Source organism: Anopheles coustani, chromosome 2 (genome assembly GCF_943734705.1).
Source record: "Anopheles coustani chromosome 2, idAnoCousDA_361_x.2, whole genome shotgun sequence".
Taxonomy (NCBI): Eukaryota; Metazoa; Arthropoda; class Insecta; order Diptera; family Culicidae; genus Anopheles; species Anopheles coustani.
In genome coordinates this window covers 44,854,557-44,925,582 of record NC_071289.1, presented here as the reverse complement: position 1 = coordinate 44,925,582, position 71,026 = coordinate 44,854,557, and the positions used below count along the sequence as shown (strand labels likewise).

Below are 71,026 nucleotides of genomic sequence, written 5' to 3'. Positions count from 1 at the left end.
AGTGGACGGTCTCCGGTAAAGCGATTTGTTATGAGAGTTAATCTAATAATGAGCATCCGTCCGCCGGCCAGAACATACAATCTCTCGAGTGGCTCATCTGCCGTTGTCGTCGCAGGTTTTACGATATCGTAAACCCTCCCAGCATGAGTCTGCCGCTTCGTTGCCCTTTTTCCCGATTTTCTCTTTTGTGCTGTTGGTTTGGTTTTGTTTTTTCTTTCTGACCTCTTCCGAACACTTTCGTGGAACATTTTTCGGATACACAACAAACGGAACGGAAACGGTTTGTGCTTTGTTTTTGCCGTATAAAATGATTCGCGTTTATTAGATTTTCGCGTCCTCCTTTCTTTGTGTCTTGTTTGACATGCCTAGGGTTTTGATGGTGTGTGTGTTCGTGTGTGTGTATGTGTGTGTATGTGTTTTGGACTACAATTTAACACTACTTCTCTCCAACTATCCCTCCGCTTCCCCTGTCGAGCCTTATCTTCTAAGAGTATGTACAGTTGAACGTTGCGTTAGCACGCAGTACACGCACTGCTTTAGTGATGATAGAAATAAATAAGGTAATTAACTAAACAGGGCCCCGCCTTTTGCCCAGGATGGGGACGAGATTCGACTAAATCGACGCGAAGTCGAAGGCTTACGAACGCTGGCACGCGTTTGATACAAACGAGCCCGTGTCGTGTCTCCGCCGACGCGGTTATGCCTCCGATTTGTAGGGTTTGAACAGCTTAGGCTTCTCCGGCGTGACCGGCAGCACCGTCGTTTGCGGACTGTGCGGCTGGGAGGGGCTGGTGGAGTGGGTGGCGGCCGCAACTGCCGCCGCAGCCAGCAGCAGCCCCTTGGTGGACCCGTTCAGCGACTTGACCGGGCTGACGCTCGCGTTGCTCGAGTTGGACGTCGACGTGGAGGTGTCGAACTTGGACCGATCGGACACGGGGCTCAGTGAGAGGGCCGAGTGCGGCGAGGCGACGGGACTCCGAGTGGTGGCCTGCTGCTGCAGCTGCAGCTGGTGCTGGTGCTGGTGTTGGTGGTGTTGGTGCTGGTGGTGTTGGTGGTGCTGGTGGTGCTGCGGTTGGCCCTGCTGGTGGTGGTGGCCGGCGTCATGGGGCGGGGTGCTGGCCTTGGTCGGGAGGCCGAGCGGTGCGTAGGGCGGCAGGGAGCCGGCCGTACCCAGCATGGCGCTAGCGGCGGGATAGGAGGCAGGGTTCGGACCGGCTCCGGCGCTGGGCAGGGAGGTGGTCCGCTGCGGGATCGGGTAGGGTGCGTAGCGCGGGTAACCGTACGTTGTGAAGGCGTGGGCACCGGTGGGCACGGTCGGCGGTGGAACGAGCGGCATCTGGGTGAGCATCGGGGCCGGCGGGTAGCCGTACGGCATGCCGACCGAGTTGGCCGCGGCCTGGAGGATGGAGGCGGCGAACGCCGGGTCCGAGTAGACGGCGGCGTACGGCCAGGCGACGGCGATTCGCTGCCGTTTGTCCTTCATCCGTCGGTTCTGGAACCAAACCTAGCGCGCAAAATAGAAGAAGGAAAAATTAGAAACGTTAATACTTTTGACAACGTACTGAAGGAGGAATAATCTTCCTCCCTTAGAGATGATTTAGCGAATCCAAAGTGGCTACTAATTGACTCATTGCCCACCAATGCTGGCAGTGGCGTATGATGGCATGCATGCTAATGTGGCGTGACGCATCGAACGAAGTCAGCACACACATTTGACACACATGGTTACCCACGGTTCACTAGAAACCTCCCTCCGCCCGCTGGGAAAAGAAAATAGCTCCCGAAATGAATCACCGCACACTCGGAGGCTCGAGAAATAAACATAAAAGCCGAAAACAAAAAGGAAAGCATAAACCGCGGCGGTACCAAACAGACACTTAGCACCTCGTCGTCGTCGACGAAACTCAGCAGCTTCTTTGCTTCGGCTTCCGAATCCCGAATGCGGCCGGCGAGGCGGTTGCTTGCACAAAAGGCTCAATTATTTATCTTCGGTAGCCACACATCGGCGTTTGTAGCTGCCATAAACATCTCGCGATCGCTGCTCGACTTCGCCGGCCAACTCCAGGATCGGTAGCGAGCACAAAACAAGTATATTTTCTCGAGGTGCGATCGATCGACGGTAGTGTTTGTGTGTATCGTAAAATCACATCCACACCGAAGTCGCAGATGGGAAGGAATGTGGAATCCAGTGAAATGTGCCATCATGACCATTATGGTGATCGTCAGTGATCATCAAAGGGAACGTTCGCGCATCGATCGTGGCACCTTTTTATTGACCTTTATGTCAAATGGGCCGACAAAGGCAGGAGCGTCTTGGGGCCGTCTTGGGACCGTCGGCATCTCGCACGACCCGCGCACACAAAGGCAGGTGATAATTATATTAATTTTATAATAGTTACGATGCGATAATTGCTCGAAACAACAGATGTATCGCGACCGGCACCAACCCTGTAGGAAGTGGGGGGCGGTTCGGCACGGTGGTTGCGGGGAGTGAAATCGTGAGAACTCACCTTGATGGTCGACTCGGGCAGATTGAGCTGGGCGGCCAGCTCGCACCGGCGCGGCCGGGAGACGTAGTTTTCCTTGTAGAACTCCTTCTCGAGGCGCGCCAGCTGGTCGCGGGTGAAAGCGGTGCGGTAGCGACGGACGGACGGGTCCAGAGGTGGCTGCTGCTGGCCGCTCCCGTTGCCACCGTGATCGGAGGATGGTGGGCTGGTGCAGTCTGCAAGGAAATGAGGAGACGTCGTTTTAGCACTCGCTACTTATGGCGGCGTTGAGATGTCGAGACGAAAGGCAGAAGTTCCGCCCGGAAGACGGAAGGCAGATGGGCGAAAGGGAAGCGGAAAAGCGGATCGGACCCAGCCGCGGATGACCCCACTCGCGCCGGGTTCAAGTGGGTTTTCCTGGGCGCGTCTTGGTCGAGCGGGCGCATGGTTTCTAACACATGCTACGCAACATTACGAGCAGCACTGAGTGTTTCCTGCCAGCCGGCTTTGGCAACGGCCACTTTTACGTTCCGCTCCCGGCCCACTTAGGGCCACTTTAGTTCTGTCGCGGCAAGAACAACGACAACAGTACGGCTCAATTAGTTTACAAATCTAATGACCGTGTGACCGCGCGTTCAAAGGCAGGAAGGAAAGAAGGAAGGAAGGAAGGAAGGAAGGAAGGAAGTAAAGGACTTTCGGCCTTGTGTTATGCCTTCCGCTACCTACCGCTGAGTGGAGATAATGGAGGCGACGCCTTTGTGCTGTACTGATGCGCCGCCAGCAGATCCACCGAGAGGCCGCCGCTGGTGTCACGATGCTGCGCGAGCGCGTCCATGCTGTAGTTCCGGAATCCTTGCATCGTATTCTTCTGATAACTGTGGTTTTCACCAAAGACCTTTCCTGCCAGTACAAACTCCCAACTTAACGACGGGAGTTGGCTTCACTGACTGTAGTGAGTTTTGCACTTTTCGCTCCGTGTGTAAACTCCAACATGCACGAATCGGTATCACCATTTAACTGTAGCTAGTAGCTTCTTATACTGTCTGTTCACTTCTGCCGCTGTGCTCTACTTCGCTTACAAATCTTCAACCACCAAACAGTATCTTGTTGTCAAACGTTTTTCAACTTTCAATAAAGCACTCACGTCGATACTTCTCTCTTTCGCGTACACTACGAGTTCGGTCGGTGTGGAATTTCTTGTCGTCGGCACAAATTAACAAAACGGTGCTCTCACACGGACTCACGGCGGTGAACTGGCTGGTGTCGGAAAAAGGTCATCAGATTTTATATCTCCTGCAAATCCTGCACCGTGCAAAGCGACGAATCAGAGGCGTTTCCTCGAGCAACACCACGGAGGGCGTTGCCGAGCGGTGTGTATGAGCAAGCGAGACGACGGGATCACACAGCAGGGACGCAACAGCGTGAGCGCGAGAGAGCGAGGTCGAAAGGAAAGCAAGATGACGGCGGGTTCGCTCGTGGCCGAGAGGTAAACACGCAGGGAAAATAATTGGAAGAAACGGTGTGGCCTATCTTCACAACGTCGCTGGCTGGACGTGAAAGAAGGAGATCGCATGAGCTGGTGAACAACACTCCATGATGGCGAACGTCCTCGGCTTGGTGCGAGCAGTTTGGGTAGCGACCGGGGTTGCGAGGGGCGATTGGAGCGTTTTGTTTGCCGCAAGGATTATTATCCTTTTGCGATTATTAGTGCATGATATGATATAACGCTCGACATCGGGCTGCGTTGGAAGAAGGTGAAGCTTTACGAGGCGAGCTCGCTCTCGTTCGCCTACTTCTTCGCTCCACCCGGCTGTGTAATTCCACGGCATCCGGTGCCAATGGAAAAGATAAAACATTCTATACATACCGTTCGGGGGTCCACTGGATACTCAGCCCCGTTGCTGGAGCTGATGGTTGTAGTTTGTTGCTGTATATTGTTTGTAGTTTTTTAACCTTCCGTTTGCATTCGCAAGCACGACCGACAGCGGTTTGGTTGTGTTGGTTCGTTTTTATAGGGTATAATCGTTTGAATACTCAAATAATTTGATACGCTTGCAAAATTAATAACAAAGTCCTACCGTCCGAACACCCCCACGCCGGGTGCACCGGTTCGGAACGGCCATGATGGTTTGAGGTTATGTGCACCGTTCCGCTGTAGATAGAGGTTGGATACATAAATCTGCCGGCCGTACATAGAGAGACCGGGGAGGATGGCGAGAGAAGTTAAATACAGATAACGAACGGTGAAACGGTCGTATATAAGCATAATACCAACGACGACAACGACGACGACGACAACGAGGGCGACGACGACAGCATGGATTCTGCTGCGGCGCATGGCCCTCGTCGGGGCCGGGAGTTGGGTCGGATGGGAGGGGACACGGATAATTTCCTCACCAACGATTTTGCAGCTAAACGGAGCAAGTTGGGACCCGATTTCCTTCCAAAACGACCCAACGCCATTGTATAACCTTTGTCCTCAGCCCGGACCGTCTTTTAAGCCGTGGGATGGGAGATGGGAACTTTGGCGAACGTTAGCGTTGGGCTTTTAGGATATCTCTACACGGGTTCGGTGGTGATGGTGGCGTAGCTGCCGGACGCAGACGCTGCTAAAATGCGCTCAAAATTTATGATTTTGGGTAAGTTTTTGAGCGTGGTTGATTATGGCGTTTATGCGCTGTATAATCGAACATTATTACGGGAAGAAAATTGATATAAAAACGGCACCCGGTAGCTGCACACAGAGGAGGTCAAGTAACGGCCCAATTCGCTCGCAACTAGTTCACTGTAATGAGCCATTCGTGTGTTCGTTTGTGTTTGTATGCGCGATAATTCGTTACATCGTTTCATTCTTTCTCCCCGGGGGTAGTGGTCTGCGTTAATGGAACGCCGTAGACTAACGCACTGGGCATCGTGCATCGGCAATCCACTGAACAAATATCATAAAACGGGACTCCGGCAGCCGCGATCGGTTGGGTAAAGGAGCCGGGCAGAGAACATTTATCCGATTACACCCTATGCCGGGGTAAGTGCGAAAACTAAACTAGTTTCCAGCCATCCAAATATCGGAATGCCCAAACGATAAACCTCGGACTCGTAAAAAAAGAAATTAAGAAAAACAAATATGGGACGAACCCGGCCTTCCTCCAGACGAGCACATTTCGAGCACACGGTTGCTTTCGATAATCGGCCAACAATGGCTAAAACAAATATGTCATTTTATTGGTCACAGCCCACCATTATGGTTCGAGCGGATCCTTTAAGGGTGGGTCGGAGAATGTCGAATTTTGGGCCGGCGGGGTAGCAGCCCGGGTAGGCTTCCGGTAGGTAGCAGGGGCTCGGGCTCGAACACGATCGTCATTTGGAGAGTCGTTAGAAGCTTTCCTCGCTGGCCCCGGAGAGCGCTTCCTAGGTACGGCCGCGGAAAAACCGTGACCAATTTGATGGGTCCTAAGCCCGGCCGTGTTTGTAAACCGATCGGTGAGGGCCACGGCGGGGCTGGCAGACAGGTGAGACGTTAAAACTCTTCCACGGGATGAGCAAGAAACAGAGGGCATTTTATGGCATACTCTGCTTATCAACCTGCATTTTCAAATCATGATAGCAAGAATCATGATTTTGCAAATTACCAAACTCAACTCATCGATCGGATATACTCAACTCATCGACTACTCACATAAGCATGACTAGATATCAGAAACACTTTCATGATCAAAAGATTCCTCTTCTTCTTCTTCTTATCTGGCCCGCTCTTAGTTGCGCCTGTCCTGCTGCCAGCTCGTTGTCACAAATCGTTCGCTAGAAAATTCGGTCCATGGCTGTAGCTTTCCATCCCCGTTGTCTCGTAGGTTCTGCTCCACTTGGTCTATCCACCGAGCTATACAATAGATTATTACAATAGTTTTCTTTTATGGTCCAAATCTAGAATACAACTTTTTTTAAATCAGAGAGCTCGAGCCCACGACAGTCGAATAATATACCGGTAATCCTTCAACAAGCTACATGAGTAAACCAATCAGCATTCGATCCGCGATTATTTACCAGCTAATACTAATCAATTGTGTCATTTGAAATATATTCTTAATGTCAGCAATAATAAATTCATAACAATTTACATTTCATGCAAAACAACAAATCTCCACCTTGTTATACAGTTATATTTTTCAACCGAGAAAAGGGCACAAAGCCGAACATGTGTTTCTATATTTCAACCGGTGTAGTCAGTTTTTTAATGAGAAATTGCTATTGTAGCTTGTTTCCAATGAGGAAAAATGTCAAAAAGATTGTCAAATAAAATCAACCCATAAAAAAAGCCATAGACACATGAAATTTGTTCTTTTAAAAAATGCAAGGCGTTGCTTTCCTATATAGCACTTACCATATATTAACCCTGTATTTTAGAACGACTAGTTCGCTACGCCTTCTATAGTTAGAACTTATCATAGGAAATTTTCAAAACAGAAAAATAAAAATTTTTCTTTGTCGCAGTGATTAGAGTTGATAGCCGAACTTCAAACGAATCAATTCAATTTCTTCATTGAGTGCAGAGTAGCGCCTACGATAGCATAGCCAGGGTAAAACTTTACCGAACCATCAGCTCATTAAAGATCTTTTTAGCTCAAACCATCCGTTGCAGGATATTTGTCTGTCCGAGATTGAATTTGGTTTATAAATGGCACATAATAGTTTAAAATCTTACTATTAAAGGTTTGTTTGTGCATTCTGCACTTGGCCAAAAACAACATTGTATATCGATTTTATTTTGTTTTTCAGAAAATGAAAACTCTAATGAGGATTTCTCATGTAAACTGACATCTCCACGAAAGTTTATACTGTACACGTTTATCGACCACTAAGTCGTATTTCTTCGCGGACGTGTTTAACTTTCTTTAAATATTTTCAATTCCGCGTTCATCCTAGATGTCTGATGTTGATGTTAGTTCATTACAAGATAAATTCGAGCTACTCAAGCTCCAAGAGTTGTTTTATTTCGTAGTCTCTTATTTCCCGGTTCCGGTTTCGTCGAACACTTTAGTTTCAGTCAAATTAACGATTTAGTTGATACGTAAATTGACCAGAAGCTTCTGTCATAGAAATCAATGAAAAAAATATAGTTAGAGAGCACAAGAAACTCTTGAACAGTATTTTTAAATGTGATTCGACCAAATTATGTTACCTGCACCAAGTGAAATACATTTGAAAAAATTGAAATCGTTTCACACGCAAGGCTCTTTTATCAAAGTAAAATAGATACAGACAGGCGTTTAATTTGCAATATTAGGCAAGACTCTACATGAGTGCTCAGTAATTTTATGTTTATTTCTTATTTCCAATTTACCGAAACAATACTTGCGCACGATAAGAAACTCATCGAAGACTCCGTTTTTCATTGTTAGGGGCATGGAAAACAATTCAACGCAAAACATCGATGCATCGATGGGCCGATGGGTCTTTGCCGTGGCAGAACCCATTTACAACGGGGGCAAAGGTTTGGCAATTGAGGTATACGAAATCATTAGGCAGTTGTACGTTTCTTTGCGTCCTTCTTCCCTCTCCCCGAGGGCAATTTTCCTCGTGTTTCTCCGGGCTCCATTCAAACCGACCCTGTTTTGCATTCGCATGGAAAAGGGTACAGTAGTAAAAGTGTAATGTGCCCCTTTTACCGCGCCAAACAGAGCAAATTACTGGCAAATGCTTGATATAATTGTCCTTCCTTTTCTCGTAAGAAAGAGCCCCGTAATGAGAGTCAAGCCGGGACCGAGCGGAGACACGGTGGAAGGGTTCGTCCGGTGTAAGGACCAACCAGCAGCCAGGGAAAGCGATGGAAAGCGACCATAACCATCTCCGTGTACGGGCCTTCAATATTCTTTATTTCACCCAAGCCTCGAAAAGGCTCGGCGGAGCTGAAAGGAGCCTTCTTGGGCAACCGGATTTTGCGATGAAAAAAAATCCTAGCATAGGTCGAGCGGGGCAAGCGTTATGGTTATGTAGCAGCGCATAACCGACCCCATCGGTTCGTAAAAAGCGGGAGTGTAGTTAAATTTCAATCGACAACGACGACGACGACCTTGTCGAGTACGGTATTGGGATGATATTTTTATGTTTATACAGCTTAATTAGTTCCAACCACCGCCGTCACCTTCTGCCTCGCCTCTTTGTCCGGGTACCGGGCCCACCGGATTGTTTGCTTATTTTCTCCGGCCCGGGACATCCCCGTATCCTTCTTCGCTGCTTCTCTTTGCCGATCCTTTGAACGCCTTCACGTATCCTTCCAACCCACCCTAGGACAGCCGGGTCGGAGCGGGTGGTGAGCGGTGTTAATAAGATTTCGTTATGCTCAGTAGGTGTTTAGTCCCTTCGGAACCCGCATGAAAATTAAGTTATATGGCTACCGAAAGGTTAAGCAATACATGTCAACCGGAGGCGAAATTGCTCCACAATATGCGAGGCGCGGAGGAAGAAACGAACGGGGACTCGCTGGGAGAGCTATCCCAGGTAGGTGGAAAAGGTGAAGAAAAAAGACAAAAAGACACTGAGAACCGAAGCCCGGAGAGCGGCGCAGCAAGAGTGTATGGAAAAGCGCACAATAAACAACAACAGTGGTTGGTGTAAACACACAAAAACAACCAGCAGCAGCAACAGCATCAGTAGTAGGACGAAAACAGCGGTAGCGTGGTCCATGGAGTCCCGGGCCATGGCGAATCATTGCGCTCCTTGCGCATCCCATCCCTTGTACTGGAACTGGAAGGACTTTCGCGCCGAAGATCCAATATGGCTGTCAAAAGACACATTAGTGCGGTTTCGTGGCCGTGAAAGGCTACTCCGTTCGGTTCGCTTCGGGAAGCGTGAAAGACGTTTCCGTTTTTAGAAATCCCTTTCATCGGACCCGCTGAAGCTGGTGCTCGCCATCTTAAGAAACCGGTCGCTAGCAATGAAGCCGTTAAAATTTGCCTGATTCTCACCGTCACCTTGTTGGTGGTGGAAAAAATAATCTTCCGCGTAAAACACTCCCAGCTTATGATGTATGACAGCCATATTGTGGGTTCGGGTAGGCCATAATTTTCGAGGAAATCATTGGGCATAAAAATAGCACCCCTCCTCCGGAGTTTGTTGGTTGGACGCATATGAAGCACCCTAGAACGTACGTTTTCTTTTCGAGAATCGAGAGCGGTTAAACGCAAAATTAATATCGATGAAATCCGGGCACAGCCGTGCTCTTGGTGGTAGGATATTTCTTAGGAATAAATGACCACTTTTTTGCTGTAGGTAAAACGCATCACCATGATTCTGTAGCCATTTCGTGCAACAATCGAAATAGAATTGGTTCTGGACGACTCGGAATGGCTCGAGGAGCTGTGGAAAACATGGAGCATCATTTGCAATGATATGGTAGGCCTATAAGGAGGCAACTACAGAAAAACGAAGCGTGTCGTAAATATGTGGTTTCTTATCAAATCGGTGTCAGTTGGCACCAACACAACTGCTCCGCTTTGGTAGTGGATTACGACGCATGCGCATGTCTGCTGTTTTTTGGGAACTATGCTCTCAAGCTCTGATGTTCAGCTGTTGCTAGTACATGAGCGTCCCCTTCCTGGAAAGGATAGCAATGGAGCCACGTATAGCTGGAGTATGAAAGAATGTCCTTCATAGCTGATTTGGTGTCCTTTTGTCTTGAACTGTCGCTCACACGTCCACAGATATGACTTTATCTTTTCGTCTCCGAACAAGGGTTTCGTTCTTTCAATCCTACTGTAATGATTGCTTAATCAAGTTCTAATTCAGTTCTTTTTATTTTGCTATCAATTCTAAGAAAGGTGCATTTTTGTTTAACGTCATTTGAATTGTGGCGTATCTTATCAGAGGATATAAAGTATTCCGCAAAATTGAGCATACAACTAAAGGAGAATTGCTTTTTGTATTATAACTCAAGGACTCATTGACAAAATGCAGTCTTCTAAATTAAATATTGTTGCTTATTTATTGAACAAATGAAATGTACAAATTACAGTTTTACTACTAGTTCCTTTTTTCTCTAAAAAAAATATTTGTAAAAACAGGCAGGTTTTAGCAACGCAAAAATGAGCATACACCTTCGTCTTTACTAAGCATAACTTGACTTTGAATGTGTCAAATAACGTCCATCTAGGAGCCTGGACTGTCTATAAATTAATAACTCTGGCATGTTATTTTTGACCTAAATGGCTATCCCAATTTGTACCAAGGATATCGATATGTTTTGCAACACAAAGTTTTTACGGGGACTTGAACTAACGGTCGAATGGTCACGATCTACAATACTGACAGAGGTGAAAAAGTGAAAAATAAAGGAACACACATAAACCTTACCAACAGAAGATGAAATTGATTTTTATAGTCAGTCAACGAACGAGGAATAGCTCGAAGACTAAGAATGAATCCTTACAAAGAATTCCAAAACATGTCTAGAAATTACTTGACACTCTTAGAAGGTACGTCAGTTTCAACATTATCTGGGTAATTGCTCACAGGAACACTTTGCTAGGTTCAATTACTTAAAAAACCTGGCTTTCAAAAGGTGTACATGATGATGGAACTGTGATTTGGATATGAAGTATGTTGAGACGTCAAAATTGTTCAAATAAAACGTTTTCTTCGTCTATTATCCTTAAATCGATCTATTAGAGTCTTTAAATAGGTGGATGATGTGGTAGCAACATGATTCGATGCCAGAGATTCACCAGTTGTCCCTCACATCAAGCCCGCTGAAGACAGCATTGTGCTATAAAGTTCAATGGCAGCTGAAAGAACTATAACTATGTAGTTTAGCGAAGCAATCGAGGACAAAATGGGTTATTTGAACAATATGAAACAAGACCAATAATCTATCGTGAAAAAAATCATCTCACTTTGTGACTACTGTCTCCAGTAGGACATCGATACAAACCTCACTTGGTACGTCTTGGTGTACTGGCATTGTATAATGTGCTTAAGTCACTTAAACCACTTCATGGTACATTTAGGGTGCTGATGAAAACACCAGTCGAAAAACAACGATCGACCAATGCCAACTTTGCGTTGATGAAAAAGACCCTTTTTCCGCTTATTTCCAAACTGTACATATTGGATACAACTAAGGTGGTCGCATTGCAAATACAATGTATCGCCATATGAATGTCTTTCCGTGCTTCGTGCAAAATATCCTTTTGTGAAGACCATAGCTTTTCTTGGTCATAAGAGACTAGTAAATTGTTAATGTGGCAAGTGAAGGTGATGAGCTATATGAGCGATACCTGTGGACTCTTGCTGAACCAGACATCGGATAATGTTGGCCACTAAACGACTTATTATTCATTCGCCTTTGCCAAGCGGTCTCTATCCAAAGTAGTATAGCACAAAGTTTGCGGAACACAAAAGAGCCAATAATCAAGCCGACAATTGGCTGAAATGAAACACAATTTATATGCATCCTTCGTGAATTTATTGTACAGAATATACAATAAAGTTATTCCATTACGATAATGAGGGGAAGTTTGTTTAACCTTGGTCGCAGGATTTCTCTTCCAACTTCTTTGCATATATACCAACGCATACAATATCGATCAGTTGAAAGCACTACTGGTTTGCCTATTGTTCTAAAACACAGCAGAAAGAAGCGAGGTTTGGGAAAGAACCAAATAAATCACTTTGGGTTGCATACTTTATTGAAGAGCAGTAAACAAATAAAGTCTGTTAAAAACTAAATGTCGGGGATAACGATAAGGAAAGGTTGGGAACATTATGATACCGTATAAAAGGTAGAAATCCCTTTCGAGGGAAACATATGCGATGGAACTGTGGAACCGACAATATTGTTTGCTTCACGTTAGAGGATTCATCAACGGCATTAAAACATAGAGTTTTGTTTGTATGTTCATTAGTTAACTTTAATGTAGCGTTTTGCCTTATTACACTGGCCACCAATGGCGAGATGCCGTAGTTATTGTACTGTCGACATTTAGTTTTGGCACGCTGTTTGACATAATAGTGTGATAAGGCAGGTCAACTGGGAGTGGGAATTTATGTAATTCACTTTCAGTTCATGCAGTTTTCGGCAGTTCAGAACTAAAATACCGATTGTTAATAAAGTTAAAAAAGAAACATGAATCAATTACAAATTAAGTTAAACATGCCATAATCAGGAATGGCAATAATCAACAAAAAAAATTCAATAGATTATGCTTCAAAAACATGCCAAAAAATAAGTATTCTAATAGGTACAGACTTTAGTCAAACAAAGATTTTCAATATTATAGGTAGTCTTTGAAGAATTAAAGAAAAATTTATTCAATTAGGCACCTGTTTTTGTATTTTTATGTACTACATAATTACACAGGGATTGCACTTACGTAGAACATGTTTTAGTATAGTTTTCATCGCCTTCCAAACCAAGCAAATCTTTGTTAAAATATTTCAGATTTTTTTATAAAACAAAGTATAGATGCTGTGCTATTTTCCTTCTATCGCGATATGGATATATCTATGTGATGTTTTCTCTGTCATAATTAGTGTTGGGTCAATTAACACTTTTCGATGTGCCGTACTGTGGTACCACATCCAATTTACTGTGCTGTGTATTTGTGGTAGGACAGTAAACAGTCATACAACGTCTCTATTTATTCAGCAACACCTGTTTGATTCATAATGGTCAGTGTGGTCATAATGTTCGATTCAAAAAGTGTGTGCGCGAGAGCAGAGTAACTCTGCGCGTAAAAAAATCACAAAAGGATGCAAAAGTATATTAGAATTGAACAATACAAAATTAGTACACAGTTTCTACGGAACAACACGGATAAAGTGCATAATTTTGCTTGATATTATGCATGCTCGATAAGGGCTGTAGCTTAACCTTAATATATAATTCATAATCAATTAGAACCAGTGTTTAAAATGTGTTCCTTATAAAACATTATTAGTTGTTAAAAGCTGATCTATTCGAAAATCCTGCTTTTGGAATTTTAGATTCTTGTCGTTTTTATTTCAAGTATATTTGTGCTTATCGCGCTTCAATTGTAGCCTTTTTTCGTATGGTGGCAGTTTTTTATACAAATAATAATGTTTGGATTATGTAATAACGATGTTCAAAATTTCAAAGACTGGACAATTTATTTCCTATCCTATGGTAGTTATGGAATTGGTACACCAAGAAACCAAAGAACGGTTCATACAAATTATTGGTATAACGTTATGACTGTATTATTTGTTAAAATTTTACTGTGGTACAACAATTTTTTCTGTGTCGTGTGTGGTGCCACACTTTACTGTGCTGTGTGTGTTAGGTAGTACAGTAGCACACGACCCAACACTAGTCATAATGTCGTAATACCAAATCGAAATGCAATTTGAAATAAAAGAATTATATTAATTAACAATTGGATTGATAACGCATACGAGCAATACATACAAATGATAATGTTTGCAATAATGATGTTATTTCAAAGATTTCGTAGATTAGAGTTTTGTTGACATTGGGACTTCATATAGTCATAAACGATTTATAACAACGAATTATAATTACTGTTTCTAAAAATATTGGTATGAGGTGCACTGCCCATACTCGCATATCAGTCCCATTTGACTTTTCATCACTTTTGAGTTAGCCCCATGACTAATGTTCATTTTCAATATATTTTCCAAAAAACTCTCAAAGTGGCCATTTAGTGCATGCTAATGTGAAAAAAATACCCAATTGACTGCGTCCCATATTGAAAGTACCCGCATAACAGTCCCATATAATATTACTTTGCTTAAATTAAAGAAAAGTCCTAGTTATTGAAACTTCAACAATTTTGTAATATAAAGTAATTAAAATAATCAACAAATGGTTGTAATTCAATTGTTTTTAACGAATTATACACTGATAAAGTGCAAATATCCGTATGGAATGAAAACCCGAACATCGACGTTTTGACGAGCAAGGTAAACAAAGTATGCTATAAGATGGGACTGATATGCGAGTACTTTTGCTTTCGCTTTCGAAAGTACCCACATATCGTGTCCCATCTAGTTTATTTTCACCATTTTAATATTAAAAACGTGTATTTTATATAAAATGTCATTCTCAGCGAAATGTTTATGTTACAATACAATAGTTGTGATCAACCAATCATGTATTTTGTATCACTAATAACAGCATGTTTTGCTAATGTAAAAATGTTCAACCGTTATTTTCTCAAAATGGTGATTTAGCAAATGGGACTCATATGCGAGTACGGGCAGTGCAATTTAATAACGAAAATTGAATAATGTACTTGTAAGTATCAAATAGTCGAAAATGTGCATAATATGCTTTAGCACGTTAACTGCCATGTCACCCAAAAGTGGATGACGGCAGAAATCAGTTATAAAAAGTTTTTGGCCCATAAATAAATGAAAATGCAACATAAAAATTATAGTAATGTTAAATATCAATTCTTTGGGAAGCTAAGTTTTTGCTTAGCCTTCAAAATTTGTTGGTTTAACAAATGTTTTAAGCAAATTTTATAATAAAACATTGTGCTAAAATATTGTGCTAAAAACGCATGGCAGTCAACGTGTTATTTGAATTTTTTATTCGAACGAAGAACGTAACAATCATTTCAAAAACTTCAACTAGGTTAGTTCGACAGGTTCGCGTGTTTTTGCATTTAACCTCACAGTACATATATATTCCCAATTGTTAGATATAGGGTAATATATTTTAATGATAACCTTCTGTCGATCACAGAGCAGAAATGACCCCTGGAAATTCATAACGCGTATGAGCTGAAGCAATGATCTAAAAATAAACATTAAAAAAATATCCATTCCTTTAGGAGATCCCGCCAGTGCGATTGTAAAACTCACTTAGGAAAATGGACAGACTGAATTATGGTTCTAAAGGGACCGCGGGACCTGGGCTGCAAAATGTTGTACTCAATTTGGTATGTCATCACATTAGCATGTGCTGTCCCACGCACAAGAAATAACAATAACAACGATCCCAAATGAACGCCTTCCTGGCCCCGACGAAGCTTACGTAATCCGAATGCTGAGAATAAATCAACGTTCAGGTCCTGTCTGCATTTCGCAGGAAAGCTCTACCTGCTATTTCTCTATACTATTTCGATTCACGGAATACCAGTCAACGATCTGAGGTTATTTTTCGAAAAACCAATAAGATCCTCCTATTTAAACATTTATGTTTCATCTTTGACACAAAATTTGCAAAATGCTCGAAATTTGTCTTGATTTCATTTAAACATTTACAAATTTTAATTCCGCAAGCATTTTAGAACTGTTCAACGGACACATTAAACGGAGGCCTGTGATTGGTCGGCCCGAACCGGTCAAAACCGGTTCTCCGAAACGGTTATCCGAAACGGTTCTTCAAGGTCATAATAAGGTCATAAATCGTAAATCACCGGGGTCTGTTCCAGCGAACCGGTTATGCCGTAAATGCTGCTTCGTTCTAGTGGTGGGTACATCGAATCTCCAAATCCGAATCTCAATCCATCAAACAGTGGCTAAACGATGTAAACCAATCAATGCCGGTCTGGAAATCGTTTTTTTCTAATCTGAATCCCCTTCACATCTTGCCTTATCTGAAAAAAAAGCATGCCACACATTTCCGAAGTGAGCTTCAACGGTGTAATTAGTTCTGTTCATCTTGAAAACCAACTAACGTATGGAAACGTTGTGCTTCGCAAGTATTGAAAATAGCGCACAGTGATTTTTGTATGCAACACTGCCTAAAGAAGATTATCAATTTAGAATGATAGTTTTATACAAAATCCAGTAAAAATCTATATCAAGACCTGATATATCTGAATCATTATCACTCCGTATTCGTATCCGTTCTACTGTATTTCTTTGTTAAAATAGCTTCATGAATGTGTTTTGAACCTAACCCAACGAGAAATTTTGGCGTCATTTTGATGTAAAAGAATTCTCTTGAGACCTGATCGCTCTTCTTTTCAGAAGTGTTTTACACCTTCTTTTGCAGCAGATTTCCTATGCAATTTTGGATGTAAAACACTTCTGAAAAGAAGGGTAAAACAATTCTCTTGATACTTGCGGGACACCGCAAAAGAGAACTGTTTTGACAACGTGACTGTGCAACGTGTTTATAACACCTATTTCTGGCTATACGCGTAAAAAACGTATACCCATTCGTAGTAGATTATATGAGCTGGGTTCAGGATATCTTTTCTTTCCCAAAATAATTATTTTCATGGAGGAACATATTTTTGATTGTTTTATTATTTTGATACAACGATAATATAATATACATATCGTCCGGTTCGGAAGGCAATCAGGGGAAATGTTCAGAAATCGTCCGACGCCTCCTCTGGTTCGTGCTGGCAAACAGCGACCACGGATCGTAGCAGGCTCCTTCGATGTACGATGTGCAGCACCACTCCGTCATGCCCATTGAAAACACGTAGAATGCATTCATGTTTATTTCAAGCCGCTTCTTCCTCCTTGTCGAGACACTGAAATGTGTGAAAAGTGCGGACAAATCATCATCAGTAAGAACTCTCTGCTGTGGGTTCTTACACACGTACTTACTGTCTGGTGCGAGTTAACCACCCCGAGTCGGTCGATCCAAGCGCTGCTATCGGACACGGGCCACCGATGCTATGTTACACCCGGTAACAACCGATGATCGCCGTGATGTCCAACCGACACCGACCAACTATTAACACTGAGTTGCAGTTTCGGCGCCTGTCGCTAAGGGTCATCGTCTCATCCTGTTTCCTTTCCTGCCCTTTTCCTACCATGTTTCATGATGTTGTTTAACACATTGTTTAATAAACTTCACTCCGATTCCGACACCCAAACCCGCGAAAGCGTTATTCTTAACTCGCAGCTAGTTGGCCAGACTTGCACAGTAAACAGTAAACAAACAAAGGTTTGACAGCCAGTACCTCTTTCCACTGCGGTGCCTCCCAAAACAAATTATTGGTAGGTTATGAGGTGTCCATGCCTACCAAAAATACACTTGGCAAGGTTCTTTTAGGTAGGCATGGATACCTTTGGTAGGCAAGTGCAGCAGGGTTCTCCTTGGGAAGTTAAATCGTGCAAAAACCTTTATCAAAAACCTTTATCTAAAACCTTTACCTCGTGTCTGTGGCAGGTAGAATGAAGTGGGTATTGGTGTGGGTGAATATAATTGTGCGTGTGGGGACCCATCGTGGTAGGCGTACGGGAGACGCGAACGGATCGCGATGGAAGCTTACCAAGTTAGTGTGTACCATTGGAAGTAGAGGATATCATAGTATCTAGATCGAGTCACATCAAATTCTAATAGTTTTGGTTCAAGTCAGAACCGAATTATATCGAGTCTTAAGCTGGCCGTAAACGTTGCGAACTTGTTCGTGCGAACAATTTGACAACCAGGCATTGCCTATGTTAAGGAATGGAAAGGAAGATATAAGAGGATATCTTCCTTTCCATTCCTTAACATAGGCAATGCCTGGTTGTCAAATTGTTCGCGCGAACAAGTTCGCAACGTTTACGGCCAGCTTTACAGGGCTATTCCGAGATCCGTTTCGAAACGGTCTCGAATCGAGATTTTTTCGGTATTCTAACATTCGAATCGAGTCGACAAAGTCGACATAGCTGTTCGGCAGTTGTCAAAATCAAATGGTCAACACAGATTTTGGCGTTGAATGTGGAAAAATCGTTTGTTATTAGTAGGGTTTCGTGATAAAATCTATGTAAAATGATATTATCTTCTTTTTAATGGTACGCATGTATCAATCACCGCTCCAAAAATAATAATAACAATCAAATCAAATTATCGAACATCACCAAAGGTTTATTCAAACAATTGAGCGGTAACCCTTTATACACTTTTGCATACACCTTGATAAATCTCGAATTCGAATTTGGTAATGCCGAATATCGAATCTCGAACGTAAATCTCGAACGTTCGGATCTCGGAATAGCTCTTTTAATTTAATCAATTTTTTAGAATCCTGCATATGCAATTCGAATCTTTAGAATCCGTCAAATGGGATTCAAATCTTTTGAATCCGTCTAGGGATCGAATCTTCAAGTCTTCCAAATCCCGATTCTGCCAACACTTATTTCAATTGGTTGATGATGTACGCATAATAACGTGCAATTTCACAAATCAACATAAAATGCTAAATGCCCATAACCACAATAATGGTGGAATAATAAGTATTTTACGACGATATTCCCTAAAAATAATAAGCTTGACAAAAACGCTCAATTGAACTAGCCCTTACGAGCATTTTAGGAGTCAAGTCTACTCTTGATCAATTCGTATGAAACAATCAGTAAAATGTACAGACTCATACTTTTTGTTGAAATTAGTAAGTTTATTTTCATTCTTTCGACAATAATAACATGATGTGTGCCCACGGGACGATAATTTTATTTGTTATTGCCTGCTTCCAATTTAACTGAGTCAATAAATCCTCCTGTCTCTTGAAGTCCTGTGGCTTCGTAAATCCTCTTCACTAAAAAATTCTCCCGCTTTGAATCCTCACGCACTGGAAGACCTTGAGGAGGTATTGAAAAAAATCGATATTGTTTCTCTCATCTTGATGTTGATTCAAATCAATTTCGTTTTGTTGTATGATGTCAATGAAATTGAAGAACTGTTAATGATATACGTCAGTTTAATTAATATTAAGGAGAAAAGATGTTGGTCAAAATTAAATGGAACTGCAAACTGATAGCGATCCATCCATAATCCAAGGAATCTTTGGAATATGATAACAGTTTAACTATCACAAGGTGTTCCCTTGATCATTTCACGGGTCTCACCCACCAAAATTCGATAGTTGTATTGTCCTTCGTCGAGGCTGGTGAAGATGAACATTGGCAATCGATCGGACAGCACCCATAGCATACCCTCGGTGTCAACCTTCAAATCGTTGGGAAACACCAGTGCATCGCTATCGGAATCGACCAGTCCCTGAGTGTCGGTGTTCAACGTCATGCCGGTATTCCAGCATCCAACACCATCCTTGTTAACCTGGGTGTAGAAAATGACACCCGTTTCCGGATCGTAGAATTCAGCTGATGACTGTGAGTTGGGTCCACGATCCCCGAGCAGTTTATAGTCGTAGTACGCCTGAGGACTTTGGGCGTAAGATTCGTTCTTCAGCACTGCATTGGATACCATAAACTCCTTGGTGCTAGAGAAAGCATGGAAATAGACCGGCCTCGTACCATCGTTCAATCGCTTGCCAACTGCCATTCCGAACACTCCGTCCGTCCACTGGAAGTTTACTCCACCAATGTTGTAGTCACCGGCAAGTGGATCAAAATGAAAGAAATTATGCTTAATGCGCCATGATCGGTCTTCGGCAAACGAATAAACGATCACAGCATAGCTTCCAAGGTCCGGTATGTACGCGAAGGCATTGTCACAGTCTCCACGCTCGGTGTCCACTATCTAGAAATGGTGTTATGAAATGATACGAACATTCAAGACAAACAATATACAATATATGATAGAATACTTTTATAGCACCTCGAGACTTACTTACCACATTAGCAAAAAATGAGTCCTCTTTTAACAAAGTACTATTGAAATAATGCCGCCGTATGAGTTTGTCAGTATACAAATCGAACAGCACTAAAGATGGGGGAGCGTACTGGACGGCATCTCCCAAAATATCAGCTAGCCCTGTGTCCATCACCCATAGACGATCGCATTCGTCGGCCCGCACTCGGAACGTCGAAATGATGGAAGCATTATTCTTGAGGTACTTCGAGTCTTCATCTGACATCGTGTGGTGATCTGGAAAGTAGCGAATACAGAACATTAGGAAGTTTGAATCAGCTTCTTTAAACTATTCTTCTTACCAGTCGGAAGTTGATTTTCCTCCCAGCTTGGATATGGCCGTAAATCTGGACTAATTTCGTCGGATACGTTGACATATGTCAGAGAGGCCGCCACTCCTGATTTCCATCTGTAAAGATAAAGTTGTAGGTGGATGTTTAAAAATCAGCTCATGAACGCTGGAACTCACCGGCTTCACGACGAGCGTTCGAATCCCAACCGAAAAATATTCTCCCCTGTACGAAAGGACTGATTATCCAGGTATAGTAATAGAAAAAGTCTAGTAAATCCTTAAAGTTTAGGCATGACCAAGACATTCGTTACTCAAAGAAGAAGTGGATGTTATTAAAATTTCATGATCAATTATATAAATTTTTTTTTGTACAGGTAATTTAATTTAGCTTTTTTTAATTTAGTTGCGTAAAGCGCACTTTTTAAATCTACATGATCAAATCGTTTTTACCATTAAAGACAAAATATAATTTAAACACCATTCGATTCTAATGTCTTTTATTCCCGATAACATGTTGTTCTAGGTTTCTTTGTTGAATAATGTGTTTTAAAAATTGCTTCTTACTTATTTTTTATAATGTGTGAACTAAGCAATGTTATACATTCCATATGCAAAAATTCGTTTCCATTGCTTTTTTAAGACAACCTGATTTGTGTTATACAACCTTAGCCACCGAGCAAAAAAATCTTCTTCCTAGGATTCCCAACTTAAAAACAAAACTACAAAACTGATTTCAATATCTTGTAATCTAGTACGTAATATCTGACAATATTGACTGTTGCTTTAACCGAGTAAAAATGTCTGTTACCGCTATCTGAGCCTTCAAAGGTTAATAATGAAAGTAAACTGAAAAATGAATCTCAATAATAAGGTTCATCATGCTCTTGTGCATGTGCTTGCATGCCTTAACTAAAATACGCGGCAAACAAAAATTTTAAATTTTTTTTCCTATTTGACCTTACTTATACGAGTTCCCACCCAATTAAACAACTTCTTTAAAGTTTGAGGTCCTTTGCGCGTGGAGGTTGAAAGGAGATCGTGACCGTGAATTTATGCAAACCATGAACAGCGCTATGATCCACTTATGCATCATCTCTTGCCACCAACGTGTTGGTTATTGGATTTGTGTATCACTGTCTCGCGCAGGGCTGAATGCAAAATGGAAGACACGAGGGAAATGTTGTAGTACAGGTGAATGTACGCCGCAAGAAGAAGGGGCTCCCAACGTGCAGACATAATAGTTTCAGTTCGTTGCTATTTTTCATCACGCTAACTTCTCTGAGGTGTGTGAGTTGATTCAAGGACAGCTTCTTTCGCTCTTATGCAGGGGAGAGCTTCTAGATTCTTTAAAGCTATTCCTTAAACGAGTAGTTACTAACAGTGATTACTGATTTAACTTTCGTGAAGTAGTTACTTTCTCTTTCGTCACTCCACACTCACTCTTATATTGATAGATGTTAAATTAAGAAACATGGTAAATGTATGTGCTTATTATATTTTTCTGCAACTGGTTGGTTAAGAGTTTGCTTTGAGCTAAACGTGGACCAGCGATTCTCAACTATTGTGTATTGTATTGTGCATAAAAATTACTAGCAATACAGGCATTTTGATTTGACAATGACTTCTTAATTCTATATACTTCATCAGGCAAATATAATAAGTGTGTCATCACATTTTTTCTACTAGTTACCACTTTAAATAATGTAATCATAATTTTAAACTTCAAATAAATGCAGCAAATAGCAAAATAGAATACTTTCATTTTAATATGCTTTAGTTCTCACTACATCGTGAATTATACCTATATTGATAAAAACTTTCAAAAATGTACAGTAATAAGTGAAATTTTGAGCATCGCTGGGTAACGGCTACACACTTCTGTACGATGATGGTTACCTTGGTACAGTAATGAACAACTTGTCCCGCCAGCGTTCCAGTCCCAGCGGTAAATTGTTATGGACGATATAGTTTCCCGATCGTAAGGCCTCCTGTTTGGTTTCCTCCGATGGCCAAGCGTACGACACTTCACGCCATTTGAATTTTTCTTTCAACTTCACAGCTTCGACCACTGTTTGGAACGGCACCGCCAATAGAATGCAGATTAGGCTCTGGATAAAGTACTTCATGTCGAACCACTGCCGCACCTCGTTCTACACTACCCGAAACAACACTTTAGATGTTTAGCAAAACTGTCTCGACGGAACAATCACGACTTCAGCACGTCCGCTTGGTTACGCGCTCGCCTACCAACTGATACTGAAATGATCTGGACGGTCCACTGACCAAACGCACTCTGTACTCTAGGGGAAGGGCTAGCTCGTAACGGTTAAAAAAAAACCCAACAATCTAACACAGGGGTGTCAAACGAGCAACGTGCCTGCAACTACTTTGGGACAATACATGAAGAAAAATTATTCGCATGGTTTTGTTTTCCATTGGGATTGCAAAATTATGACTCTTTGCATGTCTATTCATTGCGCCGCTTCGTGGTGGATTTATCTGCTATATTTTATGCACATACTTCATAGCGATGTGTGCAAATAACAATTAATAAAAAACAACTGATGTCGTTCTGAGTGTTTAAAAACCAATCGAAAACATTAAAAAAATCGCTCGGATTTGTTGTTTCTGAATTTCTACTTATCGGAGGGTACATACACAAGCTAGAACACATAGTATAAGAAGAAGAAGAAGAAGAGAAGAAATCAGGAAACATTTACGGACGAATGCTCAATTTTTTTTTTATTTGTCGAAGAAAACGAAAAAGCATAACAGAGGCGTGCTGAATTCATTATTAAAGTTCGGCACCGCTACGAGATACATCATCAAGCAAATTATGTGAATATGATACGAGAATTACGACAAACGGAAGTGACAAAACTGAAAGGACAGTTAAGGAAGTAGCAGTAAGCATGCAATGATGCTGTTGTTAAAGCGAGCTCAGTTCAGTTAAGCATATCGACCGATGGTATTCCGGCAATGTCTTCCGGCATTCGAAATCTTTTACTTTTTTTTACGAAATATGGTTGATCTCATTCGGGGAAAAGGACTATAAATCACCGCCAGGTTAATAAGTTTTTTCGAGAAAATTATATTCCACATTAACTTCCGTATCAGCATATCATTTGAGTGTGTAGCGCTAAAAATGTATTACCAAATATAGATGCTTTGGTTCAAGAACAGCGCTATCAATATACAGGGTCAATTAAATAGTTGTAAACCCATTCTTCATTTTGGACCGCATACCTGTTTTTGGAAAAAAATGCGACCCGCGTCATCAAACGAGTTTGACATCGCTGACCTACCCGATCGTTAACACCGACGATCGTGAAACCGGCTACAAATGTGGTAGTTACACTAAACAGTTCGCGATCTTGTTCAATGCTATTCGAACCGGTTTTTTTTTTGCGTGATTTTTTCTCTCAAATTTCCGCCACTCTCTTTCGTTTCATCTCGTCATTTCTGTTTATTATTTGGCCACTCTGTCAGATTCAGAGGCCCGATCAGTGATTTTTTATCATGATATGAGATACCTAGAAAATGTTAAAAAAAAACGATAATCCATAAAGAGCTTGAGCGATAGCAATACTATCGTTTTAAGACATAGGAGTGAAAAAATAACCAATTACTAGGAAATAACTCAATCTGAAGATATTCGAATAAAGTGGTTTTTTGACATAGTTCCACTGTACAATTTTGATATGAAACTCAAACTGTTGTGAATGGAATTTAAACACAATAGTCTCTAGATAGATAAAATAGGATAGCGACGAATATGAAGTATGTTTTACTTATTATGTTTTATTAAACTCGTAGCGGATTACAATTGAGCATTAAGAAAAATACAGAGCCTATTATAGTATTTTAATACATTTTCCGTTCAGTTTGATTAAAGTGTTATAGGTAGCACCACAAATAACACGAAATTGAATAAAATGTGTAAAACGGTAATCTTAAAATAGTCAAGATGTACACAAGTAATATCCCACCGATGACGATCGATGAGCAACATTCTAATGAAGTTTTTGTACGAGTTACATAAGATACGCTATTGACTAGGCCACCGATCACGATCTTTTAAATTACAATTTTACATTCTTTCTCTTTCTGGCGTTCAGTTTCTTCTCATGCCTGTCCCGATTAACTTGCACGAAAGGAGAAGAAAAAGGGAAAATCAAACAGACAAGCTGTATTTCTGCTCACCCACTAACGATCACAGTACGCGATCGAACTTCGATCAAAAGATGAACACTTCAAGCCAGATCTTCGTCTACCGATCCTACTTTATGCTCAATTAACGAGGGCAGCATAGCGACTCCCGGCAAATGTAAGTGCTCAATGATCGTCGAATGATTTGCGCGGATTGTTAATCGGTCAGTGGCATCGGCAACAGAAGCAGTCGAAGATCTTTCGATGGAAGATGCAATCGTCCGAGCGAATGGGAGTGTGGAGAGTGTGGGGTAGTACGTAACAATGGGTACATGACCTTTTCTCAACGGTTTTGCTCCTCTTACAATTATGTAAATCCGAGTTCTGTAGGCTCGTTCAACAATCGGTTGAACTGACATTGCAAGTACCGGAATGGTCGGAAAAGAAGATGATCTAACCTCATGATTTCATAACGAAATCAAACCCACGATTTGGAATTAGGTGTTAGAATAAATAGAAGGCTGATTTTTGTTTGTTGACCATTCTATTCTAACGGTGACACAGCTCCGAGAGTTTCTGGTTATACGGTTCACATTTACGTTTGGATGCACACAAACAAACGGAAAAGGGGGTCAATGTGGAAACGCTCAGCTAGCCCAACTGATATTAAATACGTTAAAGAACAGACACAGCGAGCACAACCAGTTTTAAGCATCAACGCTTTCCGCTTGTGGGCACATTTATGGATTGTTCTTTTCAGATTTTCATCGTTACGTAATATAGATCGGACTTTAAATCGTGTGTTTTGGGATAGAGGAAGGGAAAGTATTTTTCAAAATAGAAAATAATGGACAGAGCATCCAACGAATCACGAATAGTGTACCTCCCGATTGTTAGAGATACTACTATATAACGCAAAAAAAGTCAACAATGAAGTTGAATAATACATTTTAAAAAATTGTAACGGACACAATATTTTATTTGTTTTGCTTGTTTCTGTTGGATTTTTAAAATATTAGATTTTGAGTTAAAAAGTGTACATTCTCAAAAACATACGCTAGACACAAACTGCATGACTATGATATCTAGATAATATCATTTTTATAGGCCAAAACTAGGATACGTGTATCCAAATCCCGTCCACAAACTTTTAAATTCTTCAATAATTTTTTGGTGTTTTTGAATTCTTTTATTTACAACCATTTTTTAAATTTTTCATTTGTAAAGGACAATCAGAATGCAAACGTAATTTGTGTTAGAGGTTCGGAAGTCAAGTATTCACTACGCATATGATCCCTTGTTGGATAGTAAATGAAAAATTGAACGGAAAATAAGGTGATATCATGATACAATATATTCTCATTGCCCATAAATGGAGCAGAGAGATTTATTAAACTGTATATATGGACAGTGAACCAGTTGTAGATAGAATTAAACTGTAGCATGTATAAGTTATCGACATTTTTAGCTGGGCATCTTAAAGTATCTATAAGGGTACACTTATCTACAATACGGAAGCGCAGGAACTTTTTAAAAAATCATTTAGGATAATCATGAAGATGTTACTACGCGTGGTTGTGAAGGTTGGCGAGATAATTGTTCTATGCATGCACAAACAAGCTTTCAATTACACGATGTGGTTTCCATCTGACTTCGTGCTTTGATATTGCTGAGGTCAAACAAGAAAGGGGAAAATAAGAAAAAGCATTCCCGGACGTCTTAGCTGACGAACGTTCACTTTTGTGTATCCTCTTGCACAATATCCTGCGATCGACCGTGCATTTAAATAAGCTGGGGACTCCCGTTTACCTTTCCGTGCCAACAACAATCCAACATCCAATAAATCGTAGTCTTTGAATTAGCAATTAAACAATTATATCATTCAATTTTGCAAAATAAACATTGTTTTATCAATCTTTTTTTAATGTTTGATGGGTGAAATTATTCTGATTTCGTTTAGTAAGGGTTTAGCAAGGTTTGGACACCTCTTCCTCAAAAGGTTCGCAAATCTTGATTCCAAACACGTTTCCATGAACACTCGTGTAGACGGATTGAAACTCATACGTGTGAATGCTAAAACAAAAGATAGAACAAAACGATAATAAAACTTGTCTTGCCAATGGATGCTAACTACCTAATTTGCTTATTGGAAGTCCCTTCTAACCGGTTTTTGGTAAGGGGTTTTGCATAGTATTTATCGTTTGTTCGACGGCTCGGTCAAAAAATCCCGGTCTAGTGAATATTCTCGTTGAATAAACAACCAGATGGACCAACAACAAACTTAAATGCTTCCTTGAGAAGCAGACTTGAAGTATTATACTATTCCATCGTCATCTATTAAGATAATGAATGTTTCGTAAGAAGTCTGCAATGTGAGATTTCTTTTATTTATTGGTCCTGTCATTACAAGTCTCATACAAAAGCTATGTTTAGATTCAAATAACCATATCTTCATCAAATCATATAATTATAGTCCTGGGTCACGATAGATATCATAAGCGTTTTAATTTTTATCGACCGTTCTGGTAAGCGGCTGAACGCAGAAGAATCTTGAGAGGCTAATCTAAAGATGCAAAAGAAAATTACTTACCCACAACTTATTTTAAGTTCTCCTCACGTAATCCGTGCTTTTTGTCACCGGCATCAGTATTCTCAGGAGTGGAGGTTAGCATGGTGTCTGGATTTATTCGTCTGCTCAAAGACCTTACCAAGTGTCTTTCTAATTAGAATCGGAGTCATGTACATACAGTACTTTTGCTCGGTCAAATAAACACATCCCCCAGTCTAGCTTATACTTAAAATAATCACTTTATTGATGAATGGAACTGAAAGCTAATGTCAAATATAATTATTTTCCGCTCGTTCTCTGCTATGTTATATCTATAAACTATCGATGCATCTGTTTACCAACCTTTTTACTTCGATTTACTAACATTCAATAGCTAGGTTCAATTGTATATATTGATTTCTATCAATGCTTGTGAGTGTAGCAAGATTGTTATTTGTAGTTTCCGCTCAACCGGACACTCTGGAGCTGCCTCGTTTTACTTTTGAGCTAGGGTGGTTGATGTAGATCGATTAAACTGAACACCGCCGACAGAATTGCCATTCACCGGTTCGTTGAACGGTTGACCGTTCTTCGACTCACGTTCCGTTAATCGTTGTTTGAGCAATCGTATTTTATCTTCTTTCTAAAAACGAGTAAATAACAACGGTTTAATATTGCAATTCATTTCATTGACGCAACATCTTACGAAGTCCCATGTTTCTTACTTGAGCGATCAATTTCTGCAGGTCATCGTTTTCCGATATTAGCTTCTGGTAGCGCTCTTCGTCCTCCTTGGAAATTCCCGTGTCGTTACTGAACTTTGATTCGGCCTTATCTTTCGGATGTCGCAGAACTTCTATCACCTATAGTGAACGACCATGCGGCCAATTAAGACATTTGCTTAGTTAGGCCTGGTTCTGGCTATCTAGCATAAATTATCCTACCTTTGGTACGAAAATCAGAAGCATGCTGAGAAAACAGCAAAATATTACAGCAAGCGCCACGAAAGCGAACGAAGCGTCCTGCTGTGACGCGATCACCATGGCGACCGGAGCGGTGATCAAGCACAGGACTACGACGTTATAAATACTCATGCCCACGTAACGGGAATCGTTGATCTGTTTCACTTTCAAAGAGCGCGTTTCGTATGCCAAAAACAGTCCAAATACAAGAATCAATCCTTTGAATCCATAAATAACGCCTAGCGAGAAGATAGATCGTTATCATTAGTATCAGTTGCATATAAATGTTTTCATCGTTAAACCTATCAAATAATTTTTTGTAAAAAAGTAACAAACTTTGCAAACAACTTTTTAAAAGCATTTAATTAGATAAGCCACGAATTGCGTTGCTTTACTATTAAAAATCGATGGGATCGAATCCCAGCCGAGAACGGACACTCGCATGTTCGAGACGACTGACTATTCTCGTATGGGGATGAGACATACTGACTACAGTTTTATAGATTTTGACCTACCGCTGAGAACTATTAGAAATCAGCACAGGTACAGATCATGTAATAATAAATAAATAAATAAATAAATAAATAAATAAATAAATAAATAAATAAAAAAATAAATAAATAAATAAATAAATAAATAAATAAATAAATAAATAAATAAATAAATAAATAAATAAATAAAAAAATAAATACATAAATAAATGGTATGAAAAGGGACTTACCTAACCAAACCGAATTATTGTGACTTTCACAATGCTCAAGTTCTGGCCGTATCTTCACATCGTCGTTCGATGAAATTGGATCTTCCAAAGGAAATGTTTCAAGGCGACGCTGTAGAGGGTCCTGCATCTGCCACGTCAAAAGTATTATCAAATCCACCGTGAGCAATCCGGAGACCATCGTATAGAGTTTCCACGGTTCGACTTTTTTCTGCAATGCATGCATTATGTAGTACCAATGATTTTGAAGGATTTCTTTTTCAATTATGCTTTAATTACCTTAGGATCCGTTTTTGTTTTCGTTGTAAAACGGTGCACACGCCATACTTTGCTGAACATGGCACCGTAAGCAAGTGTAAAACCAGTTGAAAGAATCCATGCCCTAGCTTGGCATACCTTCATGAAGAAATATAGACAACGAAAAAAGGAAATGTAGCTAAATGCACTACGCTGAGCTATCTTACATTGAGCCCAGTACCTTAGGGTAATTTTCTGCTGTAATAAATTGGCCGTCAATACCAAGTAATATCACGGATACAAGACAAATGATAACTCCAAACAACATGATTGTGTTGCAAACCGGATGGGACGTTTGTATCACTCTGTAATTTTCAATAAGAGAGAAAAAAATAATTTTAAGATGTGCGTGGAATGATCCATTTGCTTACCTCCGATGTCTATGCCAAATATTGAAAATGATGAGTGCAATGGCCACCACTATTCCGAAACATGATATCGTGCTCATGCAGATGAACAACGGTAACGAAACCGTCCTAAGGACACGCCTCACGATGGTTCGATCCTGAGGAACCTGCAAGGGAAAAATGCCATTCAATCACAACCGGCAAAAGTTCCCGGTAATCGGTCAACAGTACCTTCTCGCCATCCCATTTCTCTTTGTTGAACCAGGTGAGATTGTCCGCCTGCGTATCGTAGTATCCCAGCTTGTAGTATTGACCATCGATCATCTGTTCAATCTGGGTCAGCGCGATACGATCACCTTGCGAGCTGAAGGCAACAACACCCTACGATCGAAATGTTTTCAATAAAGATATTAATCATGGCATTAGTTCCCCGGTCGTCACAAATTTCATGCTTACCGATACGCCCAGAAACTGTGTCGAGTTCATCGCAGCGTAGATTGCGTTAGCCGTCTCCTTATCAGTGTAGGTAAAATCCTTCAGATTTTTGCCAGAGTTTTGTTCTGTAAAGCGCTGCATCGTCTTGTTGAAGGCCAATGCAACACTCCACACGGCATCATACGCAAGCGGGGCCTCCTGGTACCCTTCCGGATAACGATTGTGGCTTATGTCGTACCCTTCGACTATTAAGGCGGCATTGAGACGTTTTCTAGAAGAGTGAAGAAAAGGTTACAAAACAAGAATTGAAAGTCAACCTCATTTTGCCAGCCACCTCCCCAACGCACCGAAAATCTTCTGACGACATTCCTGATATGGTTTTCTGATTGTTCTGGTTCCACATCAATGCTTCAGTTGTGAGATGGCCTTCAGCGGCGATCTTCATCTGTTCCTTGGTACAAGAAATATTTTCGTTCTTCAAATTAACTTCATACCAGTTATCCTCGTACCAACCTGTAAGGTAAGGAATGAAATCCACCACATTACAAAATTCATACAAGATAGTTCAAGGAAAGCATGCTATAAATGTTATGCATCGATCTAAGAATAGTCAATTTTACGTACCAATAAAGAACCACACGTACGCCCTCCCGTACAACTGTTGCTTGTACATTTCGCAGAGTACCCGGCGCGCTGCCACTACGTAAAATAATCCGACTATGATTCGTGCATCCTGGCGCCGTAAATTGCGGACGGCATCGGTCGGATCGGAAAGAAACGATTGTCTTGTTACTATTTCAATGCCAGCATCTTTGCAGCGCGTCTCGAGATCTTCCACGGTCTGAAACCAAAATTAGACTGTTAGCATCCTTCAACATTATGGTACGGGAGGAACAGATGTGTAGATGCATAGTACCGATATGAAAACTTCTTCTGCTTGCTGCAATATGGCAACTCTCGACCAACCAAACTTTTGCATGAGTTTGATTCTGGTTGGATTATGCACCGTAGCTGATGGATGCGTTCTGAACAGCGTTGGAAAACGACTTCGATCGGAAAGCGCAGGGCTCGATGCTCCATAGCACAGCTGAAATGTGCAACAAGCGAAAATGGTGACACGGTGTGACTAAAGAGTTAGAAGCGGATTTTCAGTACGGATACGAACCACAACCAAATTCCACATCTTGGCGGCCTCTGCAACAGTTGTACATACGGTACTGCATCCAGCCAGCAGCATTAACTTTTGGGGCGAGTTGTAGAGAAGATTGTACATAACGCTAGCACCCAGCCCGGGTTCACACTTTGGTTGTCGAAACAAAAAAGAATTAGAGGTCTTTGTAAATTCAACAGTTCATCATAAACTTAAAGCCGTTAATCACCTCGCTATCGTTGCTGTGAAGTGTGAGGTTGAATCCAGGCAACAGGTCAGGATTCTCGTTCACGTCTTGCAGGGCCAGCTTGGCTGCCGGCATGCATGCTTGCCCACCCTGCCAGCCCCCTTTGCCTGCTATCGGGAAAATTCCACCAATGTGCAACTGGTTTGCCCCATTCACGCTACCGACAAACAGCACAACAATCAACAGATAGCAAGCGGTTCGATATCTCCGGCCATCTGGCAGCTAGTGTCCATAGTACATAGTACAAAAGACAAACATTTAAAGTTTACTTTCCACGGTACATGCTTTCAACGTTCTACTCACTCGTTCACTGATAACACCTAAAACTCCTGAATGATTCTCCTGCTCTCCCAGCTTCATTTTGCTTTTCGATACCTCCAGGTTTCTTGTAAAATGGTAATCGATTTTTGTTGCTTGCTTTTTCGTCACGAATGTATGGTACTACATCAATCTTCCATCGTTTTTGTTCATGGAAGCCTTCAAAATCGGCTTGTACATCTAAGAAATTATAAAATACACAAACAGAGAACATAAAATAATTTATGGCATTTAATTTTCATTTTCTTCATTTCTGTATTTAGATACAAGATTGCGGAAAAGAATAAATAAGAAAAATTAAAAGTGAATAAATCCATTCCAAAAACCACTTTACTTGTTGCTGAAGAGATCCTGCCCTATTATTTCACTGAAACATCATTCATTCATTAATATTGAAGATGGGCAATGTTCACACGCTAATGCTCTCTGAAAATCAGTGCCAATTCTTGAACAGCAAGACACGCGAGATAAATGTATACTTGAAGTGAAGTTTCGTAACGAGAATTCACCTACGCATGGCATTATGTTACGCGGGAGTAAAACCTTGAAACCGCCTGTGTTTCCTAGTGGTCATTGGTATTTTAGCTGTCCTGAAATTCGTCAATCATCTCAACGATCAGACCGAGAAAAGGTGGAACCTTTTACATAATCTCTCAAGAAAATATCACTTCCCTGTTCACCTGGCAGGATATGGGGATACTTCTATCTCATTAGCACTTCTTCATAGTATCTGTCAGCAGAGATTTTCACTTTGATCTCATTGACTATAGGCGTAACTTTTCCCAAATTTATCGCATCTGGCACGGCGCACTAAACCAAATAAAATATCCAGCGTTTACCTCCGATCTAGGTTTACGGATTTGTATCAAGGGAAGATAAAATACTTGGCAAATTTAGCACCGAATCAAAAACATGGGGCAATCCTATCGAGTTCGATTTTCATGCCTCATACTGGTAAGAGCAACTAATCATACTGTTGGTGAAAGGATTCTTATTATCCTTGTAAAATACCTTCTTGCCTATGAGCAGTTCTGTCTCGTTCCTACAAGTAAAGAATTTTGTGCGCATGTGCTACAATCGTTCCTTTGAAATGGTTTTACTATTGCGTCCAAACCTGTGATTGTGCGGGTTTCACAGTCGTACGGTTATCTTTTCTTATCCATTCAACAATTTTCCAATTTATTATGTTTTACGTACAAATTTATTATGTACGTTGAAGTAATCGCTAAATATTATAATTCACTATTATATAACCGATTTTTTTTAAATAAAAACGAAAAAAAATCCGACGAAATTTTAAAAATCAAGGTAAGATCAAAAGTTGATCATCACCCAAGGTTAGTTCTAACAGCGGTGAGATCAATAGCTTCGGGTCATTTGATATGATACAGTTGGTCCCCGCAGTACGCTATACTCGATATACAGTAGATATCCGACATACGCGGATTCGGAGATACGCCCCAGCGAACGGTTTTGCTCGAATCAGTTCATTTTACAGGCGAGGGGTAGGGAGAATCCCATCTCCACGACCCTCTACTGTGGACAAGATCGAGATAGCTGCTATTGATGCTATGCCCTGACTCTTTCTTCCTCATTGGGTCATGCATTTGCTGTTAACGCGGAATAAAAACCGGTTGATGGTGTTCGTGAAGTGGAAGGCATATGCATTGTATGCGTGTTTAGGATTCTCTTTCAATGCTTTCTGCTGTGTGCAAAAAGAGCATGCCTCAAATGTGCTATCTCTTTCACTCTTATAGGACCTGTGTTTGTTTGTATGTGTTATGATTTTTATTCTATGTTATTGGCACAGCTGATTGCTGAGCAATGTAGCGGTCTCCAGATTTACAAGCGTTCGAAATTGGTAGCAATCGCTGCACGGTTCAGTTTGTTTCAATAATGTGAATGGCCATTATTAACCAAAGGCTTTGGCTCACTTCTTTGAACCGAAATCCGATGGACCTTTACTCATGCTGACACGTGCATAGAGCGCTTAACGACATGATTGCGGTTGATGCGTTAATGTGATGACACATTGCTATCATATTTCAATCCATTGCGATTCATTAATTTTCAATCGTTATTTTAATAATGTTCTTTCATTTATTCAATTCCATAGTAAAACGTACGAAAAAAAAGTAGAAGAAGATGTAAAAGGACAAATAAGGAAATTACTTAGTTTCATGCATGCAATTTCATTCCATTACCTAGACGGAATTTCATTCCGCAATCAAAACAATCCCCATGCATGCTTCGAACACATACACCATTCATATCTGATATATCTGTCACCTCTGACTCAACGTTGTGTGCGTGTAATCTGACCCGCCGTTAAGCGGATATCGGGGGGTCCGAAAGAAAACGGCAATAAACTGCTCGATATTCAGTGTACCGCCGTTCGCTGGGAGCCTATACTAGGAGTTAAGAGATTGAGTTATTGTGTACATGTATCATAGGCTATTCAAACTTTTACTTTGTCCATTAATATGAATGCAATGCAAGCGTATTCAAACAACATAAATTGGAACAAACGAAATAAAAAGCGTAAGTTATGCAAATGTGTAATTCACATATTTATTCGTGTGGTTGTACATCTCAAGAATTTAAATCGATGTAATAAACTAGAGTTGTGTAAATCGGATTCAGATTCATGAATCTGAATGAATCTCTGCCTTATAAGGGATTCATGAATCTTTCGCCGCGAGATTCATGAATCCCAAAGACACACCAAATGATGTAAAGTCACCAACCAAAAGTCGGTTGAGGGACCACCTTTTTTTTTTTTTTTTTTTGGTCTCATTGTCCACGCCTATGACAGAATCGGGGAGATTCATGACAGAACCATGAAAGATTCATGAAGATTCATTAAGGTTTCGAAAAATTCATTAAGCTTTGAATATTCGAATCCGCAAAGATTCATGAATCCATCTGAATGAATCTTAGGTAAAAGATTCATATGAATGAATCTCGCCAAAAGATTCATTAAGCACAACACTATAATAAACCCAATCTACTGTCAAATTTTGAAAACTGCCCCAGCGAACGGCGGTACACTGAATATCAAGCAGTTTCTGCCTTTTTCTTTCGGACCCCCCGATATCCGCTTAACGGGGGGTCGGATTACACGCACACAACGTTGAGTCAGAGGTGACACGCACACCAAGCGTGCCAGAAAAAAATAAATAATGAATTGCTATGGGCTGAAATACGGTAGTAATGCGTCTTCACATTCACATTCATTCAATGCATTCTACGTGAAACAAACCCCGCTAAGCGATTTCGAGCAATCGTCTCAAAAACGTCCTAAAATGAAATAAACATCGAGCAGTTTTGTATGGTAAGTATTACGAGGTAGTACAACTGTTCGTAAACGTACTACATTTGTTTCACCCTTATACAAACAAGAAGGATGTTTGTTCGCGCGCAGGACGTTTTCAGAACGATATTTCGAGCTGACTTGCGGTTTACACACCGTTTTTGCTTAACCTGTTAGCAAAACGACAGAGCCGAAAATAATATAGACCCAAAGTGGTTATTATCCAGGTGGGTGCATCCCGAGAACCCACCATGCATAGACCTACATCTTCCATGGGCCTTGACGTCTAAAAGAATTGACAGCAAACTGCCATTGATTTCGGCGCCATTCTGAATGTTTACGTACTTCAGCTAGCTGGCGGCACCAAGTGTACCATCGTCGAATAGTTGCGTTAATTTCAAGTTATTTTTTCGTTCACAATGTCTAGCTTAAAACCACTACAATGCCTAAATCTGGGTACACATTATGAGATGCTATTGTTGTTGAATCATTAATCAATTCATCTTTTTTATTGCAGACAAACCACAGCAAAAAGCGTTCATTGAATTCTACAAATCACTTGGAGAAGTAAGTACAACATCCGCAACATAGCTGAAAGTCACGAACAATCTTGTATCTTTTTCGGTTGTTTTTTGCAGAAACCCGCGACAACTATTAGGTTGTTTGATCGTATAGACTACTACAGCTGCCACGGTGAAGATGCAGCTTTCGTCGCAAAGCTGCTTTTCAAGTCCACCAATTTTGTTAAAATAATGGAATCGGACGGCCAACAATTGGCATATGTTTCGTTGAGCAAGAACAATTTTGAGGCTCTGATTCGGGAACTACTGCTGGTTCGGAACTACCGCGTCGATGTTTACACAAAATCTTCGCAGAAAAAGTTGGGCAATGAGTGGACGGTCGAATTTAAGGGCTCGCCGGGTAATCTGGCCCATTTCGAAGACGTTCTGTTCAACAGCAACAATGATATGATTAGCGGATCGGCCCTGATTGCGCTGCAAGTTCGGCAAGAGTCAAAGAACCGTACGATCGGATTGGGCTTCATCGACGTAAACGAGCGTCGAATGGCAGTGGTGGAGTTTGTCGATGACGACTTCTACACCGAGCTTGAGGCTTTGATCGTCATACTGGGACCAAAAGAATGCCTTCTTCCTAGTGTATCGGCAGAGGTAGGTTGCATTCAATGGTAAATATTCGCTACAACTTATTAAATTAACTTATATCTTTTCTTGTTCTGCTTAAAGTACGAGCGTATTCAACAGCTAATGAACAGAAACAATGTAATCGTAACACTTCGTAAAAAGAAGGAATTCGCTCTCAGCAAAGAGGATATAATAGACGGTCTCAACAAATTGCTACGCTTTCGCAAAGGTCAGCAGCAAAACGCAAATACCATTCCTGAAACGTCAAAAACTATCGCTCTACAAGGACTAGGGGCAACGATAAATTATCTCGAACTTGTCCAGGAACCCGGTAACCACGGACATTACCAATTGAGTTTGCTGAATGCCAAACGGTAGGTGTTGTAGATGATTAGTCTAAGGAAGCTTCCGATCCCGTAACATTTTAAATCAAAGTTAACACATTTTAAACCATATTCCATAGATACGTTCACTTGGACGCAGCTGCCGTTTCCGCTTTGAATCTGTTTCCCAAACCCGGTACTCCGATTTCTTCAAACGCTTTCCGTTGGCATAGCGTTTTGGGGGTTCTGGATCGGTGTCGCACTCCGCAGGGTCATCGCTTGATGGCTCAATGGATAAAGCAACCATTGCGTGATTACGAAATAATCAAGGACCGACACGATATCGTCGAATGTTTTGTGAATGATTCGTCGGTCCGTGCCGAGCTGTACAATAACCACTTGAACAAACTGCCCGACATATTGCTAGCTCTAAAGCGGCTACTTCGCCGTAAGGCGTCATTACAGGATATTTTTCGCCTGTATCAGGTGGTCCTGCGGATGCCGAAGATATTATCGTTGCTCGATTCACTTTCCAGTAATGTGGCCGTGCGTAATATTCTATACGATCCCATCAAAGACATTTTGGGCGATCTAAAGCTTTTTAAATCCATGGTTGAGCAAATTATCGACCTAGAGGCTGTTGAGCGTGGCGAATATATGGTAAAAGCTACGTTCGACAGCCAGTTGGAGGAGCGAAAGGAGGAAATGGACGCAGTCGAGGGTAAAATGAAACGTCATCTGTCGTCCGTGGCAAGCGATATCGGATTAGAGGCGGGTTCCTCCATAAAGCTAGAATTTGTCAGTCACCATGGGTTCCATTTTCGGATTACGGTCAAGGATGAAACATTGATACGCAAAAACAATCGCTACCGAATTCTTGATGCCGTGAAAGGAGGCGTACGTTTCACGACGGACAGTTTGAGTGATATGAGTGAAAACTTTTCGGAACTTAAGGAAGCTTACGAAGAGCAACAGCAAACAATCGTAGCGGAAGTAGTCCGCGTGGCTGCCGGATACGTCGAGCCATGGACGATGCTGAACAATCAAATTGCACAGTTGGATTGCTTGGTTAGCTTTGCCGTCAGCGCCGTATCCGCTCCGATTCCGTACGTTCGACCCACAATGCACCGGGATGGCCGGAGTGTGCTGAAACTATCTCAGATTCGGCATCCATGCCTGGAGCTGCAGGAAGATGTCAACTTTATAGCTAACGATGTCATGTTCGATGAGCAGGATTCAACCATGTATATCATAACTGGTCCGAACATGGGCGGCAAAAGCACGTACATTCGTTCGGTTGGCGTGGCAGTGTTGATGGCTCACGTAGGCGCCTTTGTAGCATGCGACAAAGCGGAGATTTCCATCATGGACTCCATTCTCGGTCGGGTCGGAGCGGACGATAATCTCAGCAAAGGACTCAGTACGTTCATGGTGGAAATGGTTGAAACTGCCGGAATAGTCCGGGGTGCTACCAACAAATCTCTTGTCATCATCGACGAGCTGGGCAGGGGAACGTCGACCTACGAAGGCTGTGGCATAGCATGGTCAATCGCAGAATGGCTGGCAAAGGAAAGTAAATGTTTTACCCTGTTCGCCACACACTTCCAGGAGATAACAGATCTGGCAACGTACGTTCCCAATGCGAAGAATTCTCACATGGAAGCAATAGTTGATGGCGAGCGTTTGACGCTTTTATATCAGGTCAAACCGGGCATCATGGAAAAAAGCTTCGGTATACAGGTGGCCAAACTGGCCAACTTCCCACCGGCGGTTGTAGAGGTAAAGAATTGAACCAATACTTTCAAATGATAATGCTCACTGAGTGTATTAATGGTCTTGTATTTACAGCTCGCCCAGAAATTTTACAACGAATGTGAGGATCATCAGAGTAATTTAAAGCAAAAGAACGACTGCGAAGGATTGTCCACACTAAAGAAATGCTTCGATGAAATCGATCAGTTTGACGCTGAAAAAGACTCTTATTCTCTGTCTCCTGAGATACTGGAAAGCGTAAGAGCGCTGCTCGCATAAAAATCACATGAAATCGAACATTTTAGTAAATACAGTTTTTTTCGGGATTTTCCAAATCGAACTGCTCAAATTCGTCAATCTATGTTTAATTGAAGTCCCTTAACCGTACTCTGACCGCCATAACAACAGAGAGAGGAGAGGTGGGATTTCAAACAATTTAGTTTGTAAAACTTTTGTTTAAACTTAATGCTAAGCTAAGGAATACGATGGACTTTTTTCGCATCAAATAAATCGCAGTTTTGCAAATTCAATTTTTCTTAAATAGGCTTTTTCTATTTATTTATTTATTTCCTAATTGCATGGCACACGCAGGGGCCTATTGATGTGGGTTTGCTTCACATTGGGATATAACACCCTGCAACACACTGCTGTTGTGAGTGTTGATCCTTTAAATTGATTCCATTACCGACCATTTGTCCTGGTGAATATATTAGATACCATTGGTGAATATATTATATGATTGTTGAACATTGATAAGTTTGAACTTTTAACAGAATTTAGTCAATCAAGCATTTTGTTTTGTCCTGAGCCCATTTGTATTATTTTTGTCACTTGTTTTGATTCTAGCGAATTTAAGTCAGTAAAACATCTCATCGAAGTTGTAACGGTTATATTCTATTGTATTATTTTTTATGAAACAAAACGCATCTGGTCCGTCAGGTTAATGAGAAGTGTACGTATTATAACGTATGTCAACGGTCTTTGTTTTCTGAACTTCGTATACGAAAGGTAATGTAGCTTGTAACTCGTAGCTGATGTACTAAAAAAGAAAACTTGACTAGGAATCTAAGACTTGAGAAAGAAAACTTCAAGAAAAAATATTTCCTGAAAGAGTCTCACTATGTTCAAAATTACTGGCTGCAGGCCAATCAGGTGCCGGAATATTCCAGATAACGATAGAAAACATCGACGACTGCAAAGCATCCCTCCATCATGATTGAGTCGGTTTTTTGGAAGCATTTTTTTTAACTAAAAGGGCAATGTCTTTTATTATCATGGGTGTTTTTTTTAGCAAAATTTAACCTCTTTAGGCCCAGTTTAATGCCAAAATCCTTCATTTTTTGATGAAATGAATATATTTTGATCCATACAATACTAGCTGATTAACCCGATTTTATCCGGGTAGAAATAAATTCCCAACTGAAGAGTGTTTGCATTCAGTATCAGTTTTCCAGTTGGACCAAAAAAATTCTTCACTCAAACTGTGACCATTCGATTTAGTTACCCCAAATTGTTCGAAAATGATACCCATATTGCATTGAAACCATTGTTTAGCAAAGAGATAGGATGGGGGCTACCTTACCCCTTCGGCCAAATGGATGAAATATTCTCACTTGTTGGCTATATGTTAAAATAGTATGTGGTCCAATTTTTGTAAGAACCCATTTCATAATTAACGAATTATTATTATTTTTCATAATTGTAATCGATAGGTGTTCGAAAGGGGGATAGGGAAGGAGGGCATTAGAAAGAATAAAAAATTAGCTTTATTCCAGCCAAGTTTGGTTCAGATAGACTTAGTAGATTTTGCATAGCATACATGTGATAAGAATTAACGCTTTTCATTTTGAGGATTGCTATAATTTTGCTGAAGAGGAGGAGGGTAGAGGGAGTCTGAGGTAAGATTGAACATTAAGAGTAAGACCATTCGATTTAGAGACCAAAAATAATTCGAAATTAATACCCATATTGCATTTATACCATTTTCGGGGTATGGAGTAGTATGAGAGCCCCCCTTTCTCCTTCCCTTAGAAAGATGAAATTTTATATCATGCTATGTTCCTGTGTGAGCAGTATGTGTACCAATTTTTGTGAAAATCCATTCAATAATCGTTGAGTTATAATTGTTTTTCATTAATTTTAGAGGGTAGGTGTTCGGGAGGGGTAGGGAGGTATGGGGATATCAACAAACGAAGTTCAGATCATTCAACCATGGAAAATTAGCTACCTTCCTGGCAAGTTTGGTGGAAATCGGCCCGGTAGATTTGGTGTGATGCGATCACATACATACATCTTCTTCTTCTTCTTGGCGTAACGACCATCTTGGTCATGCCTGCCCGTTAAGGGCTTACGAGACTTGTTTCCCTGTTGTACGTGGATAGTCAGTCCTCTCGTACCGGGGAGGGTCCGGTCTCGCTTGGGATTCGCACCCACGCCGTCGAGGTGTTGAGCCCCGGCGCTCATGGGCCGATTTTCTAACCGGCTCTACCGCTCGGCTGTCGCGGACCCCGCACATACATACATATATATACATATATATACAGACAACGGTGACTTTTATATATTAGACTAGCTGATTAACCCGATTTCATCCGGGTAGAAAGCCAATTCCAAACGAAAGAGTGTGTCCATTCAGTATCTTGAGTTTTACAATGTTAAGAATGTTGGACGTTTCACACTTGAAAATTGGCTTTCTGCATGTTTGGTGTAAATTGATTATATCGATTTTGTGTGATCGAGAATATTGTAGGAGAAGAAAGAAGAAATCTGAGATGAGATTGAGCACTCAAACTGTGACCATTCGATTTAGTGATCCCAAAAACTACGAAAATGATACCCATATTGCATTTTAACCCTTGTTGGGCTAAGGGGTAGGATGGAAGGAATTTAAATCGATGTAATAAACCCAATCTACTGTCAAATTTTGAAAACCGCGTATGTCGGATATCTACTGTATATACAGACAACGGTGACTTTTATATATTAGATTACCTTTCGAAAAAAAAACATTCATGGGGCATAAAGCATAAACGAAGTTAGATTTTACATTCGAACTCCGTGTGAATATATTTCAAGTGAACTGAAAAACAGGACTGATCCGTTTCGGAAGTAGCAAGGAAGGAAGGAACTTTCCTAACTGAAAGACGTCCACCAGCAGGAGCATAAAAAAGTAAGTAAATAAAGATCCACTTGCTAACGAATGGCATTTCCGAACATTCGATCATCATGGTGCAAATTAAAAACTAAACTAAACAAATTGCATTAAATTTGCCTCACATTGGAAGATTCACATTCTATTAATTTTATGTAAGTAAATAGTACCCCTTCTTCATTTTAGTACCCCTACTTTCATTCTAGCCCCGCTACACGAGCCGCAAACTCAAAAAGTTTGCGGCGCAAAGAGGGGAACAACCGAAAAGTTTACTGTAGAGAATAGAATAGATAAGAAACTTGGAGAGTAACGAAAAATGAGAATGTATTATGAAAGGATTAGCTATCAACACAAGAGAGGCACAACAGAGAAAAATGAGAATGTAGAGAATAGAATAGATAAGAAACTTGGAGAGTAACGAAAAATGAGAATGAGGATTGAGCCACGATCAGCAAGAGAAAGCGAAAGGACAGGCAGTTTTTGGACGGACGTGTAAGACAGCGGTCTGAACATTTGGATTTGTAATCAAATATATAAAAAAAAAGAAAAGAAATCTGCTTCTAAACTGCTTCTAATCGGAATGGCGGGTGTACGCAGGAAACCGGGCAAAAGTCACGACATTTACGTCAAAAACTTTTCAGCTCCGTGAGCTGAAAACTGCACCCGCAAAGTTTTTGGCAGCTACCGCAAACTCAAATGCGCGAGAAGAAGATGATGAAGAATAAATAAATGTAAACATAACAAATCTCAAAAACAAAATAAACGAACATACGGTGATAAATTTACGTGCTACGGTAATAATTTGTCATTGGCTGGCGGAGATCATGACTGGCGACAGCATTGGTACCGCAGAACGCGGCTACACGAACCGCAAAGATTTTGACGTAAACTTATATGCTTAGTCTACACGAAGCGCAAAGCAACCTTTGCAAACGGTCAAATGCTGTGAGTTAGCGGTAAAATGCTGTCAGATGGGCAGTCAACTGTCAGAATGTGCGCAAATCTGTTTTTCGGTCGGCGAGTGAAAAATAGATTTGCAAAAATTTGCGCACCTGGTATAGAGTGCTGGTGGATGGAAAATAGTTGTTTGTGATGATGTACAGTGGTTGTTGATAAGATTTCAGTGTACACAATACCTCTGTGCTGTTTTTTACAGTTAAACAATCAAATCAACACTGAACGCGCTTACATCTGCATCGGCTCACAAATAGTAGCGTCTACACGAAGCGAAAAAAAAGTGACAGAAAAAATGACATTTTCGCCTGTATTTTCAGAGTTTTGCGCCTCGTGTAAACTAAGCAATACGGTTTTTGAGTTTGCGCTTGGAGTTTGCGGCTCGTGTAGCGGGGTAGTAAGACAAAAATTTGGATCAATGTTTTACAATTTGCTTTACTAACTCAACAACGATGGTCTATGCTGCCGTGTGTGTTGCTTTCATATCAGCTCTGAACATGGTTTGAATTCGCACATAGTTGTATATGTTGTATGACCGTTTCTCGCATGGGTAAAATAAAATGGAAAGCAAGGTGTATTTTAATATAAACATAATTTATTTACATTTACACTTAGTTTCGATTACTTGATAACGTTCTTGGCTTTGCCGTTAACATAAGAAATAAGCGTTAACAACATGATTACGATATGGGCCGCTTTTCGCTTCACTCTGGTGATTTTTTTCATTGGCGTATATGCATTCAGTTATCGTCAGAAAACACCAAAACATAATCAACATGATTGCAACCGACAAACTCCAGATAAGCTCAGTGGCGGATTCAACGGTATACGAACTAAGAGCGGCCGCAGGGGGGGAGGGGCTATCAAGGGCCCAAGAACCTTCAAGGGACAAGCTCGTAAAATTTATACTTAAACAAATATTGTTTAATCTCTATATCTATAAAAATGGATGTTTGTATGTTCGTGATGCTAAAACTCAAAATCGGCTGGACCAATCTTGATGACGTCTTCGTATGATTTGTTCCTTTTTACCCAAGGAAGTTTTAGGAAAAAAGAGAATTTGAAAATTCCGAAGGAAAAGCCGGAAAATGGGAAAATTCGGTAAAAACGGCTTTTTTCCATATAAAAAATAAAAAACTACAATCTTTAACAAAAATACAAAACGGCTGAACTTATTTTAACGAATACTTTTGCCAATTTCTTCCTTTTGGTCATTTAAAGGTTTTAGAAAAATGAAAAGTTAGAAAATTTAAAAGAACAAGCAAAAAAAATCAGAAAACTCGAAAAAAGGCTTTTTTTCATAAAAGTAGTATTCAAATTAACAATTTTGAAATACGAATCTTATCTTACGTACATTACCTACATCTTGAGGGAGATTAGATCAGCAAGTACCAAATGGGACGATACGTTAACTGCAATGAAGCGCTATGGAGAATATTTTCTTTTGCAATTCATGAGCGATTTCCTACTGTTGTGCATCTCGCAGTTCATTTGGAGAATGGTCAAAGAGTGTATTTCAACCTAGAAAATGCAGTACAACTAGCCGAAACACAACCAGCAACAACTTTGACGAGTTTTTTTTACCTGCGCCAGCGATCCTTTTGCAAGAACATTGGTGTATTCGGAAATGCCTCGATATTACACATGGAATGCATCGTCAAAGAAAGGGTTACGTAGAAAGCGAGGCCAACCAGTAGACGGACATCCAGATGTGTTTTCAACTAATGCATTAGGACGAATATACACAATCCACCCAAAAAACGATGATTGCTGCTATCTTCGGTTGTTGTTGGTTAATGTACGTGGTCCAACATCGTTTGAGTCATTACGTACCGGGAATCGTATGGTGTGTTCAACTTTTCGAGAAGCATGCCAGCAGTTAGAATAATTGGAACATGATAATCAGTGGAATCAAACAATGGACGATGCCATAGCTGCTTCACATGCCACTGAAGTTCGTACACTTTTCGCGATGATCATTTCGACATGTCAGCCTTCAAATCCACGCCAACTATGGGAAACGTACAGAAATGACATCGCCGAAGACATTTTACATCGCATTCGAATAACAACAGGAGATTTCGAGTTACAAATGAACGATAAGATCTACAATGAGGCATTGGCGTTGATTGAAGATTTGTGTTTGCCTATGAGTGGCAAATTATTGACAGAAATTCATATGCCAGCGCCAAATCGCCAAATCCAAGATGACGACATAAAGACGTTGGAACAACAAGTTCAAAGAAATGTCCCACTTTTGAACAAGCAGCAAAAGAGTGCGTATGATCGATTGATGAAGGTTATCAATGATGGAAACGGTAGACTATACTTCCTGGATCCGGCGGAACTGGAAAAACGTTCTTAATATCCTTGATTCTGGCGGCAATACGATCTCAAAATCGTATTGCGAGGTGGAAGAACGGCACACTCCGCACTAAAATTACCGTTAAACATGCAAGTCCATGAAACTCCTGTTTGCAACATTTCAAAGCAATCAGCTATGGCCCAAGTATTGAAAAATTGTAAACTAACTGTGTGGGATGTGCACAATGGCTCACAAACGGTCTGCGGAACAATAACGGGCGTTTTGGTGGCGCAACGGTACTGTTAGCAGGCGATTTTAGACAAACACTTCCCGTTATTCCAAAATCAACACCGGCAGATGAAGTAAATGCATGTCTCAAATCATCGTATTTGTGGCAATACGTTAAAAACCATACGATTGACTATAAATATGCGAGTGCACTTGCAACAAGATAGAAGCGCAAGAGTTTTCTACAAAGAGCTTCTAATGCTTAGTTTACACGAGGCGCAAAACTCTGAAAATACACGCGCAAATGTCAATTTTGCTACCACTTTTTTTCGCTTCGTGTAGACGTTCCTATTCGTGAGCCGATGTAGATGTAAGCGCATTCAATGTTGATTTGATTGTTTAACTGTAAAAAAAGCAGCACAGAGGTATTGTACACACCGAAATCTTATCAACAACCACTGTACATCATCACAAACAACTATTTTCCATCCACCGGCACTCTATACCAGGTGCGCAAATTTTTGCAAAGCTATTTTTCACTCGCCGACCGAAAAACACATTTGCGCACATTCTGACAGTTGACTGCCCATCTGACAGCATTTTACCGCTAACTCACAGCATTTGACCGTTTGCAAAGGTTGCTTTGCGCTTCGTGTAGACTAAGCATAAGAATTGGAACCGGTCAGATTCCGGTTAATATATCCAGTGGATTAATATCAATTCCGACTACCATTTGCCAATTCACTTCAACTAAAGAGGATCTCATAACTAATGTGTATGTGCAATATATAGAAATAAAAATATAGATGTTAATGACCTCAACTGGAAAATTCTAAACCAAATTCCGGGAGATTTGCGATCATACAAATCAATCGACCGTGTTGAAAATGAAGACGAAGCCGTGAATTATCCAGTGGAATTTTCGAAAAACCTTCATGCGCCGAAACTTTGTAAAGGAACACGATTGATTGTGACGCAGCTTATGAACAATATCATAGAGGCAAGAATTTTAAAAGGGGCTTATAAGCGGACCGAATGTTTAATTCCTAGAATTCCCTTGAAATCGAACGATATGCTATTTCAGTTCAAGCGAATTCAATTTCCACGGAATCTTGCATTTGCGATGACAATCAACAAGTCACAAGGGCAGTCGCTGGAAGTGTGTGGCTTAAATCTAGAAATGCTTTGGTTTTCTCATGGCCAGCTATATGTTGCATGTTCACGCGTTGGAAAACCGGCATCATTGCACATTTACGCAAACCAACAAAAGACTAAAAATGCAGTCTATCAAGGTGCGTTACAAGCAATAATAAAATCACAATAAAATGATTTCCAACATAATGAATTCAAATTTCTTCTCTATACAGTTTTAAAAACAAAATTTAACATCACAGGTAGTCAATTTCAAATTTTAGAGTATTACAAACTGCATAATTATTTGACGGGGCGAAGTTCGTCGGGTCAGCTTGTTTTAGTTATATAAATAAAATTGTTTAATTGTTTAATTGTTTATTAGTATATCACATTGCTTGCCTCTAGCAATGCAAACTTAACTACATAGACGTAGGCAGATTGAAGATGGCCAGAATGGAGCTATATTTGATATAGTGAATCAGCCAAAACTCTCGCAGACACTCAAGCAAGGGATCATCTCTACCATAGCTAGTACGACGAGTAAAGTGCCTGTGGGGGACGAGTTTCTAAGGATCGGGATGGGACATAGACAGGAATTTGTTGGAGTAAGGAGGGTGCATCAGTGGTACCCAATAGTAAGCCAGCAATCAACAAAGCCCGCCTGGACTCCGACGAAGGAAGACCCAGAATTTGACCTTACCTTACCTTACCTTACGCTGGGCGGAAGAGGCGTGTCAGAGTTCCCAGAGTAAAGTTTTTGCACCCTTTCAATCGTAACGTCATTCGGACTCCACACTACGCTTACATACTCTAGTATTGGGCGAACTAGGACACAATATAACTTTTTCAAACATTGGGGATCCGTCAGCTCGTGGGCAAGACGGCGGACAAACCCCAAAGTTCTCAGTGCCGAGCTGATAACCTGCTCGTGTTGTTAGTGTAAGAAGAGTCTCGAGTCCAAGATGACGCCTAGATTCCGAACTTTAGATACCCGTTAAACAGCATGGCCATTTAGAGTATAATGTCCCATGTGTGGTAGTTTAGAGCGAGAGAAAGAAATAATAGAGCACTTATTAGTGCACAGAGAAAGAAGATTAGATTAGAAGATTGTTTTAGTTGTGTAAAGTCAGTATAAAGTAAATTCTGATATGGCATCCACTTGACCACCTCGATCAATTTTCGCCAATAAACCTGACACAAACGTTATTAAGTTCGTGACAGTATAGCGGCCTGGCATGAATCTATGTTGCTCATGGCTAATATACGCTTTGCTATCATGCATAAGTGATGGAAAGATTACGGTTTCGACAGTTGTATTGGACACTACAGTAGGCGAACCTTTTTTAAAACGTGCATCATCCAGCTAGTTTTCCAAACTGCAGGAAAAAATGACCCGAAACAAACTGCTAAGAAGTCAAAATCTTCTTCCTCACAGCCTAGATCTAAACTCCATTGAGAATTTGTAGTCAACTCACGATGGCAGGGTGGACAAAGCTGATATATCGAATAAAAATGATTATTTTGAAGATGTAATGCGTGCTTAGGAAGAATTGGATCCCCAATAACTAAAAAACCTAGTGGAGAGCATGCCAAAGCGCTTTCAGCAGGCTCCAAAAGCTAAACCAGGACACATAACATATTGAATTGATGAAAAAATATTGAGCAAAAATCGAGCGAAAAAAATTTCGAGGTGGACACTTTTCCGTGCCGGTCACTGTATAAATTAATGCTAAGAACCATAACGAACTAATGGCAGGATAGTCTAATACATGATCAGAGTCGAAGAGTAACAAAAGAAACATATTTTATAGTATATCAATTGGAACCAAGCATGTAGTTGCTTGGTTACTGTAAAAACTTGTAGATTTTTGTCTTGTTTATATGCTTTTCAACAAAGTCCATGTTAGCTATTATTTTTATCCTACAATCAATATGTTTTCTGGCTGACTCATCTAATTTTGATTTTATCTATTTTGTTTAACAAGTCTTATGCAATAGCTAGAGTGAGAAAATTAAATAATTTTATTCGCACATTAATATTCGTTTAAATACGTACCTCGTTTCACAGGGACTAATGATTTTTATTTAAACTTATATGCAGAAAAAATGCATTGCCTACATTGAAACTGTTTAAGATTTTCAACGCTTTGTTTTATTACTCTGCTTGATATATTCCAGTATCTTGTTGTTTTGTTGCAAATACATGTTTCCAATTGATAAACTGTAAAACATTTATCTTCTGTTGCTCTTCAACTCTGACCACACTTTCATTATTTTATTTGGGTTTTGAGCATTCATTTTTGTAGGATGCAGTAAAATTATCCATTACTAGCTGATTAACCCGATTTCATACGGGTAGAAATCAATTCCAAACTGAAGAGTGTTTGCATTCAGTATCAGTTTTCAGTTTAACAATCTTAAATTTTGCTATGTGCAAAAATCGAGTATTACCTTTATTCGATGAAACCATGTAAATATACATTTTGCATTCATTACCTAACTATGCTTCCAGCTTGGTTAGTGCAAGCATTTAAAATTAATCTATTAAAGAAAGTATGAGAAAAACTGTTCCTAAACCACAGTTGGACCAGGACAACAGATAACCGACGATTATTTAAGAGCACTTCTACCATCGCCCGCTATATTTACGGTGTTAAATAGTGTCTTTTTTAAATCCGTTGCATCTGTCGTAAGGTGGATGTCATCATACATTTTTAGATATTTTGTATCGTTCAGGTGATAGAAAGTTATGACAGGAAGGAAGCATAAGAATGTTGGACATTTCACACTTGGCTTTCTTATAATTATGTTTGATCGAATTGATTAGACCGATTTTGTGTGATTGAGAATATTTGCTACGTAGAAGAGATGAGATTGAGCACACAAACTGTGACCATTCGATTTAGTGACCCCAAATTGTTCGAAAATGATACCCATATTGCATTGTAACCATTTTTAAGGTTATTATTAACAAAATGGAATTAGAATTGGAAAGAAAAATTAGAATTAGAAAAATTAAATTTTAACCCATGCTATGTCCCTACGTAAGGAGCATGTGTACTAATTTTTGTGAAAATCCGTTCAGTAATCGTTGAGCTAAAATTATTTTTCATTAATTTTAGAGAGTAGGTGTTGGGGAGGGTCCGCGACAGCCGAGCGGTAGCGCCGGTTAGAACATCGGCCCATGAGCGCCGGGGCTCACCACCTCGACGGCGTGGGTTCGAATCCCAACCGAGACCGGACCCTCCCCTGTACGAGAGGACTGACTATCCACGTACAACAGGGAAACAAGTCTCGTAAGCCCTTAACGGGCAGGCATGACCAAGAGGTCGTTACGCCAAGAAGAAGAAGAAGAAGAAGTGTTGGGGAGGGATAGGGAGGATCGGGGATATCAACAAGTTATCCGAATTATCAGAAGTTCAGATCATTCAACCTTGGAAAATTAGCTACCTTCCTGCCAAGTTTGGTGCAAATCGGCCCGGTAGCTTTGGCGTGATGCGATCACATACATATATATATATACGAGGGCTGACAATAAAGTAAGGTCTCCAACGCTGCAACTTCGCCGGATCACGCGCTAGGCGAAATCTGGCAACACCGCCGTGTTCCTTGGTTCCCCCACTACCACTTTGCTGCTGGGTGAGGCTTCCCCGACCGCTCAGTCTTGGCTGAGCAGCCGTCAACGATGGAGGTACCCCTTGCGTCAGCGTCCAAGTGCGAATTGCGTTCTATAATACGTTTTTTGAGTGCGAAAAAGGTGACACCTATTGAAATCCATCGTCAACTAGTGGAAGTTTACGGGGAAAAGTGTATGGACATAAAAAACGTGCGTAAGTGGAGCTGCGAGTTCAATTCCGGGCGCACTAATGTTCACGACGAGGAGAGAAGTGGCCGACCGTCGGTCTCGGATGCGATTGTTCAAGCAGTGGAGGCAGAAATGCTCAAAAACCGCCGTGCGACAATTCGGGACTTGGAAGAGAAGCTTGGAGGAGTGTGTAGCAGCGAAACAATCCGTCATATCCTTGTGAACAACTTGCAGTATCACAAAGCTTCTGCCCGATGGGTGCCGAAACAGCTGACCGAAGACCACATGAAGCGGCGCGTGGAATGTGCGACCAAAGTTGTGGCCCGTTTTGAAGAAATTTGGCTGGGACATCATCGATCACCCTCCCTATAGTCCCGACGTGGCCCCAAGTGACTACCACATGTTCCCCGCCCTGAAAAAACATCTCGGAGGGAAGAAGTTTAAAAGTGACGCGGAGGTTCAGAAAGAGGTCAACACCTGGCTGCGCGAGGCGGACGGAGAGTGGTATTCTGCCGGCATAGACAAGTTCATCGTGCGGATGCGCAAGGTGTTGGAAGAAAATGGCGATTATGGAGAAAAGTAGCCAAGACCTTGGCCTTTCCAACGGTGTATCGCTTTTTGTAAATAAATGTCATTTTCTATGAAAAAAAAAATTGAAGACCTTACTTTATTGTCAGCCCTCGTATATATACAGACAACGGTGACTTTTATATTATCCATTATTGAGCTCCTACAAGTTGTTACTTGTCGATCATAAGAGAAAATTGATAAATTCTATAGAATATTTATTTAAGTACAAATTTTACAAACTTTGCCATTGAAGGTTCGGGGCCCCTTGCGAGCTCGGGCCCCCCGCGGCCGCTCAACCCGCGCACCGTTAAATGCGCCACTGCAAACAATAGTTGTATCCAACTAATATCAAGAAATGCGTTTTTGACATATCCTGTTAGATGTTGCCTGATACATTAGAAAACGCTGCATACCATTCTTTAAAAAAAAATCGTTATTCCTTCTAAAACGAGTTACGTGTTTAAACGAATACTTCATGCGGGTTTTAAAGGGGGAAGTAGAACTATTTAATTTTTCTTCTCTATTAATTCAATAACAATTTTTTTTAATTTTGCAGTACGTGCCGTATCGTAGATTGAATAAGAATTGTTGGGCGAAATTGATAAAATGAAGGATAAAAATAATAGCTAATATTGATTTTATTGAAAAGTGCCTAAGCAAGACGCAAATTGATGATTTTTTATTGCATAGGGGCCCGTTCATTTTACCCCATGAGTGTAAATCCCCCACTGGTTAAGATTCTTCTGATAAACGATAGCAAAGCCTGGAGCATTACTAATTTGAAGTTTAAAAGCCTTACTTGAAAATTCCGCATTATGTTGCCCGAAAGACGTGTGGGGATAGCTCCTGGGGGGATTTGAATGTCTGAAAAAAACCATCTCAGCCCTTTCTGAACTGCGCTGCGATGACGGAGTCAATGATGATACTCTGAGACCCCTGCTGCCGTGACCTGCCCTTCTCCTTCCCCGTGCTTTGCCCGACTGTTCCTGGAGCCCAAATTACCTCAGTTCATCTGCTGCCTCTGTGCCATGCCGTACTCTCTCTTCGCGCTCGCGATAAAGATGTTGCGCGAAAAGAACCACAGCACTTCACTGGAATCGTCCGAATCGTCTCGCATAAGGAACGAGTTTTGTCTGTACGATACCTTCGAACATCCTACAAGCGCGCAAGATACATATTTTCCTTGAGCGATCGCGCTTCGCGCGGCGTTTTCGTCGCCGATCGTCGCTTGTAGTGGTCGTCGTCTCCGTCGCCGTGCGCTATTCAGTCGTCCACCGTCCGCGAAACTGATCAGAACGGCCTGTTTCGAGATGGAACTTAAGCTCCTTGGTGATGTGTTTGGTGCAGTGTAAAGGAAGAGCGATAACCGTACGAAACAAGACGTTGGATGAATAAGGCATAAGGCAGTCTGTTGGTGAAACTGGCAAACGAGCCTACGAGATCGTCTGGGCGGTCGAAACGCGAACGAACAAGGCAAAACATAAAAAAATAATCTCAAACAACCTCCGGGCTCCGGGTCGATCGCATGCAAGGAGAGACGGCCGGATCAACAGCAGCCTGTTCGTCCGCTTGGTCTGGTTGCCATCAGCAACCGTGAGAGCTCCATAGATGCTGCAGAAACGTGCAGTACGTCTCTTACCGGCAGGGCAATTATTTCCTTCCTCATCGGCGACGCTAACAGCACGAACGGCGCAGAAATCGCAACAAAGGTTCACCATGTGTGTTGGTCTGTTGTGGACCGTAAACCTCCGTAATAAGGAATGCTGCGGAATTCAGCCTATGTGATAGATGTATTGCTCCCTCCCGACGTTACTGGTACCCTGAAGTTACTGTACAGCACTTAGCATAGCGCCCCATTTTTGCAATAGTCGGGAGAACACGAGCTACGACGCTAAACCACCCTTGGTATTTGAGAACCAAATTTCTCCAGCAACCTTTGCCCCGCCAACGCAATTATCATCCTCTCGTGCCGCTTGATTTGGTGGCAGCAGCGTGATTCATTCTGAAACTAGTTTGCTTCTTCGTCTCTCGTAATCTTCTTTCAGCCTACTATGAGCATAAAACTAAATGAAAAAAGCCAGTTTTCGTCCGGTGATCGGTAGCGATCGGGCGTTTTCCAAAATTGTACATCCAACAGTGAAACTGTGCCAAGCGTTTAGATCAATACGCCTTTGCTTCTGCCACGGAATTTTAGCCAACACCAGATAAAAGCGTAAAGAGTAAAAATCACCTCAGTTTCAACGCTCCGCTTCCCGATCCCGAAGAAGGGTTCGTCGCTTGTGTCGCATCGGACTCGCGCTGACGCCGCAGTGTGTTTGTGCGCAAATCGTTCGTGTTGTTACTAACTAGCTCGTTATTTGGCTTTTATCAACGGCAGCGGGCGGGCGAGCTAGGTGGACTCTGAAGCGATATCGCTGAGTTGAAGATTATGTGCAATGAATACATAAATACAGTTTCAAGTTAGTTGGTGCCAATGATTGTGCGATACCAGTATGGTTTTTGTGTGCTCGGCTGTTCACTGTGCGCGCCGTTGTATAAATGTTCATGAAATTTCGCGTCAAGAAGTGTTAATATACACCGAGTGCATGTGCACCGATAGGGTCGTGTAAGAAATGTTTATATTTTTTCTTTGACTATCTAGTGCTACAGATCTAGTGCTACCTTCTTTCAAGGCACAAATGCAAACTCCCTGTAGTAATGCATCGTAGTTTATATCGAAGTGAACATTGATTAACATTGAAAGAGATCACAATTTGATCGGTTTTCTTTATGCGATGCCTTAAAAATGTCCTTCAATACAACGGCGTAAGATGAGAAACATTGCAGCGGCACTGTTTGTCTTACTGGTAATCTTCAAGTTAAGGTAAGAATGGAGTTGGATGTTTTACCAACATAAAAAAAATTGTGAAAGAACAACCAAACTTCTAACGCCTGCCAAACACAAACGATCTTATTATGAGAGGAGCTATGCGGGGTTTACTTGCTTTGGTTTTCGATAACGCTTTTATCAGTAACATTAGAAACGGTCATCGTGAAGATGTTACATTTGGTTTCGACACCTCAACCTACACACATCTGAACCGGAATCAAGCACCACCTTTTTCAGAGGGAAAGTTCGATTGTATCTAAACGGGCTTTTCCCACTCGCCTGATATCAAAAAGCACTGTCAAAAACTTCGGGAATATGGTTTATTATGCTTCAGTTTTTTTTTAAAGACAAAAGCACATGATTTAGCACAAGCAAACTTTGGTACTGTTGTACGTGAAACTCAACACGTTCTCATACGATACACCTCGATGCAAGTACGGTTGTATCGTACTAATTAACAGTACAAGCATATTCATCCGACATTGGCAAATATTTTCCACACCTTCTTCTCCATTACCACGAAACATACATGCAATTTCACACATTTAGCTCGCCAAATGCCATTATTCCTCTTAACGGTGGTCAGCAAAAACAAAGCTGTTGGCACAATTCGACACGCTTAAAGAATGCGTTTTTTTTTAATGTGGGTGGCTCCTATTCATGCTATTTCGGGTGTCGCTCTTAGGTGAAACTCCCAAAGACGTAACAGTAAAATCAACAGACTAAAAGTAATGAAGCAATCTAAAAATTGTTCCAAACACATCTGCTCGAGTTTAATATTAACCGCAAAAACCAATTGTCAAGAAGATGCACGATTTTCGCTTTGTATTGCATACATTTAGGAGTCAATAATCACAAAGCACAGTTTGGAGCAAAACGGCAACGACTGTCATAATTATTTAAGACTAGAGAAAACAAATCACAAACCTTTGCTAGCAATATACGCTGTGTAGAAACTCATTACATAACTATCAAATAAAAAAATGTATCTTTTCTATTTTCCAAGGGCTGCCAAATGTTTTGTTTCGTCAGTGCTGTGCTCTCGCATTCCCGGTCTCACACAAACCCAGCGGCAGATATGTACGGAGTCGCCGGATGCAGTAATATCGCTAGCATCTGGCCAGCTGCTTGGAGCAAGTGAATGCCAAAAACAATTTCACGGTAAGACGACGTATGGGCCATTTGTTTGATAATATCTACACATCCGGTAACATTTTATAATCTTTCCCACCTAGGTCACCGTTGGAACTGTTCTCACGTGTGGAATAAAGAGATGTTTGGGCAGATAATGGTTATAGGTATGGTATTCCAATTGGAAACAGTAAAGATGAGTTTAAAAGTATTTGATACATTTCGCTAAGCAAATTATTTCTTGAGGAAGTATATCTGCATAGTGCTTTGAGCTCATTACTTCAGTAAATTATTAAGTAGTAAAAATGAAGTCAACAGTTTATGAACAGAAATACTACAATTCATTCATATTTCTAATAATTTTGAAATATGTTCGCAAAACAGAATAATAATGTGGCATATTTTTCCGTGTAAAAGATTCAACAATAATTTTCTATCAATAGCATATGGCTATCTGACCACATATTTATGAAAGCATAAATTTTAAATTTCTTTTCCCTGGTAAACATTTTTGTTTTGAATACGTTATTTTTAAAATTCTTGGATGTATCATTGATACCTCGAGTGTTTGTTTCCGTACTGTGAACTCGCTTATTCATTTTACTGTAATTAGATAATGCAAAGGAACTATACTATTCTTCTCTCAATTAAGCTTATTTCTACTCCCTCCTCTAATTATTAACATGTGGTTTCCGAAAAACTAAATTTGTGTTGTTTTTATCGCTTCGCTCTAAATAACTTCCTGCTCTCAGAAAAAGCTATAGAAACATTAAAATCGAATCAATCAAACGAATCGCAAAAAATCAGACAAAATTGACTACTGTATTATTAGTTTGTTTAATTGCTCGAAAAGTATATTGAAAGGAAGCTATATCAATTCAATCCTAATTCTACAGGTTCGAAAGAGGCTGCATATACATATGGCATTACCAGCGCCGGTGCCGTATATTCGATAACTGCTGCGTGCGCAAAAGGAAACATTACGTCCTGCGGTTGTGATACCCAGCAAAAAGCATTCACATCCAGTGACTCTGAAGTAAGTTTAATTATTGGATATAAATTATTTTTTATTTTTTGTTTTGTTCCGCATTTCACTCACATTTGGTTTTGTTTTATTTATTTCTTTTAATGTTTCTTTTGCCATCCTTATTCAATCATTGTGTTAGTAGAGCTGGAAATGGGGCGGTTGTTCCGTGGACATCGGCTACGGTATGCGATTTGCAAAAAAGTTTCTCGATGCTCGTGAAATCGAAAACGACAGTCGCAGTTTAATGAACCTGCACAACAACCGCGTCGGTAGGAAGGTGAGCAAAAAGAACTATAAATAAGCTTGCGATAAATAAGGAAAGCTGGCAGGGTATTCAAGTAATTCAAATGACAATTTCGGAATTGTCATTTCAGCTCGTCAAGATGCTCCTACGGACGGAGTGTAAATGCCATGGTGTCAGTGGATCTTGTGCCATGAAAACCTGCTGGAAAAGCTTGCCATCATTTCACGTCATTGGCAACACCATGATGAAGAAATATCGCAAAGCCAAGCTAGTGCACGTGCCAGCCACTTCTTCCAATGGTCAGTTGGTTTTGAAACGGTAAGCTGTGAAAATTGGCCAAAACCGAAACAGTATTGATTCGAATGTATCGTAATAAGCATGCACTTTCTCGCCGCAGGAAAGGAAATAAACCGCCGCCAAAAGACGGTAAAGCCAAGAGTGATAGTCAAAATCCAAAGAGATCGGAGTTGGTCTATCTGCAGCCTTCACCAAACTATTGCGAGCGCAACATCAGCATTGGAATACTCGGCACCGTCGGTCGGAGCTGTAATCGTACCTCTACCGCCATCGATCGGTGCGATCTACTATGCTGTGGACGAGGCTACAACACGCACCAGACCGTCCGGAGCTGGCAGTGCAACTGCAAGTTCAAATGGTGCTGTACGGTAACGTGTGATATCTGCACCGAGCGCAAGGAAGAATACACCTGTAAATAAATGATCGTAAGGATAATGAATTACCGCTTCGTTGTAACCCTAATTATTTTTCATCAAGATTTTCAATTTCGATGGATTTCAGCAATGAAAGAACATAACATTTTAGTAAATATGATAACTCCTTCACGCTAGGAGAGTGTAGGTCTTATTTTCACCTGCGTTGGGAAATTTGCTTCATTCTATATTTCAAATCTTCATTGGAGCCTGCGCAAAATTTATATTTCATCGAAAATATCTGTGTCTTCTTGACCATACTTCACAGTTGACCTAGTCCTAGTTAAACGAAAAGTTGATGTCGAAAAAGGTGAAGATTTATGAGAAACAGTTGAAATATTCAGAGTCCCAAAATGAGAATCGACGTTATGCTATTAGCATCTGATAATAACTAGGGAAGTAAATGAATGTATTTTATAGTTACGTTTAGAAGCCGTGTGAATTTTCGGATGGTCTTCGTGCTGTGCAACTAAAACCTTACACTTTGAGCTCCAGTTTGCTTCTGTTTATTAATCTGTCAAATATAGTTCATTCGCGTTACTTTATAATTCATTTGACTTAGTTCCTAATTCCCCTTTCGTTAATCCTTTTCTCTATTCTAATGATATCCGCCAGAATGTAGGCAACATACCTAACTTTAATTTCCCACATTCCGGCCACCAAAAAAGGGTATCCTTTTTTAACTGTTGTGTGAGTGCTTGATTTTTTTTTTTAATCCTACGCCTATGGGTTTTACACTTGGGGATTGGGAATGAGAGCGAGTCTCGCTGCTGCTCGTACAATTTCCTTCCCTGATGCAGTTCGAATTGTAACAACTCTAACTATGCTATCCTTCCCTGGATGCACTGCTGTTATTCGCCCCATGGGCCACATAGTTGGAGGTACGTTATCTTCTTTGATCAAGACGAGTTGTCCTTTTTCTAGCTCTACAGGGTTATTTGAACAGTTTTTAGCACGCGCTTGTAATTGTAGAAGGTACTCCGGATACCAGCGCGTCCAGATGGCCTGTAAATGTTGCTCAAAATCCTTCAACCTATTTGATGGTTCCTGCGACCTATCAATTTGTGGTAATGTACACATATTGGAGCCTACTAGAAAATGCCCTGGTGTTAGTGGCTCTGTGTCTGTGGGTTCGTTAGACAATGGCACTAGCGGTCAGATGAGTTAATCTCGTACTTCCTACTGTGCGAACAATGTGTTGTTTTACGGAACGTACCGCTGTCTCCCAAAGACCGCCAAAATGCGGGGCACGTGGTGGAATGAATTTCTACTTCATTTCGTTATTTGCACACCAGTTGAAAATCTCGTCCCGCTCTTGTTGAATGCATTTGAGCTTCTTATAGAGGCGATGAAGCTCATGCGCGGCGCCCTTGAATGTCGCTGCATTATCGGAGTGCAGTTCTGAAATATTCCCCCGTGTTGCAACAAAACGCCGAAGTGCTGCTAGAAAGGACGTCGTCGTGAGGTCACACACTAATTCAATGTGTACCGCCCTGGTCGCAAAACACACGAATATAGCTATGTACGCCTTCGTCGGGCTGCGGTTCCGAATCGTTGACTTTAGTAATACTGGTCCGCAGTAGTCAATTCCACTGACAGCAAACGGTCTCGTAGGTGTTACCCGTGAAATTGGGAGGTCCGCGATGGTTTGCTTCACCAATGTGGGCTTCGCCTTGAAACATTGTTGGCAATGATGGTAAACAGATTTAGCGAGACTGCGACCGCCAATTATCCAGAATCTTTGACGTAGTGTGGCTAATAATAGCTGAGGTCCGGCATGCAATAATTTCAAGTGATACGCGACTGTCAATAACTTGGCCAACGAATGATTAGTGGAGAGCAGAATCGGGTGTTTGGTCGCGTCCTGAATCTGCGCATTGTGAAGCCGACCACCGACTCGCAGTAATCCCTTCGAGTCAACAAAAGGCGATAGCCACCTCAGCTTCGACGTTTTCGGAATCTCCTTACCATGCTTTGCGGTGTGCAGTTCCTCTGCAAAGCTATCCTCCTGCGCCAATCGGCACAACTGGATTTCAGCCTGGAGTAGTTCGTCCCGTGTTAATGGTGGCACTTTCTCAACCAGTGAGAGCTGTTCCGTTGGATTTCCGTCTTCCGTGGTTCTGAATGCGCCGCGTCCTGTCAGAAATGAATAAAACGCAGACAAAACGCCATAGATCTTCCGAAAATATGGTATGCCGAAAATGATGCAAATAGTTTGTTGCTGAAATCTGCCGTCGTTGATACGGCAGCCACACGTGGCGTCACTGCTCTTTCCTCCTATACACAATCACCTTCCTCTGTAGATGGGTTGTGCACAGGCCAGCTTTCTTCGTTGCAAGACAACCAGTGCGGGCCATGAAATCACCGATCGCATTCCAATAGCTTATCTGCATGAAGACCGCGCGAGATGTCATCTGCAGGATTATCTATGCCCGGAACATGCCTCCAGCACGAAATGCTGGACTCCTTATGTATGAGGGCCACCCTGTTTGCCACATATAGTTTCCAACGTCGAGGTGAGGAATTCAACCAATGTATCACGGTCATGGAATCGGTCCATTATACCGTGGATTGTATCGCAATGTTTAAGGATTGGCTGACCTTCCGGTATAATTGGGTTGCCAGTCGAGCCGCACATAGTTCCAATCTAGCGATAGTATCCTCCTTTTGCTGCTGAAGCCTCTCCAATGCACCTGGAAGCTGATCCACTACATCCTTGGAGATCGTGGTCACAAATCTTTTGAGCGTTTGATATTCTCCAATGCAACCTTCTTTTTATGCTGAGCTTTGAGCTTTGAGCTTTTTCTCCATTTCTCTTAAAAGTTTTTGTTTTCACTGTGGGTTTTTTTCGCTGTTCCTCCAAGGGTTAACCGATGACGCGCTGGAAGATCAAATGCGCGCGAATTATCTCAAATTGCGATGACGCGCAAAACGTGATGGCGGTTGGGAGATGCGTAGGCGCCTTTCACTAGCTTCGTATCATGAGCACTCTTTCTCACTGCACTATTGCTTGCGTTGCACCCGTTGTGCAAATCCTTTGCGTTGCACTCGTTGTGCAAATCAGTGTTCACAATTGACGAGGAACCCGTCGAATTTTCTCCTAACACTTGCTTCGCGGTCTTGACGTCGTGAACGTCGAAGAAAACAATTGTCCGTAAGGCAATGCGTACGATCGTAGACGTAAACCGAGATAATTGTTCGTAAAACAATTATCGAGTAAAACTTTTACTCAAGCACGAACAATGTAGGCAACATGTAGGCAACATTTATTTATTTTTTTTTTATGTGGCACGACATCCCCTAGTTGGACAAGGCCTCTCTCCGAAGAGAGTTTGTGTGACCGAAAGACGGTAATATTATAGATCGGTGGTCAGCCGTTCGTAATACCGGAGAGTGCCAGACTCGAGATTCGATCCCACACACCTGTGTTGTGGTGTTTCCTCGCGCTACCGCTGCGCCATGGGCACCCCCCGCTGCGCCATGGGTTAAGTAGGCAACATACTTAACTTTAATTTCCCACAGAAGCTTTAACCAGCAAAGGATTACTTTTTTGCAAAAACTGCAAACATAATCAAATCGAAGATAAACAAATAAAATGAGAATTCAATATACTTTACATCCTCTCTTTCTATACTGGACAATGAATCAAATCAAGAGGAATATTTTGTTGCCTTCAAATCTAATAGAATTTTCAAAATGTATTTTAAATGATAAGAAAAATCCTGCATCTACTGTATATCCATCTACAGTCTAGTTCCTTATGTGACTTTTTTGAGATGATAAACGACGAAGCAACGCAATTTTAACACAAGAATCCAAATCGGGGTCATTTTGACCCCAACTCAATTTTCGACTTTAATATCTCGAAAACGGCTAAATAGTTTTCAAAAAAAAAAATAAGGCTTTTCTTAAAATACAGAGCTACATCTAAAACAAAATTTCAGGTTTTTCTGTTCAACCAGTTCCGAGAACCAACTTGACTATCCCCAGAATGCTTTTTAGGGGTCGATTTGACCCCTATTTGTAAAACGTTATAACTTCACTATTTTTGAAGATTTTTCAAATCCGTAAACTGTTTCTTCGTAGTATATTTGTTGACTATATTTTGATGTTTTTGGTTTTTCGATGCATTTCTTCATCACTCCGCTAGCTCGGTGTAGAGCAAAAACGGTCGAAATTGAGTTTTTCAGTTTTTACCTATTCAAAATCGGTAATGTAAATGCAGAAAAAAAGTGTGAGCTAGAAAGAAAGTATGTTGAGGAATATTTCAAAAATAAAATCATATTTCTGCAATTACAAATGACGCCATAAATTGGACTGGAAGGTCGAAAATAAAGTCCCAAAGTAACGTATCCCGCATAACGCTTCGAAACGCACGGATACGGAATAACGGAACAAAGCACAGAACGGAAAAACATATGGAAAATTTTAAAATCCACATCTTCAAGGTAAATTTGTAGCGTAATATGCTATCTTAAAAATATGAAACTTTGTTTTAAAGGTGGCCTAATATATAAGCGGGGATCGAATCTCGAGTCTGGCACCCCCCGGCATTACGAACGGCTGACCACCGATCTATAATATACCGTCTTTCGGTCACCGAAAACTCTCCTCGGAGAGAGGCCTTGTCCCACTTGAGGATGTCGTGCCACATAAAAAAACATTAAAGCGCACACTTTTTCTTCTAAATTTACGTGATACATTTAAAAAATAGTTGAAAAGGATTAAAATTCGATTCACATCGATACTTTTTGCTTTACACCGAGCTAGCGGAAGAATGGAGTGGTACATAAACAAATTATAAACGCCAAAAGATAGTCAATAAATATACTAAAGAGTAACAGTTTATGGATTTGAAAAATCTTCAAAAATTATGAAGTTATAGCGTTTTACAAATAGGGGTCAAAATGACCCCTAAAAAGCATTTCGTCAAGATTCCAAAGCAATATATTCTAGTGTTAACCGATTCAAAGTCTTGCCATTTTGCGAAGAAGAACATCTAGAACACTTATATCATAAGTTCTCTAGAACTATTATTGTTGTTTTTCGTACCAATTAGCTGTTTTTCATTGTTTTGCATCGATTGGTATCATATCAACGTACAAACATGTACAAATGTGTTTCAGAATCGGCTGCCCAAACCATCGCCTCGCAGCGGTAACAGACACAAAATGGACAGCGAAAAACTTCCCAAATCACACTAGGGCAAATCAGTACTAAAAAAATGTTTGCCTTCTTTAAACACAAACCTACCTCTTACCAGGCGCCTCCATCACTAAACGAGTATAGAATATCTTATACTCTAAACTGATTAACGTCGTTGGTTTATGCTACACCTTGGGTTATTTTTATATTCGAACCGCCAAATGTTGCTTGTTGTCAGCCAACATGTATGTGCTTTAATGAGTGCAATTGAGTTCGTCGTGTGGTTAATCGACATTTGAGGATTTTTTTGTGAGTAATTGGTTATTTATTCAATGATTATGTTTTTCATCGCTCTTCACCACATTTTCTACATTTCAGGTCTTCGTATTTGATAGTTCTGAATTTATATTACAACTCCACGGTTAATGCCATGTGCTAATGGCATGGTATCAGAAAATGAGGCAAATATGCTAAGAGATAATACTCAACAAAGTGAACCAAGGGTTTGCAATACTAAAAAGGGACACACTTGGGTCTATGAAAAAATTGTCAACCATCTTCAACCTACCTTGAATGGAGGCGCTTGGTTGATTCTAGCCATACGTCCATGCTGTTTCGGCCATCCATTCATGGCACCTGCTTTGGGCTTGCAGAACTGCCAGTACGAAATGAGCAAGCTTTTGCCGACCAGGGGAAGCTTTATGGCGTTTTGCACTAGCGCGCCTTCCCGAACACGATACTAGATGGCCGCGTATATTTTCATTCAAATCCGCGCTGAAATCCACCCACACAGCTGCCCGCCAGGCGCTCGCGCTGCGAACGGATACTTATCGATTGCACCAACACACAAACACACACACACACGGCCAGCGCCAGCCAGCGAAAGGCTGCGTGCCACGGAGCATGCGCCCCCCTGTTGCAACGGGTCGAGCGCTTTTCATTGATTCTACGCTCGCCAGTTTGGTAGCGCCAAGTCGACGGCTGGTTCTGCGTGGCCGAAAAGTGTTGCGTTCGAGCCGTGCGTGTGTGTGCACACACAGTTTTCGCCCTCCATCAAGGCGCCTTCGCAAGGGAGAAAACCAAGGGGGCCTCCTACGGTGAATCGAACGGGAACGCGTCCATCGTCTGCAGTGCCACAGGCAAAATGCTGCGAGCTCCGCTGCGAGGGCCGTCCGTCGAGTGAAAATATCGGTCGATTGTGTCCACCCCTTCCCCTTCCTCCTGCGCCTCCGCGGTATGTGCGAGACGGTCCGACATTACGGTGCTGCGTGTCGTGGAGTCGTGCGGTCGTGGAGCGCCCGCTGAGCCTGGCGTGAAAAGACCGAAGAAATCCTCGAGAAATCGCTCGAGACAGCACCCTCCAAGCCAAGGTGGGTGTATGTGCCTGCGCGCGTGTGCGTGCGTGCGTGCCCGTATATGTGTGTGTATGTGTGCGTGTGCGGTGGATTGTGTGCCTCAGCAAATACCTCGCATTTCCCTAAAATCAATGGCCAGCGAGCAACGGATGCGCCATGAAGTAGCGCCCGCTTGAGCGAACCCAGCTCCACAGCAGTCTTCGGAAAACGCTTTCCGCTCGAAAGGAAAATGCTCGGTAAACGTTAGCAAGTATGCCGTGCCTTTTTCGCCTCGAATCGTAGCGCACTGGCTTTTCTTGGGGCGCGCGTGCTAGTGTGTGTTGTGCCTGTTACGGATCCCAGAAATTAGTGCTCGAAAACAAGAAAATAAACGAATGTGTACACAGCCCTTGTCGCCATCGTTGAGGAAGTGCGTGGTGAAGTGTGTTGAATCCGTGCGAGGCACAAAGGCAAGGTGAAGGTGCTACTAATACGTCATACGCTGGTGCATTCCAGCACCCATCGCCTCGTTTTCCACCCGTGTTTCCCCACCTCCTCCAGCTGCCGCTATCGTGGCCCACTTTTACACGCGCGAGCAGGACTTTGCTAGCTAGCCACGGTCTCATCCTCGCAGGTCCCGTTCTCGTTTGTCGTCCTTTCCGTTTTGGTTCCAACGCCCGCCTACATTATTAATGTGGCGGAAGCCTAGCACAGACCACGGGGCAACAGTACCGAACGTTGGAGGCGGTCAAAATCGAGCGAGCTTTCCCAATAAAACATTGCCCAGCCAATAGGATGCCCAACAGCGAAACCTAAGCAGAGAAGCGAGCAGCGAAGACCATACATACTAACAACTCGGCAAGATAAGAACGAGGTCTTTACTTATCTCAAGCCGAATCTTACCATATGTAAGCATATCCAGTCATCCAGCCTCCCTTTCCAATGTGCCTCCAAATATTCTACTTCTAGTAAACGGTGTAGGTGTTATTTTTAGAATACGAGCTCGAATCATTTTATTTCTGTCCACATTTTGCAGCTACATTAGAAAAATCGCAATCCTCTCGCAAGGACTTTCTCTTTTTTTCTATCACACCATCCTTCACCTATACTCTCTTTCTCGTTTTCTCTCTCTTTCGCTGTCTATCTTCCACTCTCCCTCTCATTAGCTCTTTCTCTCTTTGTCTTTCTCATGCACTCTCTCTCTCTCTCTCGCTCTCTCTTTCTTACTCCCTCTTTCGGATTCTCTCAATCGATCCTCCTCTGCTCTATCTGTGCTTTGGTTGTCCTAAAGCTTCCAAGTGTTTTCTTATAGGATTTTCCACTCCATCTTTCCCCTCCAGGTTCTCCAATCCCCTTTTCAACATCTTTTATACTTCGTTGCCAATTTTTTTGCCTTTTCTTCTTTACTTTCCCTTTGTTTTACATTTACATTACATTTCTAAAAATCCATGCTCTCGCGAAGCTACCATAATTTTCATCGCGTCCACTGCTTTCCTCTCGTGATACAAATAGTTTACTCTCCCTGTTGTATGTGCATAAAATATGTACTAATCGAGTAACGGATATGTGTGCACTTTCCACTTACAACCGATTATGGAAACGAAATACTCTATAACGTGGAGTCGTGGAATCCGTTCAGCCTACCTCGAAGGTACGCTCGTCAAGTGTCAAATGGGGCTCCTGTCCACAGTGGGAATAGCCTCGGCTAACGAACGCCCCCCAGCGCAATGGCATTCCCATTCGAGGTGTTCCCATTCATGCAACCTGCTGCGGGCTATTTTGAGTGCGTGTGTTTGTGTGTGTTGAAGTGTATGATTTTATATGCGCGCGTGCGTGCGGGTGTGTTTGTGTGTTATCCTTTTGTGATAAAATATGAACACCGCGAGGCTCGAGAAATGTCTTGCTTATCTTCGTTCTGCTGTTCCGATTGTGGCAGGGATTGCCACTAGAAACCGACAGCAGGCCCTGTATTTTTCGTTGCTGAAGTTTCGCGGTTGGCGTCACGTACGTTTTACCTTGCTCCGCTGCAAATACTTCGCTCCGCCTTTACATTGTTCGCCAGCGTTGGTCAAGTTTTTCTGGTTGGTTGCGTGCGTGCTAGAGCAATGGCCAAGCAGCCGAGCGCCTGCAACTGCAGCATGGGAAAAGTATCGTTATGCTCGAAAACATAGGGAAGGTCACACAGACTCTTTTTCGTTTCTTCAATTTCGCCGCAAACGCTGCTGTTCTGCCTTGCACGGTCTCGGTACGCAATCAAGCCTATGGCATGGAAACGACAAATATAGAACCAATCGTCCAATATACGGATATGTGGAGTGGACCCTCTCAAGGTCTAATGGGGGGCTCATCTTCCGATTCGCCCATTTCGACGTGTTCAATTCTCCCAATTGCCGTACGATTGTGTTGGCAGACGATTGCTACCCAAAAGCAAATCCAATCAGTGGACAGTGGCCGATATGGCAGCGGGTATCCAGCCTCAGATTGGGACCGAATCAATGCTAATAATGTTATTATTACTCATCTGAGGGTAATTGTTGTAGCTTTGGCTGTAGTTGCAGCCGGCCATGGCCCGTAAACGGTCAGAACCCTCGTTTTAAGCACCATTTCAACCCGATCCCAAGTATGTAGAGACCGATTCTAGGTGTGTGAAATTATGATCGAAACGTCAATGGAACTACGTTCATTGTCCGAAACGGGGGAATAATAATGTCACTCCTTGGAGGAGAAATATAGAGTTTGAATGTTTACTATTTATTAAAACTATATTAGCTTCTGTATTTGCTTTGTTAAAAGTCAGTATTATATTTGTTGAAACAGTTGCTTCTAAATTGTTTTACTACATCGAAGCAGTAGTAATATGAGATTGTCTGGAATGTGTTTAATGAATGTTTCCCATACGACCCTCTACTATCAAAGGGGTTTACAACTGTTCCCTCATATTGCAGGCACTCTGTTTATATTGAAACACACGAATGTACATTTGTATTGTACTTTTGACGAGACGAGATTTCATTATTCGGAACATCAGTTTAATCTCGTTTAACTTTAAGCTGTATCGATTTCTTGAATAATCTTTCGTATTCTCCACTCCAGTAAAGACCAGTCCAGTATAATATAGTCCAGTAAGTCCAGTATAATATAAAAATATAAAAAAATATGTGCCCGTTATAACTCAATGTAACGATAACCCCGCGTAGGCAAGATTTTTTGTGTTGTTGAAAATCTTTGAAAGACACGGAAAAATAAATTTCAATTGAATCTTTCTGTTCTTTCTAAATCTTCTAAATGTAGCATCCGGAACGGCGTTTCAGCAGGTAATCCATCGTGATTCGCTTCAATCTGAATCAACACCCATACGGTAAGTTGTGAGTTTTATCCAGAATCCCCTCCCAAACATACTGTACCGGTGTAGATGAATCGATGTTGTTTATACCACTCGTTGAATTTCATCACATGCTGTACCAGCCCATCACTAGAATATCAAGATCACCAGAATTAGCTTTCATTTGCGTTAGTGAATGGTTTCTACTTCAAATTGGATCGCCCAGTTGGCTTACGACTTCGAATTTGCATTAAGCACTAGGCTACAAGAAAAGTTATGATTTTGTCTTCAAGTGCCCTATAAACATCCTAAAATTATGCTGCAGTTGGTCGCTACTTGGTCATTCTATAAATAGCAATTCAGATCCTTGCAGTGACCCGCAGAAAAATTGTCATTTTGATACTTCGTTTTCGCACGTACCTTAATTTACATTTCAGTATGAGTTGCTGAACATCTTTGACTTTGAAGAAGAGGTAAATTTATTTTTCTTTAAAAAAATATATTAAAAATACCTTGCCTGGTCCTTCATATAACAATAGATAATTATTCCCAAGAACAAATATTTTCCCATTCCATTATAAACTTGCTCTTGCGATTCATAGCCTATAACATTTTGGAAGCATATAACAGCTGGATAATGGCCTGATTGTCAAGTACGTAACATATCCGTTTATAGCACAACTATTTATTCAATTAGAATGAGAATGAATGTGGTAAGAGCATTTGAGCAATTTATATATTCTTCATCAAATCAAGAAAGATTAGCTAACAAGCTAACTCTTCTAGATAATTATAGATAATATCGCAGTGACCGATAGCTTCGCATCCTTTTGATGGAACTGTAACCTCAAGCGATAATAAATGTAGCTTGAACAGATATAAACTTGATTGTTAAACCTTGTTAAAACCACCGAATTGAAAATCCTGTAATGTTATGCAGCAATGAAGTGTATATTATGGTTAGGTACTCGCCAAAGTTTAAAGTCGGAATTTTCGGAAAAAATAGTAAAGAAATGCAACTGATTTGGAGGACTTTTTATTTTGTGGGTCTCTGCTTGTCGTCTCTATCCCTGCACTAACATTACACCCTCATCTGTACTCTATTTCTTTATTACTCATCGGTCTATGTTGCTTTTTTCTTTATATGCACCGATTTTCAATGATGTGAAACTACTCCGACGACACAACCACTACCTTCACTACCACCACAGTCACCACAAAAATTCACCATCACGTTAAACAATTCCATACAAAAGAGTAACAAAAACCAAACTAGCACAGCGTCTTGCAAGCCCCAGAATACCACGTGTAGACCGCGGACCGTTCGCGGCATATTATGTCTCGCGAAGTCTACAGCACAGGTCAAACACTACCAAGCACTGGCAATAGAAGCCCCGGTCGACCATCGAGACGCTTAACTGAACTGCCGACCGTTGACAAGTCGCCTTCACGAGACTACGGAACCCGAGGAAGTCCTTTAGGTGAAGACAATAGCGTTATGCCTTACATTGATTGTGATTTCATTTGTATATCTCTCTTTACTCTCTCTCTCTCTCGATATAACGGCAACACCTTTACCTCTATGTTTCACTATGCGTCATATTTCATTCGAAAACTCCCGAGTGTTGAAAACTTGTGTTGCAATAGCTCGTTGCTATGTAAAGTAAATTCTGCTATCTTTAGTAAAGTTCTGCTATTGCTACTCTCGCACAATTATGACAGTACAGTGAACTTCTTTCGTGTCTAATTGGCCATTTGAAAGATACCATATTTTACACCACATTGTCTTTACCAAAGATATTGCTGCCAGCAGTTAAATTTTAAATTATGGAAGTTCATAGTGCCATGCAGAGTTGCTATGGTCTGCTTGTACTCATACAGTTAAATCAAGTCATTTTGCCAGTTCGGGTCTATTTCGTCACGTCAAATTCCAATCGAAATCTAGACCGAGAAAAAAAGTTAAAAAGAAAAATGTCATAATTTAGTAAGAGATGGTTTGTTGTGAAATTTGACTATAACCACTCATCACACACTTAATGACCAAACTCAAATTTGAAATAACGCTGGCGCACACATTTGTCATGGCAACTATGAACTTTCTTGCTTTTGGTGCTATATACGCAAAAAGAGAAGAATGTTTTTGAGCTGTATTTAGCTTCCTTCCGACAACAAAATCAGTTATTCTTTAATCTGAACGCGGAATTTCTAATGCTCAGTTTTTTCCATTACCCTGAAGTGAGTTCCAGTAATTAAAATGATGGTAATTGAATGCATTCGATTTAAGTTTTATAAACATATGGTTTGTTACATTTCTGAACCTTTTTTGTAGTAATGCAAAGCTCGGTTAAATAAATGACTAGATTTGGTGCCCAACCATTCTATTTTCTTAAAATAACAATATTTGCATTTATTACAATATTTGCATTTATTGGTTTATTGTCATGTCAAGACATTTCGAATTTTATTATATCAATTTCTAGAATTGCTCCATATTTTGTATTACGAATCAACATGCCAGACACATTAACGTAGATTTTTTGACGAATTTCAGATTCCGTGTACGACCGCGCCATCAACGGAATGGACAGGTCAAGGCGGAATAGTTATATGATTGTGTCACTTTGTTACTTGTTACACTTTGAGGGCGCTCTTTTTCCGTAACGTTCAAACTACCTTTTTCCTTCTTTTTGTGACATCTTTTTTGGTTTGCGTTACACGGTAGTCTCATCCGTAGCTCACACTCGTCACCTTTCCTCATTTTTATAGGCTACAAAGTACGCCAATCGCGCTCCGGAAATAACTCTCCGTTGACCTACAGTTGGAAGTCTTATCCACATCACAATTCATTTACAGCCATGGGGAGTCCATACTATCGGGACATGGACGAGCCCATAAGCCCTGCTGGCGGCCACCACCGCAGCAGGAGCGCCACCCGAGCTCCGACTCACTCCTTGGAGTATCCTCGCGAACAACTGCGTAAGTAGCCCTGGACTAGTGTGAACGCCTTCGAGCGAATTCGTGTCATACTGTAGCTTTGCGATTTCCCACTCCGCAGGAACTCGCTACCAGTCGCTGGACAGAGGCCTAGTTGATCCGCACGATCGTGAGTTCATCCCCATCCGGGAGCCTCGTGATCGATCCCGGGATCGGTCCTTGGAACGAGGTCTCTATCTCGAGGAAGAGCTGTACGGTCGACCGCCTAGGCAAGGTGAGCATCAGAGCCTCCTTCCATTCCCGCTAGACGAGCAACTCGTGATTTGTTAACAGACTTTCCATCTCACGCTGTAGCCATGCCCGAGCGAGGCTACTTGGGCGATTTGCAGGTGCAGAATGGCGAGCTGCAGCGAGAACTGGGTAATCTAAAGAAGGAACTCGAGCTGACCAATCAAAAGCTAGGCAGCTCCATGCACAGTATCAAGACGTTCTGGTCTCCCGAGCTCAAAAAAGAGCGGGCACTCCGTAAGGAGGAAAGCGCCAAGTACAGCCTGATCAACGACCAACTGAAGTTGCTGAACAGTGAAAACCAGGTACGAACGGCGCTCGATTAGCGTGGCTCTTCCGTGGATTAATTCGTCGAACTGAAATTTCCTTTTCCATCAGAAACAAGCGATGCTGGTCCGCCAACTCGAAGAAGAACTGCGGTTGCGGATGCGAGCGCCGAACATCGAAATGCAGCAACAGATGGAGGCCCTGTATGCAGAAAATGAGCATCTTCAAAGGGAGATCTCGATACTGCGGGACACCATTAAGGTAGGTCACATTATACTAACCAAACAATTTCTGCTGGGCTCTTGAAAACCTATTTTTATTAATCGTTTAGTAACTTGAAAACCCATTACACCATCCTATACTATAACAATTAAAAAGAAAAAGATACTAAAGCTGCAACGTTCACAAAATTTTTCAACATCATCTCATGAAATATACTTTATTCACTCAAAAACTCAATTAAAAATGTAAAATTGTTTAGTAAATGAATGAAAACAATGAAGAAAAGTATGACTTCAGACATAATTTGTCAGTAAAGAACTGACTTCTCATAACAATATTTCGCATCGGTAGAAATGCGTAATTCACCCTGAATTCACAGAGGCTTCATATATTTAATCCCAAATCTAATTGATATAATTTTTCAAGTAAATACTGCAATGGATTCCACTCTGTACATGCACGTAGGAGATGCTCGTATCATCACCATGGTACGTGATATTGGATCCCATGGACAAGGGGTTGAAGCATGGATGGAATATTGGATGGATCCATGAATGTATGGATGGTACATATTTAGTGGTGCAAAAATCACTGGAGCCATATTACATACTCATCTGCTCGCCTGTCTGACTGGAGTCTGATGAAAGGATCGATAGCGTTAACTAAGTATGGGGACATTTTCCAAAAGGCCTGCACATAACAAGAATTTCAAATTCGACCATAGAACTAAGGGGCCTGGAAAAATTAGTCTAAAACACTGGCATTTCGATCCATAATAAATCTTTCCTAGAAAGAACAAACGGAAACAAGGAAGATATTGTTATGAACTTTAGTCACTTTTTAACACCACGCGTCGTACATTTCAATTGTCTTTTATTTTTGCCAGGAACTGGAACTTCGGATAGAAACCCAGAAGCAAACACTACAAGCTCGCGACGAAAGCATAAAAAAGTTGCTAGAAATGCTACAAAGCAAAGGAATGGGTAAGTATCCTACCTTTGAGGGGGAGATGTCACACATACTCATTTTCCGCACATGTTCCATGAAAGCATATGGCTTTATGCGATATTTTAATTTCCCAACGTGTGATGATGCTTTAACTTAGTTTTTTGTTTAATATTTACTAGGCAAAGAGGAGGAGAGACAGATGTTCCAACAGATGCAAGCCTTGGCCCAGAAACAGGTGAGTCAACGTATTGTTTTGCCTTTATCAATCTCACTCAATGTTTCTATGAATTCGGTGTGATATACCGAATTGACGTAACTCTTTGATATAACGATCTATTGAATGTGCGCGTAGTGGACCAACGGTGTGAACGCATAGTGAACTAACGCAGTTTGCAAACGTTGTTGTAAACCAGTTCTATTTTGAAAATGTTGTACCTA

The 71,026-nt window shown here is 41.3% G+C and overlaps 6 protein-coding genes across 8 annotated transcripts in view; 3 read left to right on the top strand and 3 right to left on the bottom strand.

Annotated features, from left to right (window-relative positions):
- Positions 1-697: 697 nt before the first annotated feature.
- On the bottom strand, positions 698-3,345 carry LOC131263823 (segmentation protein even-skipped). Its single transcript, XM_058266084.1, has 4 exons — positions 3,213-3,345; positions 2,511-2,722; positions 1,041-1,504; positions 698-974 (listed from the first exon to the last, which is right to left on the bottom strand). Exons 1-4 carry the CDS (start codon positions 3,343-3,345, stop codon positions 698-700), a joined length of 1,086 nt encoding a protein of 361 aa, XP_058122067.1.
- A 15,502-nt stretch (positions 3,346-18,847) lies between these two features.
- LOC131266578 (protein yellow) lies at positions 18,848-22,534 on the bottom strand. The gene is made up of 4 exons (XM_058269147.1): positions 22,196-22,534; positions 20,310-20,416; positions 19,991-20,244; positions 18,848-19,896 (listed from the first exon to the last, which is right to left on the bottom strand). The coding sequence occupies exons 1-4, from the start codon at positions 22,423-22,425 to the stop codon at positions 19,219-19,221; spliced, it is 1,269 nt and encodes a 422-aa protein (XP_058125130.1). The 5' UTR covers positions 22,426-22,534; the 3' UTR covers positions 18,848-19,218.
- A 4,703-nt stretch (positions 22,535-27,237) lies between these two features.
- LOC131262373 (gamma-aminobutyric acid type B receptor subunit 1) lies at positions 27,238-32,414 on the bottom strand. Its single transcript, XM_058264366.1, has 16 exons — positions 32,310-32,414; positions 31,456-31,650; positions 31,135-31,374; positions 30,921-31,055; positions 30,672-30,842; positions 30,380-30,596; positions 30,103-30,268; positions 29,777-30,026; positions 29,552-29,701; positions 29,345-29,487; positions 29,155-29,278; positions 28,956-29,072; positions 28,680-28,887; positions 27,941-28,197; positions 27,722-27,859; positions 27,238-27,639 (listed from the first exon to the last, which is right to left on the bottom strand). The coding sequence occupies exons 2-16, from the start codon at positions 31,510-31,512 to the stop codon at positions 27,493-27,495; spliced, it is 2,520 nt and encodes an 839-aa protein (XP_058120349.1). The 5' UTR covers positions 31,513-31,650; positions 32,310-32,414; the 3' UTR covers positions 27,238-27,492.
- A 2,713-nt stretch (positions 32,415-35,127) lies between these two features.
- Positions 35,128-38,516, top strand: LOC131262099 (DNA mismatch repair protein spellchecker 1). Its single transcript, XM_058264023.1, has 6 exons — positions 35,128-35,239; positions 35,301-35,350; positions 35,422-35,952; positions 36,028-36,299; positions 36,389-38,027; positions 38,097-38,516. Exons 1-6 carry the CDS (start codon positions 35,203-35,205, stop codon positions 38,277-38,279), a joined length of 2,712 nt encoding a protein of 903 aa, XP_058120006.1. The 5' UTR covers positions 35,128-35,202; the 3' UTR covers positions 38,280-38,516.
- Positions 38,517-52,931: 14,415 nt separating this feature from the next.
- Positions 52,932-56,134, top strand: LOC131267194 (protein Wnt-2). Its single transcript, XM_058269993.1, has 7 exons — positions 52,932-53,010; positions 54,023-54,177; positions 54,252-54,314; positions 55,044-55,183; positions 55,317-55,451; positions 55,549-55,736; positions 55,816-56,134. Exons 1-7 carry the CDS (start codon positions 52,958-52,960, stop codon positions 56,132-56,134), a joined length of 1,053 nt encoding a protein of 350 aa, XP_058125976.1. The 5' UTR covers positions 52,932-52,957.
- An 11,131-nt stretch (positions 56,135-67,265) lies between these two features.
- LOC131267101 (trichohyalin) overlaps positions 67,266-71,026 on the top strand; it is a 21,679-nt gene continuing 17,918 nt past the window's right edge. For all 3 annotated transcript variants that reach the window (XM_058269869.1, XM_058269868.1, XM_058269867.1), the window contains exons 1-7: positions 67,266-67,410; positions 68,783-68,893; positions 68,985-69,137; positions 69,176-69,456; positions 69,530-69,679; positions 70,527-70,623; positions 70,768-70,823. In XM_058269869.1, the coding sequence (XP_058125852.1) occupies positions 67,266-67,410; positions 68,783-68,893; positions 68,985-69,137; positions 69,176-69,456; positions 69,530-69,679; positions 70,527-70,623; positions 70,768-70,823 (993 nt within the window). The remainder of the gene's footprint in view (positions 67,411-68,782; positions 68,894-68,984; positions 69,138-69,175; positions 69,457-69,529; positions 69,680-70,526; positions 70,624-70,767; positions 70,824-71,026) is intronic.

Excerpts from the sequence above, each read along its gene's own strand:
- LOC131263823 (XM_058266084.1), bottom strand. The coding sequence starts at position 3,345 with ATGCAAGGATTCCGGAACTACAGCATGGACGCGCTCGCGCAGCATCGT. Across the intron at positions 2,723-3,212 it reads TCCATTATCTCCACTCAGCG|ACTGCACCAGCCCACCATCC; the intron begins GTAGGTAGCGGA and ends ATTTCCTTGCAG. Across the intron at positions 1,505-2,510 it reads TGCCCGAGTCGACCATCAAG|GTTTGGTTCCAGAACCGACG; the intron begins GTGAGTTCTCAC and ends TTTGCGCGCTAG.
- LOC131266578 (XM_058269147.1), bottom strand. The coding sequence starts at position 22,425 with ATGAAGTACTTTATCCAGAGCCTAATCTGCATTCTATTGGCGGTGCCG. Across the intron at positions 20,417-22,195 it reads TTGTTCATTACTGTACCAAG|ATGGAAATCAGGAGTGGCGG; the intron begins GTAACCATCATC and ends TTATCTTTACAG. Across the intron at positions 19,897-19,990 it reads ACTCATTTTTTGCTAATGTG|ATAGTGGACACCGAGCGTGG; the intron begins GTAAGTAAGTCT and ends CACCATTTCTAG.
- LOC131262373 (XM_058264366.1), bottom strand. The coding sequence starts at position 31,512 with ATGAAGCTGGGAGAGCAGGAGAATCATTCAGGAGTTTTAGGTGTTATC. Across the intron at positions 30,843-30,920 it reads AGATGTGGAATTTGGTTGTG|CTGTGCTATGGAGCATCGAG; the intron begins GTTCGTATCCGT and ends TGCACATTTCAG. Across the intron at positions 29,279-29,344 it reads ATTTGGCATAGACATCGGAG|AGTGATACAAACGTCCCATC; the intron begins GTAAGCAAATGG and ends TGAAAATTACAG.
- LOC131262099 (XM_058264023.1), top strand. The coding sequence starts at position 35,203 with ATGTCTAGCTTAAAACCACTACAATGCCTAAATCTGG. Across the intron at positions 36,300-36,388 it reads AGTTTGCTGAATGCCAAACG|ATACGTTCACTTGGACGCAG; the intron begins GTAGGTGTTGTA and ends CATATTCCATAG. Across the intron at positions 38,028-38,096 it reads TCCCACCGGCGGTTGTAGAG|CTCGCCCAGAAATTTTACAA; the intron begins GTAAAGAATTGA and ends TTGTATTTACAG.
- LOC131267194 (XM_058269993.1), top strand. The coding sequence starts at position 52,958 with ATGAGAAACATTGCAGCGGCACTGTTTGTCTTACTGGTAATCTTCAAG. Across the intron at positions 55,452-55,548 it reads ACAACCGCGTCGGTAGGAAG|CTCGTCAAGATGCTCCTACG; the intron begins GTGAGCAAAAAG and ends TTGTCATTTCAG. Across the intron at positions 55,737-55,815 it reads GGTCAGTTGGTTTTGAAACG|GAAAGGAAATAAACCGCCGC; the intron begins GTAAGCTGTGAA and ends TTCTCGCCGCAG.